Source organism: Cynocephalus volans, chromosome 10, assembly GCF_027409185.1.
Source record: "Cynocephalus volans isolate mCynVol1 chromosome 10, mCynVol1.pri, whole genome shotgun sequence".
Lineage (NCBI taxonomy): Eukaryota > Metazoa > Chordata > Mammalia > Dermoptera > Cynocephalidae > Cynocephalus > Cynocephalus volans.
In genome coordinates this window covers 54965475-55035894 of record NC_084469.1, presented here as the reverse complement: position 1 = coordinate 55035894, position 70420 = coordinate 54965475, and the positions used below count along the sequence as shown (strand labels likewise).

General features: G+C 37.6%; 1 protein-coding gene and 1 pseudogene across 3 annotated transcripts; both read left to right on the top strand.

The window, feature by feature from the left end:
• The first annotated feature begins 16072 nt into the window (after positions 1-16072).
• LOC134387397 (PRELI domain containing protein 3B-like) lies at positions 16073-17608 on the top strand (annotated as a pseudogene).
• Positions 17609-49795: 32187 nt separating this feature from the next.
• ZFP82 (ZFP82 zinc finger protein) lies at positions 49796-69227 on the top strand. Of its 3 annotated transcripts, XM_063111889.1 has the most exons (6): positions 49796-49973; positions 54044-54150; positions 56169-56247; positions 57758-57884; positions 58907-59002; positions 66219-69227. In XM_063111889.1, the coding sequence occupies exons 3-6, from the start codon at positions 56239-56241 to the stop codon at positions 67583-67585; spliced, it is 1599 nt and encodes a 532-aa protein (XP_062967959.1). In that variant the 5' UTR covers positions 49796-49973; positions 54044-54150; positions 56169-56238; the 3' UTR covers positions 67586-69227. The 3 variants fall into 3 exon arrangements, with proteins under 3 accessions (XP_062967959.1, XP_062967960.1, XP_062967958.1); XM_063111890.1 differs by lacking the exon at positions 54044-54150 and having other exon boundaries at positions 49796-49908; XM_063111888.1 differs by lacking the exon at positions 54044-54150.
• Positions 69228-70420: the final 1193 nt, after the last annotated feature.

Genomic DNA, 70420 nt, shown 5'->3' with positions numbered 1-70420 from the left:
GCTTTTTAAATTTCTGCAGACCTTACTTATGAATAGGCAGGGTATTTAATTGAAGAAAGACCCTTTGAGGGTAATGAATGAAGAAAATTTTCATCATCACTTATTTTCTACTGCACATGAAATAATCCTGGGTGTTTGGAGAAAGTATTGTGAAAAATGTGTGGAAAGCTCAGCATGTAGACTGGCATACTTTTTGCTGCATATAATACCTAGTATAAAAAGAAACAAGAATATAGACAAAACACTGGTGACAATGATGAAAATGTGGAAACAGCATTATGTTTGAAAAATGGAGAAACCTTATAAATTTAAAAGATTACACTGAATACAGTCCTTTCTGATACAATTAAAATGATTTTTTAGGAAAATATAGTCTCTATTGACTCGAAGACAATTAGAACACTTAGAAGACTGATAAACACAGGGAAGAGGGAAAAATTAGAATGAGGTCAATTAGCTATTACTAATGAAGGACCAAATCCAATTTCTTTTTAAGCAAAACATTATGAAAATGTTCAAGGAATTATTCCAGTTACATAGATATATGGACACACCCTAGAGAAATTAGCAAACTGTAAGTTACCTATTAAAAGAATAACAGAAATGAAGCTGGTTGGGACAATACCTAAAGAGGATGCCCAGTGCCCAGTTCCAGCTAACTGTGACGCTGCGAGGAACTACAGGCCCATTTTGCATGCTCTTCTGACTTTGTAAGAGAATACAGGAATCTACAGTTTGAAAATGTGGGATAGCTCTAGATTTAAAAAAACAAAAACAAACACCGTGATGGCTAAAGAATATATATCAGCTCTGCAAGTAGCATAGTGTTCCCTTGAGTTACTTTTATTATGGGCACTAGAGTAATGGGCATGCATAAGGCTCACAGGATGAGCTTTTAAGAGGACAAGTTCCTTAGCCCCAAGGAGATTGAAGGGGCAGGGGTGACAACACAAGATAATTTTCTCAGAATATTTTGGATGAAAATAGATTCAGATTAAAAACATTTCCATATATAAAATAGCTAAACTTCAAGTATAATTTTTTAAAAAGACTTGATCCAGCTGCAATAATTACTATATGTAGTTAAAAAAAATTTTTTCTAAGCATGTTGATTTAAAAATAGGATATATTTTATATATTGTATTCCCCATTCCTGAGCTATAAATACAAACACAACTGAAAATAAAAAATTTTAGAGAGTTAACCTATCAAGGACAAGAAAAAAAAAAGGCCATCACAATTTTGCAGTAGCAGTAAATACTCTAGGGTTATATATTGTGTTCTGGACCTCCACAGTTTAAGTCGTTTAGGTTTAGGTTAGTGTTTTGGGATGGTCCTTTCCTGTGCCTAAGTTTTCATGCTCAGGAAGTAGGTCCCTACACTGGACCGATACCATTCTGTGGAAGGAAAATCCATATATCCAGAGTTACCATAAGTCCATCCTTTCATGCCCAAGTCCCTTTTTTCTTAGATCCTATGAAAAGAGGGGTTTTTGGTGGTTTTTTTTTAAACATTGAATTACTTCATTTTTAACAGGCATAAAGAGGTAAAATGTTATAATAAATTTGAGAAAAGTAGAGCAAAATATCTGCAAATCGGAGAATTACTGAAGACTATTCTCATGTTTTACCTTATTATCAAAGTGAGAACTGCCAAATAAACTTTTATTTTAGTGCACATATTTAACTTACTCATCTAAAATTACACAGGTAATGCATTTGCACCCACATGAGTGAAACAATACCATTAAATGAAAAGAGAAAATTGATGTCGCTGCCCTTCTCCATTTCATTCCCCCTCCATCCATTTCCTTCTGAATAATGTTTGAAGCTTCTGTATACCACCCATATATTTCTTTATGCTCAAATATCAACACAAATAACATATTTTTTACAAAACATGGATACTTTATACATTTTCTGAAATTTGCTTTTTTACATTCAACTGCACATTTTGGATTTTGCTTTAAGTCACTAGAAGATGATTTAATTTAGTCTTTTTCAGTTGTTACAGTATGTTCCACAGTATGCTTCTATCAATACTTATTTAACCATTTCCCGAATTGTGATATTTCAGATTGTTTCTTTTTCTCTGCCACTTAAAAGTAATGCTGCAATAAACTTTCCTATAGTCTTGTCCATTTTATTTCTATAGCGTAGGTTGTCTAAGCCATTTCCAGTGTTTCCAATGATTTTTACTAAGGTTTTGCTTATAAACAAATTTCAGAGGGCAGGAGAAAAAAGGAACAGGGTGCAGTTTTTCATTTTAATCCACCTGGAATTGATTATTATACATGGTGTGATACAGATGTCAGCTTTGTTTCCATCAAGAAAAAAATTATGCCAAACACCAATTATTAGATTTTTCATTTTCTTTTATGAGTTAAAATACTATGTCACATATTAAATGCTCACATCCTCACATCTGTTTCTGCTCTCTATATTCCAGCAATCTTTGACTTACACTTTTCAGTAACTGTATTATTTGGAAATAAACATATGCATATTATTCATATATAGTTTACTATTTGGAAACAAAGACATGTTTTTTCATAAGAATTTTAAAATTATTTTATCCTGTTCCAATAAAAAACTCATTGGGGTTATATTTTGAATTTTATTCAATTTAAATACAGAGTATCCCAAATGAGTGCATAATTGACATTGAGTGGATATTTATTAGTACATGTATGTCTTGAAACTTCTTTAACAACTCTTCATCTTCCTTACCCTCTAATATATAACAATACCCTCTAATATAATGCTTCACAATGCTTAAAATATGCTAGTAACATCTGAAAGTTTAGTATACTTTATTAAGGTACTGGTTATAAGGTGATAGATCCTTTTGGGCTTTATAGTTACATAATCTGCACATAAAAGTAATATACCCATCTCACAATATTTCTTGTCATATTGTATGTTGCAGACCTGGCAACTGTGGGTGTTGGATAGGACTTTCTTTTTACTGTGTTTTCCTCATTTTTACAGACAGAAAGGTCAGTTTTTGAGGATTATTTCTGCTTCCTACTTTCATCCCTACTTTTTTGTGTGTGTCATAAGAGAAATGATTTATTGCCTTGGTGAAATGGGTTAAAACATACATATTACCTTCTTTGAGTGGACCCTTAAATTCCCCGTGGTCCCCAGGGAAGGCTGTAATTCTCTATGTGTACTCCGTAGGCCCAGTTCTGCCCTTGTATGCGTCCAGTTATCTAGAATTTGAATGCAGCCATAGGATGTGCATTTTAACTCCAGGTCGAAGTTGCCTCTTTCAATACAGCATTACCAACAAAAATGGTCTATTTCTCTATCAGTCCAGACACCAGAAGAGGAGAGGTGTAACTGATTTATTACCCACAGAAATTTCTAGGGTAGATATCTTTGTCTTAACTATAATTTTAATGGAAACACATATTGTACCCTGCCACCTGTGTACCTGGGGTCACCCATCACCCAGATGGAATCTCCACCTTCCCTGTTCCTTTGTGTCATTAACCTTGCTGTACTGAGATGGGAGTGTTTGAATGGTGGAATCTAAGTTCCGTCTCCGTGCATTAGTTCCTGTGAAGGCTGGAATGCATTTTTGGCCTTTCTAGTGAGAATCAGCCTCTGCTCCTTAAAGATGGGTGTTTCCTATCTTAGCAAGGGTACACAAGTACTGGGCAGCCAGACAAATAACCAGTGTTCATAAGGTGGCATCCCATCAATATGCATAATTCTTCCCATAACCGAAAATTAAAACCTCACCTAAAGTAATATAGCTATTCCTAGCCAGGCACAGAAAGACAAATAGCACATGATCTTGCTCATATGTGGAATCTAATAAAAGAAAAAAAGAGAGAGTAGAATAGTGGTTACCAAGACTGGGGAGGGGAGAGGGGAAGGGAAAACGGAGTGGTTGGGCAATGCGTACAAAATTACAGTTAAATAGGAAGAATAAATTCTGGAATTCTATTGCACGGTAGGGTGACTGCGGTTAACAGTTGAGTTTTGTATATTACATAATAGGTAGAGGAAAGCCTTTTAAATGTTCTTGCCACAAAAAAATGATAAATGCATGAAGTAATGGATACACTAACTACCCTCACTTGATTATTATATGACATGTATATATATATATCAAAACATCAGATTGTACCCCATAAATATTTACAATTACAGTGTGTCAATTAAAATAAAATTTTTTAAAGATAGCCATTCCTCATTCAACCCAAAATGTGCTGGGTAATGTCTATACCTCCTCTATATCTGTCAGAATCCTGTGTAGACATTCTGTAACTTTAATCTAAATTGTAACTCAATCTACATAAACGAAAAAAGGAAGTAATAAAAGAAGAAACAGTAATATGTAACGATAAATAGATACTCCAGTCTTCTTTCTATAAATGGTAGTTGTAATATATTCCCTTTTAATTGCCAGATTGGGGAATTTTTATAGGTAAAGTGACCCAAACGTTTCATAAAGGATCTGAATCCTTGTTAGTTACCATAGTTTTCTATTAACTTTTACTACTGGAGAATATAGGGGTAGGAGTTAATCCAAAGGAGTTTTTGGATTTCATACCTGTTGCATTCAGAAGTTTCAAACCTGTTTCTCTCTTGAGAGCCAGGATCAATCAACCCAGGAAACACTAACCTACCCCTCCTCCTTGCCTCTTCCACCCCAGCATTTGGTATGTTACCCATGGTCACAAGGAACAGCAAAACAGCCAGGTTGTAGTCTCACTTTTCATTTTATTGAAATCACTGGTATGTCCACTGGTGAAAATATTTCTTCATGTATTCTCTACATTATTCTAAGAGAAAGTATCAAAATCTGGCAATATTTTTGATATGCTGGTTTGACTTTACAATTGGTCATTCAGAGTATGTTCAGATTTTTATTATACAGTAGTCCTCCCTTATCCACAGCTTCACTTTCTGCAGTTTCAGTGACCTGCAGTAAAAAAGAAGAAGCATAGTAATACATAACTATATATAAATTTACAGTACAATAAGATGTTTTGCGGGAGAAAGCACATTCACATAACTTTTTATGGTATGTTATAATTGTTCTATTTTATTAATTATTGTTAATCTCTTACTGTGACTAATTTTTAAGTTAATCTTTAACATAGTATGTATATATAGGAAAAGCACAGTACATATAGATTCAGTACTCTGCAGTTTCAGGCATCCACTGGGGGTCTTGGAACGCATAAGCGGGGACTACTGTGGTTTATGGTCTGGATACTATAGGGGGAGCATGAGAAAAAGTAATACCCTTTCAAGATAACTGCCTCAGACAAGGCCATTATAGGATCTTCGAGCAAGACATGTAATGTATCTTGTCTTAAAGTTTATGTTGTTTGCTGTAGTATAGTTGCATTAACTTTCTTGTTTATTGCTTACATGATATAATTTTTCTAGGTTTAATTTCAATTTTTTGTTCTTAAGTTATTGATAAATTTTGTAAAAACAATATAGTTGAATGTTTTAATCCAGTCTGACAAGCTTTGTCTTTTAAGTAGAGTATTAGATCCATTTTTATTCAATGTGATTAATGATATATTTGATTTTGAATCTACCATCTTACTTTGTGTTTTATGTTTCTCTTTTCAGTTCTATATTCCTTTTTTTCTCTTTGTTTTCTTCAGGATTTTTAATAATTATCATGTAATTTACCTCTACTAGTTTGGAAATTCTACATACGATTTCTATGCTTTAAGGATTTCCTTAGAAAATACCATGCATACCAAAACTTATGGTCTAAAGCAGTTCACATCTTTAGTCGCCCCCATGACAATAGAAAGAACTTATAGTACTTTAGCTACATTTATCCACCCACTTTCCAATATAGATTATTGTTCTCTTGTATTTTTGTTATCCCTTTTTAAAACCCCATGGACATTATTGTTTTTATAATAAATATTCATTTAATTTGCCTCCATAATACCTATATTACTTTACATTCCTTCTTGCATCTCAATACTTCTATCTGACATAATTTTCCCTACATCTGGTTATAAACTTCTACATTGGACATTATTTTATTTCAGTACACTGAAGCTATCATTTCATTCGTGGATTTCATTGCTGCTGTGAGAAGTCAGTTGTCAGTCTAATGGCTAACTTGAAGGTAATTTATCATTTTTTTTTTGCTTCTCACTCTATCTTACATATCTTTTAAACTCACATATGTATTTTCCTCATTTTGTCTCTCAGACAGATTCCAGAGCAGGTTTTTTTATTTTATTTTATTTTGTCAATATACAATGTGGTTGATTATTGTGGCCCATTACCGAAACCTCCCTCCCTCCCTCCTCCCTCTCCTCCCTCCCACCAAACAATGTCCTTTCTGTTTGCTTGTCGTATCAACTTCAAGGAATTGTAATTGTTATGTCTTCTTCCCCCGCTCCCTGGTTTTTTTTTTTTTGTGTGTGTGTGTGTGTGTGTGTGTGTGTGTGAATTTATTTATTTATTTTTAGCTCCCAGCAATAAGTGAGAACATGTGGTATTTCTCTTACTGTGCCTGAGTTGTTTCACTTAATATAATTCTCTCTAGGTCCGTCCATGTTGTTGCAAATGGCAGTATTTCATTTGTTTTTATAGCTGAGTAGCATTCCATTGTGTAGATATACCACATTGTCCCTATCCACTCATCCGATAATTGACATTTGGGCTGGTTCCAACTCTTGGCTATTGTAAAGAGTGCTGCGATGAACATTGGGGAACAGGTATACCTTCGACTTGATGATTTCCATTCCTCTGGGTATATTCCCAGCAGAGGGATAGCTGGGTCATATGGTAGATCTGTCTGCATTTGTTTGAGGAACCTCCATACCATTTTCTATAGAGGCTGCACCATTTTGCAGTCCCACCAACAATGTATGAGAGTTCCTTTTTCTCCGCAACCTCACCAGCATTTATCGTTCAGAGTCTTTTTGATTTTAGCCATCCTAACTGGGGTGAGATGGTATCTCAGTGTAGTTTTGATTTGCATTTCCCAGATGCTGAGTGATGTTGAGCATTTTTTCATATGTCTGTTGGCCGTTTGTATATCTTCCTTAGAGGAATGCCTACTTAGCTCTTTTGCCCATTTTTTAATTGGGTTGCTTGTTTTTTTCTTGTCAAGTTGTTTGAGTTCCTTGTATATTAATCCTTTGTCAGATGTATATTTTGCAAATATTTTCTCCCACTCTGTTGGTTGTCTTTTAACTCTGTTAATTGTTTCTTTTGCTGTGCAGAAGCTCTTTAGTTTGATATAATCCCATTTGTTTATTTTTCCTTTGGTTGACCGTGCTTTTGGGGTCATATTCATGAAGTCTGTGTCCAGTCCTACTTCCTGAAGTGTTTCTCCTATGTTTTCTTTAAGAAGTTTTATTGTTTCAGGGTGTTTATTTAATTCTTTAATCCATTTTGAGTTGACTTTAGTATATGGTGAAAGGTATGGGTCTAGTTTCATTCTCCTGCATATGGATATCCAGTTATCCCAGCACCATTTGCTGAAGAGGCAGTCTCTTCCCCAGTGTAAAGGCTTGGTGCCTCTGTCAAAGATCTGATGGCTGTAGGTGTGTCGGTTGATTTCTGGATTCTCTATTCTATTCCATTGATCAGTGTGTCTGTTTTTAATGCCAGTACCATACTGTTTTGGTTACTATAGCTTTGTAGTATAGCTTAAAGTCAGGTAGTGTTATGCCTCCAGCTTTATTTTTTTTTGCTCAGCATTGCTTTGGCTATGCGTGGTCTTTTGTTATTCCATATAAATGTCTGGATAGTTCTTTCGATTTCTGAGAAAAATGTCATTGGAATTTTGATGGGGATTGCATTGAATTTGTATATCACTTTGGGTAGTATGGACATTTTCACTATGTTTATTCATCCGATCCAAGAGCATGGGATATCTTTCCATCTTCTTGTATCCCCTCTAATTTCTCTGCAGCAGTGGTTTGTAGTTCTCATTATAGAGATTTTTCACATCCTTGGTTAACTCAGTTCCTAAGTATTTTATTTTTTTGGTAGCAATTGTGAATGGGCAGGCTTTCTTAATTTCTCTTTCTGCATGTTCACTATTGGAGAATAGAAATGCTACTCATTTTTGTGTGTTGATTTTGTATCCTGCTACTGTGCTGAAATCATTTATCAACTCCAAGAGTTTTTTTTAATAGAGGCTTTAGGCTGTTCTATATATAGGATCATGTCATCTGCAAACAGGGACAGTTTGACTTCATCTTTTCTAATCTGGATGCCCTTTATTTCCTTCTCTTCTCTGATTGCTCTGGCTAGTACTTCCAACACTATGTTGAATAGGAGTGGTGAGAGTGGGCATCCTTGTCTGGTTCCTGTTCTTAAAGGAAAAGCTTTCAGCTTTTCCCCATTCAGGATGATATTGGCAGTGGGTTTATCATATATGGCTTTAATTATGTTGAGATACTTTCCATCTATACCTAACTTATAGAGGGTCTTTTTCATGAATGAATGTTGAATTTTATCAAATGCTTTTTCAGCATCTATAGAGATGATCATATGGTACTTGTGTTTGATTTTATTAATATGGTATATCACATTTATTGATTCGCGTATGTTGAACCAACCTTGCATCCCTGGGATGAATACCACTTGATTGTGGTATATAATTTTACATATGTATTGCTGTATTCTGTTTGCTAGTATTTTAGTGAGAATTTTTGCATCTATATTCATCAAGGATATTGGCCTGTAGTTTTCTTTTTTGGTTATATCTTTACCTGGTTTTGGTATCAGGGTGATGTTTGCTTCATAGAAGGAGTTTGGGAGATTTGTGTCTGTTTCAATCTTTTGGAATAGTTTGTAAAGAATTGGTGTCAATTCCTCTTTGAATGTTTGGAAAAATTCTGCTGTGAATCCATCTGGTCCTGGGCTTTTCTTTGTTGGGAGCCTTCTGATAACAGCTTCAATCTCCTTTATTGTTATTGGTCTGTTCAGATTTTCTACGTCTTCATGGCTCAGTTTTGGGAGCTTGTACACACAGATTTTCAAATTTGCTGGCGTATAGTTGTTTATAGTAGTCCTGAATGATTCCTTGTATTTGAGATGAATCAGTTGTAGTATCACCTTTTTCATTTCTAATTTTTGTTATTTGAATCTTCTCTCTTCTTTTTTTTTGTTAGCCATGCTAATGGTTTGTCAATTTTATTTATCTTTTCAAAAAACCAACTTTTTGATTCATTGATCTTTTGTATTGTTTTTTGGGTTTCAATTTCATTAAGTTATGCTCTGATCTTAATGATTTCTTTCTGTCTGCTAACTTTAGGTTTGGATTGTTCTTGGTTTTCTAGTTCTTTAAGGCGAAGTGTTAGGTTGTTCACTTGTCATCTTTCCATTCTTCTGAGGTGAGCATTTAATGCAATAAATTTCCCCCTTAGTACTGCTTTTGCCATATCCCACAGGTTTTGGTATGATGTATCATTATTTTCTTAGTTTCAATAAACTTTTCGATTTCCTGCTTGATTTCTTCTTGGACCCATTATGTCATTAAGTAGAATGCTGTTTAATTTCCATGTGTTTGTATAGTTTCCAGAATTTCATTTGTTATTGATTTCTAATTTTAATCCATTGTGTTCTGAAAAAATACATGGGATAATTCCAATTATTTTGAATTTGGTGAGACTTGATTTGTGACCTAATATGTGATCTATCCTGGAGAATGATCCATGTGTGCTGATGAGAAGAATGAATATTCTGAGGTTGTTGGATGGAATGTTCTGTAGATATCTGCCAAGTCCAATTGATCTAGAGTAGTGTTTAGATCTTGTGTTTCTCTGCTGATTCTTTGCCTAGATGATCTCTCTAATATTGACAGTGGGTGTTCAGGTCCCCTGCTATTATGGTATTAGTGTCTATTTCCTTCTTTAGGTCTAACAGAGTTTGTTTTATAAATCTGGCTGCTCCAACATTGGGTGCATATATATTTATGATTGTTATGTCTTCTTGATGGACCAATCCTTTTATCATTACATAGTGTCCCTCATTGTCTCTTTTTATGGTTTTTCGTTTAAAGTCTATTTCACCAGATATAAGAATAGCTACTCCAACTCGTTTTTCTCTTCTGTTTGCATGGTAAATCTTTTTCCATCCTTTCACTCTTAGTCTATGTGAGTCTTTATGGGTGAGTTGGGTCTCTTGAAGGCAGCATATAGTTGGGTCTTCCTTTTTAATCCAGTCAGCCAGTCTGTGTCTTTTGATTGGGGAACTTAAGCCTTTTACATTAAGAGTTGTTATTGAAAGGTGTTGATTTATTCCTAGCATTTTATTGATTATTGTTTGGTTGTCTTAGGTGTCTTTTGTTCCTTGCTTTCTGATTTACTGTTTGTTTTCTGTATTTGTTGGTTCCTTGGGTTGCAGATAGCCTTTTTGTTTGTTTGTTTTCTCTTCATGAATGCCATTTTTATTATACTAGTGGGTTTTGATTTTTCTTGGGTTTTTATGGCAATTGTAGTTATTTTTCAGGAACCAAACCCAGTATTCCCTTGAGAATTTCTTGTAGGGGTGGTCGTGTGGTGGTGAACTCCCACAGTTTTTGTTTGTCTGAGAAATATACTATTTGCCCTTCATTTCGGAAGGATATCCTTGCAGGGTAGAGTATTCTTGGCTGGCAATCTCTGTCTTTTAGTATTTTGAATATATCATCCCATTCCTTTCTGGCTTTTAGGGTTTGTGATGAAAAGTCTGATGTTAGTCTGATTGGAGCTCCCTTATAGGTGCTTTGATGCTTGTCTCTTGCAGCTTTTAAGATTCTCTCTTTGTCTCTGAGTTTTGCCAATTTGACTATAACATGTCTTGGAGAAGACCTTTTTGGGTTGAATACGTTTGGAGATCTTTGAGCTTCCTGGATCTGAAGATCTGTGATTTTTCCTATACCTCGGAGGTTTTCTGCCACTATTTTGTTGAATATGTTTTCAATGCGGTCTCCTTTTTCCTCCCCTTCTGGAATACCCATGACCCGGATATTTGAGCACTTAAGGTTGTCTGATATCTCTCTCAGATTTTCTTCAATGCCTTTGATACTTTTTTTTTTTTTTTTGTCTGCTTGTGTTATTTCAAACCTCCCATCTTCAAGTTCAGAGATTCTCTCTTCAACTTCCACAAGCCTGCTGGTTAAACTCTCCCTTGTGTTTTATATTTCACTGAATAAATTCTTCAGTTCAGCAAGTTCTGCTACATTTTTTTCAGAACATTGATTTCCTTGTACATTTCTTCTTTCCTGTATACTTTTCCTCGTTTCATCATGATGTCTAGCTGAGTTTTCTTGTATTTCATTCAGTTTCCTTAGAATTATCACTCGAAATTCCTTGTCAGTTGTTTCAAGGGCTTCTTGTTCTATAGGATCTTGAGCTTGAGAGTTATTACCTTTTGGTGGTGTACTTTCTTGATTTTTCATATTTCTGGTATCTTTTCTTTGATGTTTATTCATTGTGGCAGGGGGTTTCACAGTCCACAGGTTTGACACTATTGTCTGACTAAGATGTTGCTATGGTTTCCAATTTGGTATGGCTACCTCAGTGACTGCTCAGTTGGCCACTAGTGCCTTGTGTATGTGGTTGCCTGGGGTCTTGGGCCTCTCCAGGGAGCCACCTCTCTGTTCAGCTTGGACTCCGCCAGGCTGCTGGATCATGTGGCGGTACCACAGGATGTGTGGTCTCTGCTGAGCTTCCACCTCCCGTGCTGGACATCTCCCTGTTCCGTGCACGTTGGGCTGGGCTTGGGATGGAGCCGGGTGGCGGCGGTGAAGCCTATCTGCTGCTGGATCGCGCAGCGGCAGCACCCCCACAGGGTGTGTGGTCTCTGCAGAGCTTCTGCCTCCCCCGCTGGACGTCTCCCCGCTCTGTGCGCACTGGGCCGGGTTGCTGGATTGCGCAGCGTGGTGTGGTCCCCATGGAGTTCCCGCCTCCCCTGCCGGATGTCACCCTGCTCCATGCGCACTAGGCCGGGCTGGGCCGGCTCTGTGCCGGGGCGGGGCAGTTCACAGTTTCTGAGGCTGGGAAATCCAAAGTCCATCTGGTGGTGGCAACAGTGACCCAGGGGTCTCACATTCCAAGATGGTGGAAGCAGAGAGAGCAGAGAGAGAGAGCCTCTCCCTCTTTTTAAATTTGGTGACCGATCCCCCAACTCCACTCCTAGATCAGTTTTTTACATCTTTCAGTTAAATAATTATCTTTTCTGTTGAGTCCAGACTGTACACTAAGATTTAATTTTGATTATTATACTTTTCACATATAAAGGTTTTATTTGGTTCTTTTTCAAATATATGTAGTTTTTATAGTTTCCTACACATATTTTAAGGAAATAAATTTAAGCTTTAAACATAAGCAAAATTCTTTGGTAACTTGTGTCTGTGTGTCAAATGAAGTCCTATTGCTGCTGTCTTGTGTTTCTCTTGATTCTCTCATAGTACCTTGTTTCATTGTAGGGTTAATTCCTTTGACCATATGCTTCTCATTGTGCTTGTGTAGTGGATTGGATTATGTACCCTCCCTGAAGCTTGAATTGTGTCCCCCAAGTTTTATATATTAGAAACTTAGCCCACACTGTGATTGTTAGGAGGGTGGGAAATACTATTACGGTAATTGGAAGGTGGGACCTTGAAGAGATGATTAGATTGTAGGACTATGCTGTAGTGAATGGATTAAAAATGATGGTCATGGGCATGGTTCTGAGGGCTTTAAAAGTACAGTGTATGAGGAACTGTCTCTCTCCTCTCTGCTTCTACCATCTTGCAATGTGAGACCCCTGGGTCACTGTTACCACCACCAGATGGACTTTGGACTTCCCAGCCTCAGAAATTGTAAGCAATAAATTTCATTTTTCTTTCTTTATAAGTCACCCACTTTCAAGTATTTTGTTATAAGCAACAGAAACAGACTAATACACCTTGCAAACAATTGTTTGTGGAGATTCTGTGAGATATCAAGGAGCAATTAATATTGCTTCTTCTAAGATAATGGGGGTATCAGTTGGAGACTCCCTAAACCATGTTCAGTGCTTGAATTCCTGTCCCATCCATTCTGGCTATTAATCTGTTTGAGAGCCAGTAGGTGTGATATCTTATTCTTTTTGAATTCCAGGTTTTGTTCATTCTCTGAGAAAGTGGAACATAGTTTTCCAGCAAATATGAATGTTTTCAGGCTTGAGTGGCCATCAGCAGTACTGACTTTAGAGTCAACAGCACTGACTTTTATGCCTCTTTCCCTCCCTGTTTATAATTTCTGAGGGAGGGAAAAGTCATAATCCTTGAGACTCTGTTGGTTTTTTTTTAGCTTTTGTTATTATAAAAATAAAACACAGATATAGAGAAACAAAAAATACAAAAACATAGCTAATAAAATATAGCTACAACAATATAGCTAAATGCATCATTATAAGACAAACACCCTTTAATCCTCACTCAGGTCAAGAAATGGTTTACAGATTTACCAGATGGCCCAGAAGTTCCTTCATGTTCCCTGTCCCTAAAAGTAACCATTACCATTCTTCTAACATTTACAGTAATCACTCTTGTGTTTCTTTATAATATTATTATCCATTTATACATCCCTAAACACTGTTTTGCATCCATTGTTTAAAAAACATTATTTGACATGCCTTTTACATCTCTTGATCTACAGTAGTTGCTGAAATTCATATGCTGATAAATTCTTTTTAGTTTAGTTGTGCTGGATATAAAATATTTGGCTTATATTTTCTTTCACTGAGTATTTAAAGTATATTATTCCATTTTCTACTCGCTAAAGTATTTACTGTCAGAAGGTCTATGATAACCTGATTTTCTTTGCTTAAGTCACTATATTTCTCCCTAGGTACACAGATAATTTTTTTTCTTTAATTCTACTTATACGACTTGAAGTTTATTGTTCTGGATTGATATTCTCAGGCACATCATGTACATTTTCAATATGTGAAAAAAAAATATTGCTGTTGTAAGTTTTCAGTATTGTTCTGTCCCTTTGCTTTCATTTTCTTCTTCAGGAACTTCTGTTAATATACTTGATCTTCTTTGCCTATCTTCAACATTAATCTCTTTCTCACAAGTCTTTTTTTTTTTTTTTTTGTCAATTTTTCTTTCCAAGGTTAGAAATAGTCTTCATTTTTACCTTCTATCTCTCTTAGGCATTTTTTGTGTTTGCTTGTTGTTGTGTTCCTTCTAGTTTAGTCCTCATTTCTGAAATGATTTTTTAATTTCTAATTCTTGTCTGAGTTATAACATCATTTCTCACATTATCTGATTCTAATTTATATTGTTCTTTCATGTCTTGTATCATTTTGTTAATGAAATTTTAGCTCATTTTGGAATAGTAGGTTTCAGTTCTGATCTCTTGTATGCGTGGCTTTCTAATACGCTTTTACTGCCTGTGGGGATGTACTGGGTTCCTTATTCTCTCTCTCCTTTTAAGATTGGAACTCTTTTGGAGTTTGTCTCTGATATTTTTCTGTTGCTTATTTTTCTGTAGTGGATTTACTGAACATTTTTAGAAGGAGGCATGATTCGGGGTAGTTTTCGTAATCTCAAAGAGCTCCCTCTTTTGCAGGTTTTGCATAGTGTTAAAATGTGTGTGTGTGTGTGTGTGTGTGTGTGTGTGTGTGTGTGTGTGTGTGTGTGTGTGTACATAGTGGCTGGCTCTCTAAGCCTTCTTTGCTCTCTAATCCCCTCCCACTTTTATCTGGACCTTGAATTCAACTCTGTTTTCCCTGTCCTGCTCAGTTATGATTCCTTTTCCGTATTTTCTCCTCAGGGAGGGACTTTGTCCTGAAAATGAATTTCGGCTGTCTGTTTTGAGAGTTCTAACAGACAAGAATTCACTGGCCCCTTCAGGTCTTCCTTCATGGACCTTCCACTCCTCTTCCCATTGGTGTGGACAAAGCCTCGATACCTTTTAGCTGCTGTTCTCAACTTGGCTGTCTGTGCTTTCCAGTGAATATCTGTTTGGGAGTTCTGTTTTCACGTTATTTCAGACTCCCCATTACTTTCCTTGGCTTCCTCCTTCACAGATGCAGATATTCACCATTCAGGTATTATTTGTGATTTTTCCCACCTGCTTATATTTGGGGGTTCATGGAATATTGTCTGTATTAGTTTGCTGGGGCTGCCAAGGCAAATTGCCATAGACTGGGTAGCTTAATTAGAAATTTATTTTGTACAGTCCTAGAGGCTGTTAGTCCGAGATCAAGCTGTTGACTGGCCTGGTTGTCCTGAGGCCTCTCTCTTTGGCTTGCACATGCCTGCCCTCTTGCTGTGTCCTCACATGGCATTTCCAATGAGAGTGTACATCTCTACTCTGTCTCAACGTATCACAATTTCCTCTTATAAGGACAACAGTCAAATTGGATTAGGGTTCACCCTAATGGCCTCATTTTAACTTAATCACCTTTTTAAAGGACTGTCATATCCAAATACAGTCATATTCTGAGTTACTGGGGGTTAGGGCTTCAACATATGACATTTGGGAGGACACAGTTCAACCTACATCACCTCACCTAATTTTCTTTGAATGTTGTCAATAAGTTTTTGGTTTTGCTATCTGATTACTCTATTTTTATTTGGGGATTTAGAGATCCAAAAGCTATACTGCTGCAGGCACTATTTTTCTAAAATCTTTGTGACTCTTTTTTTTTTGGCTTTTTGAGGTAAAATTTAAAAGCAACAAAATTCACCAATTTTAAGTGTACAATTTGATGTGTTTTGAAAAATATAGCCATAATTATTACCACAATCGTGACATAGAACACTTCCATCATCTCAATAATTTCCTTCATACCCTTTTGCAGTCAATTCCTTCCCTACCTGCTTCCTTTGGCCCCTGAGGGCCACTGATCTACTTTGAGTCTGCAATAGTTGCACCTTTTCTAGAATTTCATATAAATGGCATCATAAAGTATGAATCTTTTATGTAAGCCTTCTTGTACTTAACATAATGCTTTTGAGATTTATTTATGTTGTTGCATATATCAGTAGATTACTCTTTTTTCTGAGTAATATTGCATTGTATGGACATACTCCAATTTGTTTATCTGTTCACCAGTTGATGGACATTGGGTGGTATCCAGCTTTTGGCAGTATGAATAAAGGTACTATGAACATTCAAGTACAAATCTTTGTATAAGCAGGTATTTATTTCTCTTGGGTAAATATCTAGGAGTGTATTATCTAGGTCATAGCCTGAGCATATGTTTAATTTGATAAGAAACTGCAAAACTATTTTTTAAAGTAGCTATACCATTTTGCATACCCACCACCAATGTTCCAGAGTTCCAATTGTTCCATATCTGTGTCAACACTTAATGATTCCAGTTTTTTGAAAACTTAATCGTTCTAATAGGTGTGTAGTATAATTTACATTTCCCTAATGGCTAATGACGTTGAGAATATTTTCATGGGGGGGTTCTGTTTTATCATTTGCAAATCATTTGTGGTGTGGAATCTGTTAAATCTTTGGCCAGTTTGTATTGTGCTGTCTTCTTATTGCATCGTAAGAATTCTGTGTATATTCTAGATACAAGTTCTTTATTAGATACATATTTTGCAAATATTTTCTTCCAATTTGTGGCTTGCCTTTTCATTTTCATAAGTGTTTTTTTGAAGAGCAAAAGTTTTTAATTTTGATGAAATCCAGTTTATCATTTTTTTCTTTAATGGTTCATGCTTTTTGCATCCTATCTAAGAAATATTTTCTATACTAAGATCACAAAGATTTATCTCTTTCATTTTTACTTGGATTGAGAGAATGCAGGGTTGGGCACTGAATTAAATATTTGGCAAAAATGCCTGTGAAAGAGAGATAGTACAAGTGAATCTGGTAAAATTGTAAGTGAAAAGTTTAAGTAATATATTAATTATAACAAAAATGTGGGAGTTGGGGGAGAGAACTTGTCTCAGTAATCACTGACTTAAATTTCATTTGAATTTATATAACTTAAAAATGGGCATGGCTGGCTGGGTTGCTGGGGGTAGGGCAGGGGCAGCAGGGGTGGCCTTTTTGCCCCTACAAACATCACATTGGCCACCAGCACCATGAGGATTTGGACTTGGGAGATGTCTTTGACCACCCACAGGAAACTATTACAACAGCTGCAGTGCAGAAGTACCAAACCCTATGAATTTCGAGTGTGGATGTAGTTGACGTGTGGGACAGACATATAGATCCTTCTGGGAAGTTGCACGGTCATAGACTTAGCTCAGAATGGAGAATGCCTTCTCTTATGAAGTATCTTGTTGGTGCAGCAAGACCCAAAACATATGAGTGTGCAAGAACATTCTGTAGTTGATCCTGTAGAGAAAACAAGGGAACTTAAATCTAATTGTACTTTATTTACAAATATGGCTTCAGTAAATGAGAGGTTTATATACAAACCACACCCTAAGTACCCCAAAAAACCTATTTTGACTCAAGAAGCCATATCATTGTGAAAGGAATCAGCCTCTGCAGTCATTTTGAAGGACCAATGGCAAGTAGAGTTCTTCAAATGCTAATAAAGGCCAAGAAGCAATGGAATGGGTAATACATAAATTAAATGCTGAGACTGAAGAACTGATGGCGTTGGCAAGAGGAAGCATAAGGACACTGATGGCAACAACAGCAGTTGCAGAGAAATGATAATAAAAGTTGGTAGACAACACCCAGTCCCCCAGGTCTCTCCAAGCTGGCAACATATTTATTTATTTACAAAATAAAACTATATTTTAGGTAGAATTTTTAAAATAAGCTGAAGTAAAGCTATGTGATTTTTGATCAAAATAAAGAGATTCAGGACTTCTAAATAAAAGGGATCATCTGAAATTAGTGTTGTTTGAAGTGACTGTCTAATTTTAGGGTTCCACATTTATGTGAAAATTTAACAATTTTTTGAAAAGTACTTGGAAATTGGTATTGACACTGAATCTCTTTAAGGTCAAATTTTAAAGCTTTTCATCCATTAGAATTCTATGTGGCTCTGGGCCAACTCCAGAACAAAGCAGAGCCACTTCTTCATGATTGCCCTGCTGCTGTCAACTTCACCAGCTTGCATGAGGGAACTCAATTTAAAATGAGAAATTGTATAGTTTTAAAAGACATTACTTTGTATAAAATAACTTGTTCTGCTAGAAACCACTACTAAAAACCACAGTGTTTTGGTTTGGTATTTAAATGATATTTTTGGAGTGAAAATTATCACTAAAGTAATATATAACTCCAACGAAGATATTATTTTATTGTATTAAAGAGTGCAGCATTAATTTGCCAAAGTTTCATAACTTAGTAAAGGTATAGCCTTCATTGGATTTGTGCTTTATGAATTAGTATATTGTATCGTGAGATGGTTATGTTAACTGAAAAAATAAAGTCATTACCTGAATTTTCAGCACTTTAAACTTCAACTGAAGAAAAGATGTTCACATCTTTCAGCATTTCACATTTGCCTAACTTATAAATTGCCATGTGTCAAAACTATGGTTTTGCAATTGCTGAGGCATGATATGTCAGGTTATTTGAGTATAATTACTTTTTGAAGTAATTGTGGCCACAAAACATCCTTTTTATATGAAGAGCTGTACATCAGTTGAACTTATTCAAATGATTTTTTAATATGTATCATAAACCCAGGTACTTAATGTTTTTAATAATATGATGCCACTGGAGGGGGTGGGGTGGGGGAAGAAAAAAGAATAATGAACTGGGGAAAGGAATGTCCTAAAGTAACACTAAGTGAACTACATTGCAGCTTTTATTTATGGGAAATCCTTATTTTGTATGCCAGAGGTCAAGTGCAAACTGGAAGACAATCTGGTAAATGTGTTTTGTTTCATATTTTGTAGCAGGCAACGATCAACCACTAAATAATAACATTGTTGATACTTGCAATTGTTGCATACCGAGTGTTTTTGTTAAAAGGTGATTAGCTATTATTGTCTATTTTATGGTGCTTACTGTGATAAACTTCTAGTCGGGTTTCCTATTAATGAGAACAGTTGATATGTGAGGGGTCCTCAAAAAGTTTATGGAAGGATTGGTATTATCACTTAATTCGATTTTTCCATAAACTTTTTGAAGTACTCTTTTATGTACATAAACCAGAGAAATAGTACAACAAAAATCTATTGAAAAGTTAGCTGTATTCTACTTAAAATATTGTTTAGCTTTAAGCCTTTCTCAGGACATTTGTAAAAGCAAGTTAAATCTGATAAGATTTCTGATTATTTTTTGTAACCAAAGTTGGTTTTTCCAACTAAAATAACATTTCAGCTAAACAAAACATTGCTAAATATTGATATTCGATAAAAAGTTGCTTTGTATTTTTTTGTGAATTATACTTGTTCTGAAAAGGTTTAATGCCCTAATGATAAAAGATTTCCAAAGAAATTCTTATTCTTTGTTTGATTTTTTTTTTTACTCTGATCTATTGATAAAATTCTATAATTTTCATTTTCCAATGCAGTTAGTTACCTCTTTTTACATAGCTGGTAATTTTTGGTTTTTACCTGTTAAAATTATACAGTAAGCAAATGCATTTAAAAGGACTGAACTGGAATAAAGTGTTCATAAATGAAAAAAAAATTATTTAAGGTAGAAATCAAGAAAAAATTATAACATGAAAATTAACCAATTTATTCTTAAAGATATAACCATTTCAAAGATATGATTGAATAAATGTTTCTTTGCTTCTACTATGGATTGTTGATATTTGGAGTGAATATACTACTGTTTTAATGAAAATCCCTTATTGGCATTGTCAAATTTATAACATCATTAAGCATCATTATTTCATCGTGGCTTTAAACTAACTGAGATCAAAGTTAAAAGAGAGAAATTAAAGTCAAATAGCAGACTATTTTCACAAACTTTCTAACATTAACATTGTGCTTGGGTAAGTGGACATTGTAAAGAATCCATAAAAAGGAATATAGGAAATTTAATTTTATTGTCCCCCATTGTCATGCAGTTAAAATTTCCTTTGGAAAAAAGATGGACAAGTAGTTCAGGTTATTGTAACATGATCAACTTTATACAGAATCTACAGTGATAAATTATAATCCTTTATAATTCATAAAGCTTAAATTCTTAAAATCCTTATTTTAAAAGAATTTATAGTTTGGGAACTCATGATCTCTTAGATACAATTACTTTAATCTGAAGTCATGAATCAGTTTTAAATATATGTCTGCTCTCTAAAATAAAATATTAAAAACTTCATGTCGAAAGATTATCAATAATGTTTTATGTAACTTTAATTTGTATATACTTATTTATTTACTGACATATATTTTCTTTTTGGAACTCCTAAGAATAATATATTCCCTTGCTTGTTCATGTTTCATTCATGCATGGTCTTTTTAAAAAATTAATTGATTGATTGATTTATCTGTGTCTCCCTAATAATGTAATATGCACTCTAATAATATGACTAACATCTTAACAATAATTAATACCTAACTTTGTGATGGTTCTCCAGACCTGGGCCAAACACCACCTGAACCTTGTCTTCATCATTCTTGTTCTCCTTTTATTAATTGTATCGTATTATATATGTGTGTGTGTATATACTATATATATATATATATATATATAATAGGAATATATATATATATTTCTATTTTTATTATCTTGGTTAAATTTAACTTTTAACAATGGATTTTATGCTACATAAGATCTGAGAGAACTTGTTTTTTCTTCTTTTTAAAATTTTTATTCAAAATATTTCAACATTGTACGTATTTGTAGGGTACAGTATGTTGTTTCAATACATGCATCTACTGCACAATGATTCACTTAGGGTAGACAGCACAGTTTTGTACCCGTTAATTCACCACTTTTCCTCCTTAGTCACTCCTCCAGCATCTGATAACCATTATTCCACTCTCTACTTCTATGAGAACCACTTTTTTTTTTTAGTTTCTGCATATGAGTGATATCATGCTGTGTCTGTCTTTTTGTGCCTGACTGACTTCACTAAACATGATGGTTTCCAGTTCCATCCATGTTGCTGCAAATGATGAGATATCTTTCTTTTTAATAGCTGAGTAGGTATTCCATTGTGTATCTATACTACAGTTATTTTTATCTATTCATCCGTCGATGGACATTTAGGTTGATTCCATCTCTTGGCTATTGTGAATAGTGCTGCAATGAATATGGGAGTGCAGGTCGTCTTTTTTTTTTTTTTTTTTTTGTCTTTTTTTTGTTTTTTTCGTGACCGGCACTCAGCCAGTGAGTGCACCGGCCATTCCTATATAGGATCCGAACCCGCGGCGGGAGCGTCGCTGCGCTCCCAGCGCCGCACTCTCCCGAGTGCGCCAGGGGCTTGGCCCCAGGTTGTCTTTTTGATATATTGATTTCATTTCCTTTGGTTATATACCTAGTAGTGGGATAGCTGGGTTATGGGGTAGATCTAGATCTAGTTTTAGTTGTCTGAGCAATCTCCATACTGTTTTCCACAATGGTTGTACTAATTTACACTCCCACCAGCAATGTAAGAGAGTTCCTTTTTCTCCACATCCTCACCAGCATTATTTCTTGTCTTGTTGATAATAGCCATTCTAACTGGAGTAAAATATCTCATTGTGGTTTTAACTTGCATTTCCTTGATGGTTAGATGCTGAGCATTTTTTCATGTGCCTGTTGGCCATTTGTATGTCTTTTTTTTAAAAAATTTTTTAAAATTTTGTGACTGATAAGGGAATCGTAACCCTTGGCTTGGTGTTGCCCGCACCGTGCTCAGCCAGTGAGTGCACCGGCCATCCCTATATAGGATCCGAACCCGCAGCCTTGGCGCTTCTGCGCTCCCAGCACCGCACTCTCCCGAGTGAGCCACTGGGTCGGCCCATGTATGTCTTCTTTTGAAAAATGTCTTTGCAGGCCCTTTGCCCATTTTTTAATTGGGTCATTTGTTTTTTGCTGTCAAGTTGTTTAAGTTCCTTATGTATTCTGGATATTAGCCTCTTGTCTGATGTGTAATTTGTTTCTTCCATTCTGTAGGTTGTCTCTTCATTTTGCCGACAGTATGCCTTGCTGTGCAGAAGCACTTTAGTTTGATGTAGTCCCATTTATGTATTTTTGCTTTAGTTGCCTGTGCCTATGTAGTCTTGCTCAAAAAAGAAAGTGTAGTTGATAAGAATTTGATTTTTAAGTAAATTTAAAAAAAAAAAAATTCTCAACAATTTTTTAAAAATTTTGTTGAGACTTGTTTTGTATCCTAACATTTGGTCTGTTCTAGAGAATGTTCCGTGTGCTGCTGAGAAGAATGTGTATTCTGTAGCTGTTGGATAAAATGTTCTATTAATGTCTGTTAGGTCAAGTCGGCCTACAGTAGAGATTAATTCTAGTGTTTCCTGGTTAATTTTCTGTCTGGATGATCTGTCCTTTGCTGAAAGTGGGGTATTAAAGTCCTCAACTATTATTGTGTTGAAATCTATCTCTCTCACTAGGTCCAATAGTAATTGCTTTATATAACTGGGTGCTCTGGAGTTGGGTGTGTATGTATTTAGAATCGTTATATCCTCTTGTTGAATTGACCCTTTTGTTACTATACAATGACCTTCCTATCTTTTTTTACTTTCCTTGACTTGAAGTCTATTTTATCTGATCTAAGTATAGCTACTCCTGCTCTTTTGTGGTTTCCATTTGTATGAAATATCTTTTATCATCCCTTCACTTTCAGCCTATGTGTGTCTTTAGCAGTTAAATGAGTTTCCTGTAGACAGCATATTGTTGATTCTTGTTTTGTAATACATTCAGCCACTCTGTGTCTTTTAATTGGGGCCTTTAATCTATTTACATTTAGGGTTATTGACCTATAGGGACTCATTACTGCCATTTTTCTCCTCTTTTCTTTTTTTTCTAGTTGTTTCGTAGATCTTTTTTTTCCGTACTGTCTTCCTTTGTGGGTGAGTGGTTTTCTTTTAGCTTTACATTTTGATTTCTCATTATTTGTTCTTAGTATATCTCTTTTAAGTTTTTGTGTTATGATTACCATAAGGGTTACAAAAAAGCTGTTATAGTTATAATAAATTATTTTAAACTTAAAACAACTTAACTTTGATATCTAAGGACAAAGAAAAAACCAAAGGTAACTCTACACTTTGGTGTCATTCCCTCCCACTTTTTGACATTTTGTTGTTCCAAGTTACATCTTTTAATATTGCCTGTCTCTTATATGGTTGCTGTATAAGTGATTGTCTTGTTAGCCTTATCCTTTAGGCTTCATACTAAATATATAGGTGGAAAAGATATATGCATTTACATACTTTTATAATTATATAATTACCTTTACTGGTGCTCTTTGTTTTTCCATATTCATTTGAATTACGTATGGGGTCACTTGTTTTCAGCCTGAAAATTTTCCTTTAGTATGTCTTGTAAGGCAGGTATGCTGGCAAATAAACTCTCAGTTTTTGTTTATCTGGACATATCTTTATTTGACTTATTTTTCAAAAACAGTTTTGATGGGTATACGATTTTCAGTAGTTTTTTTCCAGCACTTTGAATATGTCATTTTAAAATAAATTTGGGGAATATTCAGCCATTATTTCTTTGAATATTTTTTTCTGCTCTTTTCTTTCTTTTTCCTCATTGCATTCTCTGTATGCGTATGTTGGTGCACTTAATGGTCTCCCGCATTTCTCTGAGGCCTGTTTATTTTTCGTTTCTCTCTCTGTTCTTAAGATTGTAACAGCCCTATCAATATGTCTTCAAATTTGCTAATTCTGTCTTCTGCCTGTTCAAATCTACTATTGAGCTCCCCTAGTGAATTTTTCATTTTATTTCTTTCTCTGCATTTGTATTCTCTTTTTGGTGAGATTTAGGGGGGGGGAGGCTTGCTGTTACAGGGATCAAACCCTGGACCTTGGTGTTATCAGCACCATGCTCCATCCAACTGAGCTAACTGACCAGCCCCTGATGAGACATTTTTATCATAACTTCCTTGATTTCCTTAAGTATGGTTTTCTTTAGTTCTTTGAACTTATGTGTAATGACTACATTGAAGTTCTTGTCTGTTAAATTTGGTATATAGATCCTCTTAGTGACATTTTCTGTTGGCTGCCTTTTTTCCTGTGTATGGGTCACACTATCTAGTGTCTTTGGATATCTTATTTTTTTGTTGAAAACTGACATTTCAGAAAAAATATTTTATCAAGTCTGGATTCTGGCCCGCCTCCTTCTGTGGCTTGTAACAATTATTGTTTGCTTGGTTTTTTGTTTGGGGTGCGTGTGTGTGTGTGTGTGTGTGTGTGTGTGTGTGTGAGAGAGAGAGAGAGAGAGAGAGATGTAACTGGACCTTTTTTTTTTTTTAAGATGACCAGTAAGGGGATCTTAACCCTTAACTTGGTGTTGTCAACACCACGCTCACCCAGTGAGCTAACTGGCCATCCCTATATGGGATCCGAACCCATGGCCTTAGTATTATCAGCACCACACTCTCCCAAGTGCGCCATGGGCTGGCCCTGTAACTGGACCTTTTTAGTGAAGTCTGTCACACCTGCAGTGTACAGCCTCACACTGCACAGGCTCATGCATGCACACAGTCACTTTGGATGACAATGGTTTTAGTTAGTCTTTCTTTGTCTATCTCTTCTGATCACACCCAATTATTATTATTATTATTATTATTTTCTTTTTAAATTTATTTATTTATTTATTTATTTTTAAATTTTATTTTGTCGATATACATTGTAGCTGATATTGCTCCCCATCACCAAAACCTCCCTCCCTTCTCCCTCCCCCCCTCCCCCCCAACAATGTCCTTTCTGTTTGCTTGTCGTATCAACTTCAAATAATTGTGGTTGTTATATCTTCTTCCCCCCCCCGGTTTGTGTGTGTGTGTGTGTGTGTGAATTTATATATTAATTTTTAGCTCCCTCCAATAAGTGAGAACATGTGGTATTTCTCTTTCTGTGCCTGACTTGTTTCACTTAATATAATTCTCTCAAGGTCCATCCATGTTGTTGCAAATGGCAGTATTTCATTCGTTTTTATAGCTGAGTAGTATTCCATTGTGTAGATGTACCACATTTTCCGTATCCACTCATCTGATGATGGGCATTTGGGCTGGTTCCAACTCTTGGCTATTGTAAAGAGTGCTGCGATGAACATTGGTGAACAGGTATCCCTTCGACTTGATGATTTCCATTCCTCTGGGTATATTCCCAACAGTGGGATGGCTGGGTCGTATGGTAGATCTATTTGTAATTGTTTAAGGAACCTCCATACCATTTTCCATAGAGGCTGCACCATTTTGCAGTCCCACCAACAATGTATGAGAGTTCCTTTTTCTCCGCAGCCTCGCCAGCATTTATTGTTCATAGTCTTTTGGATTTTAGCCATCCTAACTGGGGTTAGATGGTATCTCAATGTGGTTTTGATTTGCATTTCCCGGATGCTGAGTGATGTTGAGCATTTTTTCATATGTCTGTTGGCCATTTGTATATCTTCCTTAGAGAAATGCCTACTTAGCTCTTTTGCCCATTTTTTAATTGGGTTGCTTGTTTTCTTCTTGTAAAGTTGTTTGAGTTCCTTATATATTCTGGATATTAATCCTTTGTCAGATGTATATTTTGCAAATATTTTCTCCCACTCTGTTGGTTGTCTTTTAACTCTTTTAATTGTTTCTTTTGCTGTGCAGAAGCTTTTTAGTTTGATATAATCCCATTTGTTTATTTTTCCTTTGGTTGCCCGTACTTTTGGGGTCGTATTCATGAAGTCTGTGCCCAGTCCTATTTCCTGAAGTGTTTCTCCTATGTTTTCTTTAAGAAGTTTTATTGTCTCAGGGTGTATATTTAAATCCTTAATCCATTTTGAGTTGATTTTAGTATACAGTGAGAGGTATGGATCTAGTTTCATTCTCCTGCATATCGATATCCAGTTATCCCAGCACCACTTGCTGAAGAGGCAGTCCCTTCCCCAGTGAATAGGCTTGGTGCCTTTGTCAAAGATCAGATGGCAGTAAGTGTGTGGGTTGATTTCTGGATTCTCTATTCTATTCCATTGGTCAGTGTGTCTGTTTTTATGCCAGTACCATACTGTTTTGGTTATTATAGCTTTGTAGTATAGCTTAAAGTCAGGTAGTGTTATGCCTCCAGCTTTATTGTTTTTGCTGAGCATTGCTTTGGCTATGCGTGGTCTTTTATTGTTCCATATAAATGTCTGAATAGTTTTTTCCATTTCTGAGAAAAATGTCTTTGGAATTTTGATGGGGATTGTGTTGAATTTGTATATCACTTTGGGTAGTATGGACATTTTCACTATGTTGATTCTTCCAATCCAAGAGCATGGAATATATTTCCTTCTTCTTGTATCCTCTCTAATTTCTCTCAGCAGTGGTTTGTAGTTCTCATTATAGAGATTTTTCACATCCTTGGTTAACTCAATTCCTAAGTATTTTATTTTTTTGGTGGCTATTGTAAATGGGCAGGCTTTCTTGATTTCTCCTTCTGCATGTTCACTATTGGAGAAAAGAAATGCTACTGATTTTTGTGTGTTGATTTTGTATCCTGCTACTGTGCTGAAATCATTTATCAATTCCAACATTTTTTTTGTAGAGGTTTTAGGCTGTTCGATATATAGGATCATGTCATCTGCAAACAGGGACAGTTTGACTTCATCTTTTCCGATCTGGATGCCCTTTATTTCCTTCTCTTCTCTGATTGCTCTGGCTAGTACTTCCAAAACTATGTTGAATAGGAGTGGTGAGAGTGGGCATCCTTGTCTAGTTCCTGTTCTTAAAGGAAAAGCTTTCAGCTTTTCCCCATTCAGGATGATATTGGCAGTGGGTTTGGCATATATGGCTTTAATTATGTTGAGATACTTTCCCTCTATACCTAACTTATAGAGAGTCTTTGTCATGAATGAGTGCTGAACTTTATCAAATGCTTTTTCAGCATCTATAGAGATGATCATATGGTCCTTGTGTTTGACTTTATTGATATGGTGTATCACATTTATTGATTTGCGTATGTTGAACCAACCTTGCATCCCTGGGATGAATCCCACTTGATGGTGATGAATAATTTTTCGTATATGTTGCTGTATTCTGTTTGCTAGTATTTTATTGAGGATTTTTGCATCTATATTTATCAAGGATATCGGCCTGTAGTTTTCTTTTTTTGGTTATATCTTTACCTGGTTTTGGTATCAGGATGATGTTTGCTTCATAGAATGAGTTTGGGAGATTTGTGTCTGTTTCAATCTTTTGGAATAGTTTGTAAAGAATCGGTGTCAATTCCTGTTTGAATGTTTGGTAAAATTCTGCTGTGAATCCATCTGGTCCTGGGCTTTTCTTTGTTGGGAGCCTTCTGATAACAGCTTCAATCTCCTTTATTGTTATTGGTCTGTTCAAATTTTCTGCGTCTTCACGGTTCAGTTTTGGGAGCTTGTGTGTGTCCAGAAATTTATCCATTTCCTCCAGATTTTCAAATTTGTTGGCGTATAGTTGTTTATAGTAGTCTCGAATGATTCCTTGTATTTCAGATGAATCAGTTGTAATATTGCCTTTTTCATTTCTAATTTTTGTTATTTGAGTCTTCTCTCTTCTTTTTTTTTGTTAGCCATGCTAATGGTTTGTCTATTTTATTTATCTTTTCAAAAAACCAACTTTTTGATTCGTTGATCTTTTGAATTGTTTTTTGGTTTTCAATTTCATTCAGTTCTGCTCTGATCGTAATGATTTCTTTCCGTCTGCTAACTTTAGGTTTGGATTGTTCTTGTTTTTCTAGTTCTTTAAGGTGAAGTGTTAGGTTATTCACTTGCCATCTTTCTATTCTTCTGAAGTGAGCATTTAATGCAATAAATTTTCCCCTCAATACTGCTTTTGCAGTATCCCACAGGTTTTGGTATGATGTATCATTGTTTTCATTAGTTTCAATAAACTTTTTGATTTCCTGCTTGATTTCTTCTTGGACCCATATGTCATTAAGTAGAATGCTGTTTAATTTCCATGTGTTTGTATAGTTTCCAGAGTTTTGTTTGTTATTAATTTCTAGTTTTAATCCATTGTGGTCTGAGAAGATACATGGGATAATTCCAATTTTTTTGAATTTATTGAGACTTGATTTGTGACCTAATATGTGATCTATCCTGGAGAATGATCCATGTGCTGATGAGAAGAATGAATATTCTGAGGTTGTTGGGTGGAATGTTCTGTAGATACCTGCCAATTCCAATTGGTCTAGAGTCTTGTTTAGATCTTGTGTTTCTCTACTGATTCTTTGCCTAGATGATCTGTCTAATATTGACAGTGGAGTGTTCAGGTCCCCTGCTATTATGGTATTAGTGTCTATTTCCTTCTTTAGGTCTAATAGAGTTTGTTTTATAAATCTGGCTGCTCCAACATTGGGTGCGTACATATTTATGATTGTTATGTCTTCTTGATGGATCAGTCCTTTTATCATTAAGTAGTGTCCCTCATTGTCTCTTTTTATGGTTTTTAGTTTAAAGTCTATTTTGTCAGATATAAGAATAGCTACTCCAGCTCGTTTTTCTTTTCTGTTTGCATGGTAAATCTTTTTCCATCCTTTCACTCTTAGTCTATGTGAATCTTTATGGGTGTGGTGGGTCTCTTGTAGGCAGCATATAGTTGGGTCCTGCTTTTTGATCCAGTCAGCCAGTCTGTGTCTTTTAATTGGGGAATTTAAGCCTTTAACATTAAGAGTTGTTATTGAAAGGTGTTGATTTATTCCTAGCATTTTATTGGTTGTTTGGTTGTCTTAGGTGTCTTTTGTTCCTTGCTTTCTGATTTACGTTTGGTTTCTTTGTTTGTTGGTTCCTTAGGTTGTAGATAGTGTTTTTGTTAGCTTGTTTTCTCTTCATGAATGCCATTTTTATTGTACTAGCGGGTTTAGATTTTTCTTGGGTTTTTATGGCAGTGGTAGTTATTTTTCAGGAACCAAACCCAGTACTCCCTTGAGGATTTCTTGTAAGGGTGGTCGTGTGGTAGTGAACTCCCGCAGTTTTTGTTTGTCTGAGAAATATACTATTTGCCCCTCATTTCGGAAGGATAGCCTTGCAGGGTAGAGTATTCTTGGCTGGCAATCTTTGTCTTTTAGTATTTTGAAAATATCATCCCATTCCTTTCTAGCTTTTAGGGTTTGTGATGAAAAGTCTGATGTTAACCTGATTGGGGCTCCCTTATAGGTGATTTGACGCTTTTCTCTTGCAGCTTTTAAGATTCTCTCTTTGTCTCTGAGTTTTGCCAATTTGACTATGACATGTCTTGGAGAAGGCCTTTTTGGGTTGAATACGTTTGGAGATCGTTGAGCTTCCTGGATCTGAAGATCTGTGATTTTTCCTATACCTGGGAAGTTTTCTGCCACTATTTTGTTGAATATGTTTTCAATGGAATCTCCATTTTCCTCCCCTTCTGGAATACCCATGACTCGGATATTTGAGCGCTTGAGGTTGTCTGATATCTCTCTCAGATTTTCTTCCATGTCCTTGATTCTTTTTTCTTTCTTTTTGTCTGCTTGTGTTATTTCAAACAGCCCATCTTCAAGTTCAGAGGTTCTCTCTTCAACTTCGACAAGCCTGCTGGTTAAACTCTCCGTTGTGTTTTTTATTTCGCTGAATAACTTCTTCAGTTCAGCAAGTTCTGCTACATTTTTTTTCAGGACATTGATTTCCTTGTATATTTCCTCTTTCAGATCCTGTATACTTTTCCTCATTTCATCATGATGTCTAGCTGAGTTTTCTTGTATCTCATTCAGTTTCCTTAGAATTATCACTCGAAATTCCTTGTCAGTTATTTCAAGGGCTTCTTGTTCTATAGGATCTAGAGTAAGAGATTTATTAACTTTTGGTGGTGTACTTTCTTGATTTTTTGTATTTCTGGTGTCTTTTTTTTGGTGTTTATTCATTGTGGCAGGGGGTTTCACAGTCCACCGGTTTGAGACTAATGACTAACTAGGATGTTGCTGTGGTTGCCAATTTGGTATGGCTCCCGCCGTGACTGCTCAGTTGGCCTCTACTGTCTTGTGTGTGTGGTTGCCTCGGGTCTTGGGCTTCTCCGGGGATCCACCTTTCTGGTCAGCTTGGACTCTACTGGGCTGGTGGATCACGTACCACAGGGTGTGTGATCTCTGTTGAGCTTTCACTTCCTGTACAGGACTTCTCCCCGTTCCGTGTGCTCTGGCCCAGGCTGTTAGATCGTGCAGTGGCGACCCCACCAGGTGTGTGGTTTCTGTCGAGTCTCCGCCTCCCTGGCCGCACGTCTCCCCCCTCTGTGCACACTGTGCTGGGCTGGGGTGTGTCTTCTGCACCCCTCGTCTATCAGCTGGGCCTTCAAGATCCTGCTCAGCACCGCCTCGCCTAGGAAGTCTACCAGGTTTCTGCTAGGCACAGACGACCGGTCTCTCTGGGTGCTTTTGTAGCACTGTGTAGATCTTTCTCGGGTCTTGTTCACCTTTGTATCCCCCCAGTATAAACCGAGTCTAGTGCCCGCCTGCAGCCTGCTCTCCGGCAGGTTCAAGCGGACCTGGGAACTCTCCTACCACACTATTCCCAACCAGAAATTCGTTAGGCTTTTTTCCAAACTGGTGGTCGCAGAGATGGTATCTGCCTCCCAGTAACAGGAAGTTTACTGGGCCGGAGTCCAGGGTGTGGTGGGGTGACAGTCGGCCCGCCCGTACTTCCTTGCCCTCCCAACACTGGTCGGGGACGCCGCCCCACGCCCCCAGCCCCGCCAGAGAACCGCGGAGGGAGTGGGAGAGGAGGCCAGCCCGCAGGCTCCGGAAAGCCCCGCGCCAGGCCAAGCAAATGGGCTCAGTGATGGCCGAGCAGGGCGGAGCTGCCCGCACCTGGGAAAATGGAGGCAGCACCGGGGCGGTGAGTGGCCTGGTGGTGCAGGGGAGCCGCGTGGGCATCCACCCCCCGAACAGAGCTGTGCCAGGGATCACTCACAGTGCTGTGCCAGGTCGGGCGCTCGCTGTCTCTGGTTTGTCGCCTTCCGTGTTCTCGGCGCTGCCGCCTCGGGCTGTACAGTCGCGGCGTGGCTCGGGCGCTCCCAGGAATCTTCTTTAATGCCGGTCTGAAACCTCGAATCCTGAATAGAGCAGCTGGCCGCCTTCAGCGCGGCCCCGGCCTCCGGGATCCTGGCTGCATCCACAGCAGCCCTGGCGCCGTGTTCCGTTTCGAGACTCGCTTTTGCAGCTAAGAAACAGTTCTTTTCCTGCTCCACACTTCAAAGCTGTTGCCTGTAAATGAGGCAGCCTCTCCTGCCGGGGGCAAAGTGGCGTTGAGCCCCCACGACCGGCCAGCAGCTGTAGTCCTCCCTTAAGAGATGGTGAGAGGAGCCACACCCAATTATTAAGCTACACTAATCACCACCTGATTCCTCTATTGTTTTTGACAATGCTCTGGACCATAAATTTCTCCATCGATTGATTCAATTAAATTTGGAGCACTTTGCTGGAGTTGGTTTTGAGTTCAGTGTTTGAGATTTTTTTCTGATTCCAGAAGGGTTCTTCTTGGCTGTCTCTTCCCTGGTTCTCTCTATAAACCATCTGGCCTCTGGTTTAGCTTATATCTCTCATGAAACTACCAATTCCCTCCTAATTGTCTATGAAGAAAACTTCCATTGTTTTTGAGAGTGCCCTTAGCCTTGAACTTTTATTTGAAACTATGTTTCAAATAAAGTCAGTTTCTTAAGGGACAGCACAGGAGCTTCCCTCTTTTACAATCTGCTTCTCCCCCATAGCAAAAATCTCTGAGCCACAGCTTCCAATCTGGGGGTAGAGACAATGTCACACTTCTCCATAAGAGAAATGCTTGCTTTAGGAACAGGCCTCTGGGTAGGGATGGTACCCTCTTGTCATGGCTTGTCTCTTCTGGTTTACAACCTCTACCCTACAAACAAAGCTGGGATGAGGGCAAACATAGCCCCAATATACACAGTGTGCCAAGCCTGTGGCAGAACCTCTACCCTATGATGTTGTCCGGAGTAAGGGAGCCCTTGACCTTTTGGTAACATTCACCTGGAATTTTCCTCTGCAACAGGTAACTGGGGGAGGAGAGTGAGAAATGCTCATGGCATAACTCAACTAGAAAATGGCAGGAGAAAGATCCCTGTGTTCTTGGCTGCACCCACCTGGAGTGGAGTTTTTAATCACCCTTAGCTGTGAGTGGGGAAGAAGGGAGCAGGTCACGATCTTCTGCCAGGGTCTTGCTATTCTTACAAAGTTTTAGTAGATTTTCTTTTTTAAAAAATTTATTTTATTTATTGAATCAAAATCGATTATACATATTTTGGGGGTTGAACATTGAGATATGTTGTTTAAATCAATATTGCTAGCGTATATATTGTTACAAATCGCAATTATTCTTTATGCCCCTTGTCCAATCTTTTCCCTTACCCCATTCCCTCCCTCTCCCCACTCTAATCACCCTAGATTTCTTCTCTCCTTCTGAAAGAATAATGGTTACTCTGTTAATTTGTTGCCTAGATGATCTGTCCAATGCTGAGAGATGTGACCAGGTCCCCCAATATTATCATAGAGCAGGTGCTTCTTCTGTCACTCTGAAATGGGTTTTGTGGAGAGAGACATCCTCTTCTTTGTCTCTGCTGGTGACTCTCCTTGTGTCAATGCACTCCAGTGGTTGGCGGACCATCTGCATGGTGGTTGTGGCGTCTAGCCACTTTGGCAGCAGCCAAGTTTATTGTGGTGGCTGTGGTGGGCCACCCATATGGAGGTGCTGTTTTTGGTATGCTCCTTGGCACTGGCAGTATGCCTGGTTCTGAGGTTTGTTTGGTCCTCTTCTCCATGCCTGTGGTACCTGGGCAGGCCCCAAGGCACTGGCGCCATGTGCCTAGTTGTGGGAGAGGGGTCCATTCCCCTTCTCCATGTCCTGAGTCTCTGGGCGGGCCCCAAGGTGCTGGCACCATGTGCCTGGTTGTGGGAAGAGGATCTGGTCCCCTTCTCCATGCTTCAGGTACCCAGGTGGGCCCCGAGGTGCTGGCGTTTTGTGCTTGCTGTGGGAGAAGGGTCCAGTCCCTGGCTCCATACCTCAGGTCACTGGTCAGGACCTGAGGCACTGGCTTGGTATACCTGGTTGTTGGAAAGAGGGCCAGTCCCCTTCTGCATGCCTCTGGGCTGGGCAGGCCCCGAGGTGCTGGCATGGTGTCCATGGTTGTGGGAAGGAGGTCAGGTCCCCTTCTCCATGCTCTGGGTCCCTGGGTGGGCTCTGAGGTGCTGGCATGGTGTGCCTGGTTGTGGGAGGGTGGTCCGGTCCCCTTCTCCATGCCCCGGGACCATGGGCAGGACCCGAGGCACTGGTTTGGTGTGCGTGGTTGTGGGAGAGAGGCCCGGTCCCCTTCTCAATGCCCCGGGTCCCCGGGTGGGTTCTGAGGTGCTGGCATGTTGTGCCTGGTTATGGGAGAGAGGTCTGGTCCCCTTCTCCATGCCCTGGGTCACTGGGTGGGGCCCAAGGTGCTGGTGTGGTGTGCCTGGTTGTGGGAGGGGTATCCAGTCCCCTTCTCCATGCCTCGGTTCCCCAGGCAGGCCCTGAAGTGCTGGCTCAGTGTGCCTGGTTGTGGGAGAGAGGACTGTTCCCCTTCTCCTTGTCCCAGGTCCCTGGTTGGGCTCCAAGTTGCTGGTATGTTGTGCCTGGTTGTGGGAGGGTGGTCTGGTCCCCTTCTCCATGCCCTGGGTCCCTGGGTGGGGCCCAAGGTGCTGGCGTGATGTGCCTGGTTGTGGGAGAGCGGTCCAGTCCCCTTCTCCCTGCCCTGGGTCCCTGGGCAGGCTCCAAGGTGATGGTACAGTGTGCCTGGTTGTGGGAGGGGGGTCCAGTCCCCTTCTCCATGCTTCAGGTCCCAGGCTGGCCCCAAGGCACTGGTGCAGTTTGCCTGGAAATAAGAGAGGGATCCGGTCCCCATATCCGAGCCTCTGGTTCCCAGGCAGGCCCCAAGGTGCTGGTGGTGTGCCTGGCCCGGAACTAATTTTTTGTCCTTTGCTTCTAACACAGGGGAACTTCCGGTGGGAACCAGTACTTGAGCTATGTGGTTGTTTAAATTGCTACTTTGCTGCTGTTTCCCTACAGAAGGCTTTTTGTGCAGCTTGGGGTTTAATGGTTGATCTTATAGGTACTTCCCGCTCTCCAGAGACCTGGTGGATCTGTGTTCTGTAGAATCTCTGATCTGGACCTGAGTTTTTTCATCAAACTGTACCCCATGCAATTCTGCATTCCTGACCATTCTCTGAATGTTCCTGTGCTGATTGGGGGGCAGGTCGGCTGTCCTTGCTGTGTCCCAGTGTTCTCCTGGTGTTACCATCTCACCCACCGCCCGTGCTCCAAACACCTCCCATGGGATGGGCCCTGTGCTGGTCCCTTGCAATGACTCACCGGCCCCTGAATGGCTCCGTTTTTTCAGTTGTTCTGGCTCCTTGCTCCTGCGTGGGTCCACGGGAACCCTATTAGTGGTCTTGCTGTCCTGGGGGCCACCAAGGCCCTCTTCTCTCCTGCCACCTCCAAGTAACTCCATCTGAAGGGCACAGCTGCGGCTTCTGCCGGCTCCTGCTCTGTGCGCTTGGCAGCTCAAGCCATAAAGCAGCCATGGCCTGAAATGCTCAGAGCAGCTTTTTCTTTCTCTCATCATAGTTTCTCCGGCCTTCATGAACTCCGTAGGTCTCTCCTCATCTTCCCCTGAGCTCCAGCGGCCCCAGCTTGGCTGATGTTACATTTTTATAGTTGTAAATTGGTTGATTTGTGGGAGAGAGTGACGCTGCGGTCCGTCTATTCCGCCATCTTGATTGGATCTCTGATTTAGTAGATTTTCTTGAATGAATGTTTCTTAATTTGCTTTTTTCTTCAGGACAATTTCCAAAGACTTTTTTTTTGTGTGTGTGTGAATATTTTATTTTATTTTATTGATTATGCATATTCATGGTGTACAAAGCTAACCATCACCAACTGTGCCCAGGACGTGATGGTCGGAACAGTAGTATCAGGATACCCACCGCCACAAAAACTGCAATTATTTCCCATCTGATTAATCCCCAATCTCCCTCCCCGCACACCCTTCTCCCCCGCCCCGCCACCCTGGGTCTGCTCTCTCCCTCTGCAAGTCCAACGCACCACTGTGGTCTTTCTTTCCTTCTTTCTTTCTCTTTTAACTCCCACTTATGAGTGAGGACATGTGGTATTTTTCCCTCTGTGCCTGGCTTATTTCACTTAACATAATCTTCTCCAGGCTTATCCATGCTGCTACACACGGCAGAATTTCATTCCGTTGTGTATATACACCACATTTTCCTTATCTAGTCATATGTCAATGAATACTTACATTGCTTCCATATCTTGGCTATTGCAAATAGAGCTGTGATGAACATGGGAGTGCAAGTATCCCTTTGACGTGATGATTCTGTTCCTTTGGCTATATCCCTAGAAGTGGGATTGCTGTATTGTATGGTAGATCTACCTGTAGTTGTTTGAGAAACCTCTATACTGTTTTCCATAGTGGCTGTACTTATTTACAGCACCACCAGCAGTGTAGGAAGATTCTCCTTTCTCTGTATCCTTGTTAGCATTTGTTATTCTCTGTCTTTTTGATTATAGCCAGTCTAACTAGGGTGAGGTAATATCTCAGTGTGGTTTTATTAATTTTTTTAAGTTTATTTATTTATTAACATTACTTTTTTTTTTTTTTTTTTTTTACATTCTATGATGTTGCGGAGCAGTTGGGGGGGAGGAGGAGATGAGAATGAGGAAGGAGGAGGGGCAGGGTTGAGGCCAGTGGCACCTCCCTCATTCCTGCATGGGAGACCAGGGGGCTTCCAGTGGTGGCTTGGTCATTGCCGGGCTGGTTGCAGGTGTCAGGGGGGCATGGCTGAGGCACTCGGCCCCCCTCCCTGGGGACTGGTTGCGGGTGTTGAGGGAGCATGACTGAAGCCCCCAGCCCTCCCCCCACCCTGGCTTGGTAGCCCAGGGGATTTCTAGTCCTTCTAGGTTTTATAGGTGTTCTTTTGTGATGAGAGACCTTTACTAGTTAATATCAAATTTTGTGTCTGGTCTGTGGGTATTTTGTTTTTTCTTTCAGTTCTGTGTTGGATTATTTGCTGTTCCTACTACTTAAACTCTGTGCTGGAACTAATTTGTTGTCCTTTGCTTACTTCTAAAATGGGGAACTTCCTCTGGGGACAAGTATTGAGCTCTGTGGTTGAGCTAAATTGCTGCTTTGCTGCTGATTCTCTGGGGAAGGCTTTTTGTGCAGCTCAGGTTTTAATGGTTGACTTTATAGGTGCTTCTGGGACTTGTGAGATCTGGTACACCTGGGTTGTGTAGAAACTGGAGTAGGCCTGAGTCTTTCTAGAAAACTGTACCCCCTGCAGTTCTATGTTCCTGAGCAGTCTCCCCTGAGTGGTCCTACACTAATTGGGGGGCAGATCAGCTGTCCTTGCCGTGCCCCAGTGTTCTCCTGGTGGGCCCATCTCCCCTACTGCCCATGCTCTAAACATTTCCCATGGGACAGGCTGTATGCCAGTCCCTTGTGGTGACTCACTGGCCTCTCAGTGGCTCCTTTTTTTCAGTTGTTGTGGCTCTTCGCTTCTATGTGGGTCCACAGGAACCCTATTAGTATTCTTGCTGGCCTGGGGCCCACCAAGGCCCTCTTCTCTCCTGCCGCCTCCAAGCAACTTCATCCAGAGGGCATAGTTGCAGCTTTTGCCAGCTCCTGCTCCATGTGCTAACTAGCTCCAGCCTTAAAGCAGCCAGGGCTCGAAACACAAGGAGTGGTCCTCTCTTTCTCTCATCACAGCTTCTTCCACCTTCATAGGTCTCTCCTCCTCTTCCCCTGAAATCTAATGTCCCCAGCTTGGCTGTCATTGCTTTTTAATAGTTGTAAATTGGTTGATTTGTGGGAGAGAGTGATGCTGGGGACCATATATTCTGCCATCTTGACCAGAAGCCCCTCAATGTGGTTTTAAATTGCATTTCCCTGATGATTAGTGATGTTGAACATTTTTAAAAGTGCCTGTTGGCCATTTGTATGTCTTCCTTCAAAAAAAGTCTACTTAGCTCCTTTGCCCATTTTTAAATTGGGTTATTTGTTTTTTTACTGTATAGTTGCTTGAGTTCTTTTGTATATTCTGGATATTAATTCCTTGTCAGATATATAGTTTGCAAATACTTTCTCCCATTCTGTGGTTGTTGTTTCATTCTGTTGACTGTTTCCTTTGCTGTGCAGAAGCTTTTTAGTTTGATATAATCCCATTTATTTGTTTTTTTGTTGTTGTTGCTTGTGCTATTGGGTTCTTGTTCATAAAGTCTTTGCCCAGTCCTACTTCCTGAAGTGTTTCCCCTATATTTTCCCTTAGTAGTTTACAGTTTCAGGTCTTACACTCAAACCTTTAATCCACTTTGAGTTGATTTTGGTATATGGCAAGAGGTGCAGGTCTAGTTTCATTCTTCCACATGTGGATGTTCAGTTTTCCCAGCACCATTTATTGAAGAGTCAGTCTTTTCCCCAATGTATGTTCTTGTTGCCTCTATGAAAGACTGGTTGGCTGTAAGTCTGTGGATTGATTTCTGGGTTCTCTATTCTGTTCCACTAGTCCGAGTGTCTATTTTTATGCTAGTACCATGCTGTTTTGTACTATAGCTTTGTAGTATAATTTGAAATCAGGTAGTGTTATGCCTGCAGCTTTATTTTATTTTATTTTTTTGCTCAGCATTGCTTTGGCTATTTGGGGTCTTTTGTTGTTTCGTATGAATGTCAGGATTGTTTTTTCTATTTCTGTGAAGAGTGTCATTTGCATTTTGATGGGGATTGCATTGAACCTATGAGGCCAGCATCTCATTGATACCCAAACCAGACAAAGATACAACAAAAAAAGAAAACTACAGAGCAATATCTCTGATGAACACAGATGCAAAAATCCTCAATAAAATACCAGCAATCAGAATACAACACATCAAAAAAATTCTATACCATGATCAAGTGGGATTCATCCCACAGATGCAAGGATGGTTCAACATATGCAAGTCAATAAATGTAATTCACCACATCAACCAAATCAAGGACAAAAACCATGATTATCTCAATAGATGCAGAAAAAGCACTTGACAAAATTCAACATTCCTTTATGATAAAGACTCTCAGCAAACTACATAAGGTTTAGAAGGAAAGAATCTCAACACGATAAAAGCCATCTACAACAAGCCCACTGCAATATCATCCTGAATGGGGAAAAACTGAAGGCTTTTCCCTTAAGAACAGGAACAAGACAAGGATACTCACTCTTACCTTTCCTATTTAACATAGTTCTGGAGGTACCAGGCAAGAGAAAGAAATAAAGAAAATACTGACTGGAAAAGACGAAGTCAAACTGTCCCTTTTTGCAGATGACATGATCTTATATAAAGAAAAACCTAAAGACTCTATTGAAAAACTCTTAGCACTGATAAATAATTTCAGTCAGGTTGCAGGATACAAAATCAATGTCCCCAAATCAGTTGCATTTATACTCTCCAATAATGAACTAACAGAAAGAGAAATCAAGAAAGTAAGCCCATTTACAATAGCCACCAAAAAAATAAAATAACTAGGAATCAGTTTAACCAAGGAGGTGAAAAATCTCTACATTGAGAACTACAAATCATTACTGGAAGAAATTAAAGAAGACATAAAATTTGGAAAGATATTCCATGCTTATGGATTGGAAGAATTAACATTGTGAAAATGTCCATACTACCCAAAGACTTTGAATGTTTGTTTTTGTTTGTTTGTTTTATAATTTTTCTCAGTTATTATAATTTTCACCAGTTATGCTTATTTTTCTGCAGAGCACATCTATGAAGTTCCTCATGCTGCCATTCCAGAAATTACATTGTATATCTACTTTTGTGTTGAAAGGCATTTGGGGATGCTTCCAAATTTTAGCTTTGGTCTTCGCTAAAGTCTCCTAATAAAGTTCTGTAATTTTCCCTCGAGTGGAATTGAGTGTCTTTTGTTAGATTTATCCCTAAGTAAATGATATTGTTTGATACTACTGCCAGTGATGTCTACTGTTTATTTAAAATTTCTAGCTGTCATTCTTTTCTTGGCTGATAAATAGAAATGCTGTTGAAATTTTTATTAATCTTATAGATATCTTCTTGCTAAACTCTCTAATTATTTCTAACATTTGTAGATTTGGGTTTTTGCAGTGAAAGTCATATCACTGGCAAATAAGGACAGTTTTATTTCCTCTTTACCAATCAATCTATCTCTAATCCCTTTATCTTATTTCACTGGCTTGGACCTCCAACACTATGTTGAAGAGAGGTGGCAATAGTGAACATCCTTGTCTTATTTTTATTTTAGGTTCTACATGTTCCCATTTATGTTGGCTTTTGCAATTGGGCTTTAAAAACATTTTTTAAAAAATTTCAAACTTAAACAAAAATAGAATATTGTAATGAACCTTTTATGTATTCATTACTAGTTTCAGTTGTCAGTAGTTTGCTGATCTTGCTTTATCTATTCTCTCACTTTGTATTTAAGACCAAATGTAAGAAATTATTTTATTTTATTTTATTTTATTTTTTAAAAGATGACCGGTAAGGGGATCTTAACCCTTGACTTGGTGTTGTCAGCACCATGCTCTCTGAAGTAAGCTAACCAGCCATCCCTATATAGGAATCCGAACCCATGGCCTTGGTGTTATCAGCACCACACTCTCCCAAGAGAGCCACGGGCTGATCCGAGATTATTTTATTTTACCTACACATATTTCAATATGCATTTCTGAGATTTTTAAACACAATTACTCCACCATTGTTTTCACAAGTAACAAAATTAATACTTTCTTTATTCATGTAATAATCCAAATTCAAACTTCCCCAATTGTCTCAAAAATGTCTTTTTTATATTTTTCCATATTTCCCTCCTCTACAATTTCAATAAGGTATTTTTATTTTTTTCTGTGTGTATGCTGAGATGCTTTATTTTTTTCCTTTTTTTTCTTCTTTGAAAAGTTTATTATCACAAATGGCCAAGAAGCACATGAAAAGATGCTCAATATCATTAGTCATCAGGGAAGTGCAAATCAAAACCACAATAGGATATCACTTTACACCCATTAGGATGGCTGTAATAACTGAAAGTAATGAAAAATAACAAGTGCTAGTGAGAATGCAGAGTAATTGGAACCATTATACGTCGTTCATGGGAATGTAAAATGGTGCAGCTGCTGTGGAAAAAAGTTTGGTGGTTACTCAATAAGTTAAACATAGAATTACCATATCACCCAGAAATTTCACTTGTATATATTGAATGTATACCCAAAATAATTGAAAATGAGTGTTCAAACAAAAACTTGGACAGATAGTTCATAATAGCAATACTCACAATAGCCAAAAGGTGGAAACAACTTACATTTTGATCAACTGATGGATCAACAAAATGTGGTACATTCATACAATTGAATAGTATTTAACTATAAAAATAAATAAAATACTAATACATGCTATGAATGGATGAACATTCAAAACATTATGCTAAATGCAAGAAGCTAGATGCAAAAGGGCACATATTGTATGATGCTATTTATATAAAGTATCCGGAATAAGCAAATCCATAAAGGTGGAAAGCAGATTAGTGGTGAGTGGCTGGGGGAAGGAGGGAATGGAAAATGACTACTTAATGGGTATTTGGGTCTTTTTGTTTGTTTTTCGGAGGTGGGGGTGGTGATGAAATGTTCTGGAACTAGATAGTGGTGATGGAAGAACAATGTTGTGAATATCCTAAATGCCACGGAAAATTACACTTTGAAATGGTTAGAATGGTAAATTTTATGTATATTTTGCCACAAATAAAATGCCAGGACATGGGAATTTTAACTCCAGCTTACCCAGCCTTTACTCAAGTTCTATCTGGTCACCAGAACACTCTCATGTCATAGGTACCTGCTGACACATACAGTTCTATGGTCTAGGTGTACAATTCTATGCCTCAGTCCTGTTCTTCATCATCTCACCTCCCTTATCTTCTTCCAATTAATACTTCCCACGTTTTCAGGCTGTCCACAACTGTGATCTACTTATAATCAAATCCACAAAGGACATACAAAAGCAAATTTGGCATACAAGAATTATATGTAAGGCAAACTAGAGTTGGGGAAGAGACTGCTGTTCCCTGAACTCATTGGGAAAGGTAAAAAGGTGGCCTTCTCCTCTGCTTCAGGGATATATTGTGAGTTACACTGAGTGGACCATGAACCAAGATACCCACTGTGGCTTTTTTGGAATAGAATTATATTCAGAATGACTATCAACAAACATCATCCCACAAAGAGAACTTCAGTTCCATATGCTTTCACTAAAAAGTAGACATTCAGCTTAAAAATAATTCCAACCTTACATAAACTTTTCTAGAGAATAGAAAAGTGAAAACACTCAATTACATCTTTAATGAAAATATGATCACCTTGGTTTCAAAATCAAGGACAGTATGAGAAAAGAAAATTATAAGGCAGTTTTGTTCATGAAGATAGATGCAAAATTCTTACCAAATTATTAGCAAACTTCTTCAGCAATTTTTAGATAGCTATGTTATGACCAGCTTGGGATATTTATTCCAGAAATGCAAATTTGATGTAATATTAGAAAATCAGTTAATATGATTCTCCACATTAACATATTAATACAGAAAAACCCTAGGATCATCACAAAAGATACAGAAAAGAGCATTTGATAAAATTTAATATCCGTTTATCATCAAGCCTCTTAGAAAAATACGAATAGAAGGGAACTACCTCTATCTGATAAAGGATATCTAAGAAGAATTTTAAGCAAATTTTACACTTAATAGTGAAATGTTGAAATTTTTCCCTTTAAAGTCAGGACCAAAGCAAGAATGCCTGCTACCATCACTGCTAGTCACCAATATACTGGATGCATCACTTGGTGAACAAATAAGACTACCATCTGCCATGCTTCTAATTCTTTGCTAATAATAAAACGTTACTGCAGATTTACACTAATGTTATTCCAGTGTGAAGACACTGGATGAATGTGAAATATTAACATGGCATATCTGTCTCTGGAGGGTCATGCATTGTGAACTCTTCAATGATTAATGGAGACAGGAGCTTAGCTTGAAATCCTTACCACACTAATAACAGTTATGAGATTTTTCTACCTCTGTGAAAAATGGAATTGCAATCAAAACATTTACCATATTTCTAACATACAGCTTTTCTCTTACGGAGACACTTTGGTGAGTATAAACATGTGATTTCAATGGAAATAATTTCCTCATGATAATATTTGTATGGCTTCATTCTTCCATACTGTGCATTTATTTGGTTTCTTCATTGTGAACCATTGATTGAAAATCAAACATCTCAATACATTCATCACATTAATATGACTTTTCTCTCATCTTGAATGGATGACAGCTAAGGTGTTTCTAAATTTTTTATTATATATAAAACACATATTGTTTCAGATTGATGTGGACACTCATGTCTATAAAGGCTTGACATTGACAAATATATTTCTAATATGGAATACACATGTCCTTTAATTCCCAATTGTAAATGCCCCCAAGTGTTATATCCCTTGGGTGTATCTCCTCTACAGTTTCTCCACGTGGCTACTTTGTGTTTTGAGGGAATTTTTCCACTAGATAGAAACTGTGACTAAACAGCTTCTCTTCACTTTTATTTACAGAAAGATTAATTTACATGTATGATGGTTTGTTCAGAGATTTCTGATTTGCTGAGATTTTTAAAACTTGTATAAATATGTACTTCACAGAGTATGTCTTAGAATCCTGTGCCCCGTTATTCCTACAGAATTCCACTTTCTAAGTAAAGTGAAACAAAAAGAAGTGGTGAGGACAGAAGAGTATTAATTAACCACATAGCTGTACAAAATTTTATTCACCATTGTAAAGGATGTACTTGTCCTTTAATTTTGTGTCTGTTGGTAGAAAAGAATAAACATTAGATTAACATACACCAGCTCAGTGATTCCAAAGTAATAACAAATGCCTTTGTATGTATCATAAACATTAAATGTTTGGGAATTGAATGTGAATCAACAGGAGATAAATGAGAAAGGGCCCTTCTTCCCTCATGTAGATTTAAGCGTTTCTTAAAAAAATCTTTCTCCCTTATCTTCTTTTAATGCCCAATTAAGAGTTTCTGAATTTGTATATACTTTGCCAAGGAGAAACATAAATCATTATCCTGTAACAATAACAGGAGAAAAGTGGAACTTATTTAGCAATAGCATATTTATGAAATTCTCCTATATAACATTCCTGCAGAGTTTCTTTTGAGCAGCTTTACGGGTTTTCTATTCCACCAAGGTACAATACATAGGCACATCTTCAAAGCTGACTACTGTTTTAGACAAGGAAGCACCTCACATAGAATAAAAGAGGATAGAAGTATGCAAAAATGTTTTAGGAAAACAAAAACAATGAATTTTTAAGATTTGCTATAGGGTTTCGTAAGGCAAGTTTCTTAATCACATTTTTTAAACAAAATATATTGATAATTATAACAGAAGACAGAGGCTGCAACCCATCAGATCCCATTATGTTCCTGAATTTGTCTCTGCCAGTCTTGTTTGGCTACCTGCACCTCTTGGGTGTCTGGTAAAATGATAGAATTATAGAGTTGTTTTAATGGAATACATCCTTCCTGCTGCCAGATATCTGTTCTGCCAGTGAAAATTTCTGGAGCTCTGGATTGAGAGCAATAACCCAATCAATGATACTCAAATAATGGTCTTTTGGTGAAGAGAGACCCTGATACTCATAGTAACCTACAAATTAAGTCTAAGAGCAGTGATTCTCTCAACCCTAGCCCCCTCCCTGTCCCCACCCTGACTCCAACAAAGAATTATTTGATTTGGAATGTCAGTAGTGCCAAGGTTATGAAACTCTGGCCTAGAGAGTTATTCAATAGCATTATAAGGTGCATAGGAGGGACAAAAGAATTTTGATCATAGGACTTGTCTACAAGATGAGAGATGTGGTTTGTTTTTCTGAGTATGAAAATCTAAAGGAAGCAGAGTGGTAACATATGTGATTGAATGTGAAGGATGGCCATGTGTCACCTCTCTCCAGCAAATCTGCAAAGCGGGGAGGATGCCTTAAATAGCTGTGAATGCTATCTTAGCTCAGAAATCAATGGCTGAAATCTCCCACCACCATCAACCTGAAGCCCCAGTCCCAAACTGAAGAGCTCTCTGTCCGTTTGCCTCTGGTTTCTCACCACCCAGGCCTAATTATGCATATATAGAACTTTACTCTGCAATTACATTCCTGAGTAATTTGAGATTATGTGTTTATTTATAAGTCACTTGTCCTGGAATGGTATTTGGGCTGAGAAAGCGGTTGTTATCAGAGGAAAAATAGCTGAGTCTTTAGTGGAACAGAGGCATCAGGTCAAATCATCTTTCTTTTTCTTCATATCAGTGTACCTCCCTTAGAAGGGAAATAAAGGCAAGAAAGCAACTGATTTCCTGAACAGAGAAATGGAGAAAATTCCCAGTAAAGTTAGTTGTATTCTCCTTCTAGGCTCATAAGTGAACACAAATCTATTTACAAGAATCAATCTACTTACAAGAATCATGAACCAAAAATTCTGTCTGCAGCCCAGATTTTTCTAAAATGCCAGTAAGATCGCCCTCCTTGTGCCTTAATTATGCTTTGGCAGCCACCCTTTTGGCCCCTTTTCCAGCTCATAGGCTGAAGAAAGAATGCACTGCAGGCATTATTTTCCTGAAAAATGAGCCTTTGCAATTGAGGGTGGTTTCCGTATTTGAGAAATTCATTACAGGCATGGATAGAATTCAGAATCCCCCCAGAAAACTCAAGCAGGAGATAGTCACATTTTCTTTTCAGGGACTATGAACAGTGTCAAACATCTAACTTAAAACTTTTCCTTATATTAGAGAGAGAGACCACTTCCCTTTCAAGGGAGAATTAATGGGGTACAAAATAAACAGCCACATCTAGTACAAAGGAATATTATGCATACATTAAAATATTTATTAAGGTAATGCAACATATTAAATGCTCATTATGTAATTTTAAGTCTGATTTCATAATGAATAAGAAAATGCAAAGTGACATTAAACTGATTACTTGAATAGACTTCGTAATATATAAAATAGATTCGTTATTTTTTTTCCTTCATTGTGGATATCTAGGATGTACATTTTTCCTTGAAAACATACTAAAGGTTATACTGGGTTAGGTGATTTGCACAATCTAATTTAATCTGGATATAATATGTACTTAAATGTCACTTATCTCCTGACCTGACTATACATGATATGTTTTGTCTAGATTAACAGTCTACATATGGAATCTTCAAATTTAACTACTTTCCTGATCATGTACTACTTCTCATATTATAAAAAATGCTGTGATGAACAAGCATTCACACATATTTATGTGCATTTGTCCATTTCCTTAAGATAATTTCTTAAAAGTTGAATCACTGGCCTTTGATATGTATTACTAAACAGAACCTCATGAGCATGATTGTTTTCTACTTCCATACCTACCCTGGTGTTCTTAAATTTTGTCTGCTTATTTAAAATAATTCATTTCGATTTTTTTTTTTAGGTTTCTTCTTATTAACTTGATTAAATTTGTATGTTTATAGCAATATATTTTTTCTTTTATTAACTGCATATTCAAATCCTCTTACCATTGGTGTTTTTATTGCTTTCTTTCATTGCATTAAATAGTATATGAATACACTGTTGTAAAGATACAAATACACTCGCAATTTCTCATAGGCTTTGAAGTCACCAAGAAAATGCAAGAATGCTTCAGCCTGCCAGTCCTGTAGAGCACTTCACACTTGGAAGCCTACCTGCTCATGGTAGCAATGGTGATGGAGAATAAGCAAATATGAGGTGTGGTCTAGGAGTGATCAATGCAGCAGCACCTGCCTTTCTTGGAAGGGACCCAGCAACCACACAGTCCTAAGCCAGCACCCCAGTGCTAATGAAGTTGAGGATGCACACAAGCTACCAGCACTGTTTCCATAACTAGAATTCATTTGCCCACCTGTTGCCCAGCTTGTTTCCACCTTATTTCCACCACTGTCTTTCCACTGAGTGAGGAGCAAGACTTTGTAAAGAAGCAGAAGAGTTAGTAACTAGCAGGCAAGGCATTATAAGAAATCAGATAGAGAATGACTTCAAAGAAAACTCAGTATTGCCTGATAAATTGTGTTATAATATTACCCCGCCAATGGCTAGATTTCACGCCATGTAGATATATCCATTCTAGTGATGTCACTGTCTTACCTAACTGCTGGTGATAGCTGGTATGAGATAGAAATGACTTTTAACTTAAGGGAAAACACTGTACAAAATACTCATCAAAAGCAAATATCATAAATGTATTTGAAGCAGAGTTCACAAGCCATGTAAAATCAAACACTTATTGGCTGGCATTCTTCTACAAAGAGAGCTTTCCTTTCTCCCTTTTCTCTTTTAGTTATTTATTTAATGGGTTACAATCAAATAGACATTACTGATGGCACAGAAATAAGAATTATTTCAAGTAGTTTTTAAACAATCTAACTGTATTTAGAGGGATATACTATAACAACAGGGCTTGGCAAACTTTTTCTATAAAGTACCAGATAGTAAGTAGAGAACGTCTTCATTCCAAGATTCTGTAATTGTGAATTTGCCTACTTGCTAAAATTTATTCATAAAATCAAAGTCAATACTTGATGCACTTTTGTGGTCATTTGCAGATATTGGAAGAGCAGTGAAAACTCTGTGTCCCTTCACAGGTATGTTCCCAGCTGAAGGTGAACAAGGGAACCCTCTGCCTTCTTGTTTCAGCTTTGAAACTGTAAACAAGTGTCCTTTTGCTGTCTATTTAGTTCCACATGGTTCACATTTTTGTGCCTTTTGTCAGTGATTTTGCTGTTTAAAATAGCCCCCAGGTGTAGTGCTGAAATGTCTAGTGTTCCAAAGCACAAGAAGGCTGTGATGTGTTTACAGAAAAAATACATGTGTTAGTTAAGCTTCATTCAGGCATGGGTAATGATGCTGTTGGCCATGAGTTCGATGTTAATGATTCAACAATGTGTATTAAGTAAAATGCCTTTAAATAGAAGCACACGTAAAACAAGCTTATATATTCATTGGCTGACAAAAAATTTGCAACCAGATGATTGCAGGAAACTAATCCTGTATTTTCTCTAGGAGCAATGTTTTGATATTCACTAATTCAGTGTTTACAGCACATTTATTGAACATAACTACTGTGAATAACAAGGATTGACTGTATTTTAGGGTCCTTGGGCCATTTGATCCCTGTAACTGAGATAGGAGGTGCTCAGTTTCGGGTTTCAGGACACTCCTCTGAGTTTCAAGCCACTCCCCAAGGTCTCAGGCCACCTCTATGGGAGAGTTACTGTTGCTGATTGCACCTATTTTCAGCACTAACATAGAGAAATGGAGACCCCCAAGTTGAAGATTTGTATCACTCCAATGGCTTGGCATGCAGTAAAATGAAGTTATCTAACTCCGACTGAGCATGCTCACTACAGGGGGGGTTATTCTTTGAATTACCTTCCACTAGAGGTGCTGGAGAGTACTGAATATTCTATGTGTTTTTCAGTGTTGGAATTGGACCAATGAGCAGGCTCTAAAAAGAGACAAACTGAGCATGAGCAAGACTATGACAACCCCCCCCCCCCCCCCCCCCCCCCGCGCCTTAGTTAAACATTCATTAGATAGAATGAATATGTATTTGATGGCAGAAATAAAAGTTGAATCCTGGTAGAAGGTGGGGCTGCTACTGCTCACGCTCTCTACAGCAAGCCTGCATTTTCGCCTGAAGTGTATCTTTCTTTTTGTATCAAACTTGCCTTTAGCAGGCTTCTATTCACAAAGCCTGCACTTTGTCTGTAAATGTGTATTTCTTTCTTTTGTATTAAACTTGCTGCAGTTGGTTGCTCACTTTCCTGGGGCTGACTTGCACTTCACTGGGAGAGGTGTATTTTACTTTTGTGTTAAACTTATATTTAAGGGGCAGCTTCTCACTCTTTTGAGCCAGGCTACACTATGTACTAAGCTATAAGTGTGCATTTCTTACTTCTGTATTAAGCTTGGTGCAGATCCTGGTCAGTCTCTGTAGCTAAGCCGCACTTTCTCTGTGAAACCTATACTTCTTAACTGTTAGGTTAAACCTGTTTTCACTTTGTACTGTGACTCTGTCCTTGAATTCTTTCCTGTGGCAGAGTCAAGAACCTGCTAGTGGATGAGGTGAGTTGAGACCAGCTACTGGGCCTTCCCAGACCCTCTCCTCTGATATCATAACTAGTCAGTTCTGCCCTTGTAATTCAAATACAATAAGAGTCAATACAAAATTGAGCATGGCTATGTTCCAATAAAACTATTTATGGACACTGAAATTTGAAATGTGTGATTTTCACATCTCATGAAATATGATTCTCCTTCAATTTTTTTTTAACCATTTGAGAATATAGAAACCATTCTTAGCTCATTAGCTGTGCAAGAACAAGTGGCTGGCCACATGTGGCCTGCAGGCTGTAGTTTGCCAACCCCTGCTCTAAAAGAACTACAATCTAAACTTTTATTTACTAGCTTTATTGTTAGTAATAATATTGGCATTGCAATTTTAAACTATTTTATAGTGACTGTAGGCTATATAGCAGATAAATACATATGTTAGTATTACAAGGAACCAAGATTTCTGTTACAGAAAAGCATGGATATAAAAGACAAGAATAAAACCCTGTGATGTTAAATTGAATTAGTAATGTCAGTATGAGATCATGCTTTGGATGTTAAGTTTCTTGCCCTGCTTTAACAAAGGGAAAAGTGTGCCTGATCTAGAACCCAAGATATCTGACTCCCTAATCCTGGGCTGTCTGCTGTAGCTATACCGCTTATTTTTTCTTAGTCTAGGGCTTCTCAAATCTTCCCAAGAAAATCCCTACAAGAGGTAAAACCCACTCATGAGAATCTGGGGCAGAAGCAAATCAACTACTCTATGACAAGATTTCCTTTAAAATCTTATTCTAAAAGTCACGCTCATTTGTATTCTCCATAATGGACCTGTGATTGAATATGAAATAAATTATTTTCTTTAAAAAATCAGTTTTTCATCAAGTCTTTCATTAAAGCTGATGCTCCCTGAAGATGCAACATTCCGCTCTGTTTCAGAGTTGAGGAGAGTGAGGCTCTTAGTCACATACAATCATCGACAGTCACCTCGTCACAGTCCCGCAAGAACTACCAGAAGCCCACACACTGTCACACAATCAGGTGCGTCGTTTCTTAGACACACTGAGTAACAAAAGGCCCGTCAGGGAAAACAGACCTATCAAAACCGCGCCACATAAACCTTCATAGGTACAGACACGTCCACAGAAACACAACCTCATGTACTCACGGTCAACCCCATTAACTCACAGGCCCCCACATCACTCTGAGTCCTACCAGAGTCCCACACACAATTCCAGTCATAAAATCTCCTTCACAAACCTCATTCCGGCCCCCTCTGTCGCACCGTCTCTTAACACAAACCAACCACACCCAATGAAAGAATCACACCCAGAACCACCCTAAGTAGAGACACACAGCGCCGTCCTTGGTTACACAGCTCCCCAGGTGGCTCCACGTAGGGTAACATTCACGAGCACCCGTCTTCTGCGCGACAGCCGTCCGTCCCGCCCTTCTCCACGCCCTGCCCAGACTTCCTCAGGGACAAAGGGCCCGGAAGCCCACCCCCGCTGGGGCCAGACCGGTTCTGCCCGCACAGACGGAGCCAACGCCCCGCCCCCTGGGGCTGGCCGCGCGTGCGCACTCGGCGCGCGCGGCCGGCCCTCCCAGCAGCCCCAGCGTGTGGCCCGTCAGGCCCCGCGGGACTGTGGACTGGCACCGACCGTAATTCCCTCGCTTCCGCTGGGCAACACCGCTAGACCTGTTCGACGTTCCAAGTGAGCAGTCCTGTCTCGCAGCATCGGTACTAGCCATCCGTAGGAAAGGCGCTGCGGACCAGGGGGTAAAAAGAGGGAAGGGGAGGCACTGCAGCACCGCAGAGCTCTGGGAGCCCTTTGCCTGAGGCCCGAGTGTGTGTGAAATGGGCGGTGGTGGAACTGTGTGTGTGTGGGCGGGACGGGATCGGGGTGTAGTGTGTAGCATTGGAACTGTGCGTGGTTGTGAGGCCGGGGCTGGTACATCATGGCGTTCCTGTGACTGAATTGTGTGCAAAGCCTCTCGTGTGAGCGAAGGTTGCGGTGGCGGTGGACTGTGTGACTCTGACCCGTGTCTTCTGCACTCTAGCCACACCCGCGCTGTCGCAGAGATACAGCCCCCAGCAGATATCTGAGCGCCAAAGACTCCCAGCAAAAAGGCTCAGCCAGATCTTGGGGTGATAATAGAACTGAACGAGTCCCCCAGGCTGCCTCCTGGAAGGACTCCCACCGCATCACATCCCCCGGCGCGTGCGCCCACACACTCACCCACAAACGGACAGCTCCGAGGTGTCCAACTGCAGGTTTCAGAACCACAGAATTCTCTCCAGGAAGCTGTTGTAAACTCCGATCCCAGCCCCGGGCGTCTTTGACCCTCGCTTTTCTTTAATACCGGGAAGGGTCAGCAGGACTCTCCTTCTTACTTTACTGCGGATATGTGTGGGTGATGGTGTGGGCGCGTAGATGTGACCTATTTTAACCAGGCTGGGCTGGACTCCAAGAAAGTCCTGGTGTGTTAAGATTCCCTTCTTTCCCAGTCCTCCTGAACTCCAAGAAAAGGGTCCTGAGAAGGAGGACGGGGAGCAGGAGGAATGAATTGCTGTTGCCCATTTAAAAGTCAAGGTCGAGGCGAGAGTATATTTCCTCATTGTTCTTTGAAATGCGTTTTTATTTTTTAGGACATGGGAACATTTGCTTACTTCTCCTCAATTTTCTTGTCCATTGAACTGATACCTAGACCTCCTCCCTAATGCCTGTATGTACATATCCATTTGGCAGTTGCTCTCCATTACTTCTATGAGCTGTTTATATAACTATGTGTAAAACTCAGAACAGTTCCTGATATGTCATAAGTACTTACTGAGTATTAGCTATTTGTTGTTATATAGTGTTTTAGGGCAATTCCCCATCAGCCTATAATAGATAGGGAGAAATGAAAATAACAGGCTAATCGTGATGGGCATTTCCTAGTTACATATGTATAAAAAAAGAATCAGCTGCACAAATAGTCTAGAACAGGAATTCTTTTTTTTAGCTCCTCATTTACTAATAAGGAACTGAAGTCTGGAGAAGTTATGTTACATAGTATTTACTAAAGAGCAAATTCAGTGAAGTTTTTCTGTTCTGTGTTCTGTAAAAATACAGCCAATAACAGAATACAGAACATAAACAGAACACAGCTACCAGGCTCTGTCATAGAGAAACGGGAGTAAAAAGTAGAAGAGAAGGTTAGGAAGGAAGATGATTCCATTTAGTTTGTGATGAATTTGAGTTGCTGCTAAATTAGTTTTGGATTTCTAGGCCACTCTTCTCAAAGGATTCTCCAGATTATGGGGTAACCACTTGGAGTTTTGGCAGATTTTGTAAACTGTTTGTATATGTTTGTTTGTTCTAGTTCAAGAGTCCTTAGAACAGAAATTCTTAACTATTGGTAGTTTGAATCCATTTGGGGCTTTCAGGGGACTAGGCACCCCTTGAAACTGTACATAAAAGGTACATAGATGGCATCTGTTAATATGTGATTTTTCTGGGGAGAAAGTCTACAGTTTAATGAGATTATCAATGTGACTCAAAAAGAGTTACATATACTGGCCTAAAATCAAAGATTGTAATATCTGAGAATATTCTTTGAGATAACCTTATACAAAATTAGTGCCTAACAATAGGAAATAAATAAACTACACTTCATCCGTGTGATGCAGTGTTAGGCCGTTAGTAAATATTTTGTTAATCATGAGAAGGAAAAAAAGCATGCGATCAACTTTAAGTGGTAGTCAGTTTTGAACAGAGTAACTCAACTCAAGAAACCTTAGTACAAATTCCTTTTAATAAACTAGGGATTTGTAAGACATTTTGCAAAGATTATATCTAATATGAAATTTAAATTAGTTATTAAGGGGTGAAAGGCAGGGATAAAGCATCTGTTGTGTACCAAATACTGTTCTGTGTACTTTGGTGTGCTCTTACTAAGTTTGGGAATGCTCCTTATACTTGATTGTGTTCTTTCATAGAAAAATCTTGATAGTAAAGGTAGCCCATCATTTTGATGAACAGTTAAAGAACTGATGAGTGTTATTTATTTCTGCCATGACGATTTTCTTTAACCCCCTCATGTCAAAGGCTTACAGACTCACAATCTTCTTAACAATTAGAAGGTAGTCTATCTCCACAACTCTGTTTTAAATTTTACTTGTATGAAAATAGTTTAAATTTTGTTTCCGATAATAGAATTAATGCAGGATTGCTGTAAAAAGAAAAAAATAGAGACCTAAGGAACTTATAAAGAAGAAAATTTTAATTGCCCATAGTCCCACATTCAGAATTAATGAATATTACTATTTTTATATTTGTTTTTCCATTTTTTTTCTGTGTTTTGGTGTATGTGTTTGTTTTTCAAAATAGAATCATAAAAATCGATCGTTTAAGTAGACAAAGACTCTTCAACACTTTGTTTGTAAAAGGAATCCAGTGTAATCATAGCTTTTATTATATTACTGTGCCTGTGGGGAGTCAAGAGCGGTGCAGTTTCAAAAACTCTTTTCAAGAGTTTATATCTTTTAAGGTCATGGAGACATTGATTAAAATAATTATCAGGGAAAATTCTCAAGTAAGATATTCATTCAGAATTAGAGAGTTTTTTAGTGATACATGGTTACTCCTAAGGACATATTTGTAATAACAGGGGGGAAAAGAAGTAGTAGCGAAATATTCAGAACTGTTAGACAGAAGAACTTGATTGAGCTATTTTAATGCATTTAATATAATGCTTTATCAAATAAAATTTCTCGAACTGGTTTTATGATGCAGATTAGTGTCTCCCTGGAGCTGCTAGGGGGTGGAGAGCAAGAGGGGCCTTGCTCTACCTGCTTTTGTGAATCTTTTTTCCTCATATTATTAGTTAAGAAGAACTACATTCTCAAGCCTAGTTTTAAAATTATCATTTAGTGTTGTAAGAGCAGTCCTGAATATCTCAAGAAGTTTACTCTAAGAAAAAAGCGAAAGGACATCCTCTTATTAAAATTATTAAAGATAATTAATCAACACATTTAAAATTTAAAAATTAAAAATTCTTAAAGATAACAATAATGAAATCAGAAGCATGTAATGTGTTTCATTGTATGTAGTGCTTAAACAGACCATGTCAAGTGCTGTTTATGTATTATGTTCTTAACCTTCACAACAACCCTGTAAGGTAGATACTATTATTTTCATAGTTAATAACTCTCAGAACTTAGATTCATATCCTGAATCCTGACAACAAAGCCTGTGTTTTTAATATATGAGAGTCTACCACCTTCGAACATTGTGCATATTCTTTTTAGTCTGCATACCTAGTAATTTATCATGAATATCTTTCTTCATTAGTATAGACCAGTATCATTATCGTTAATCATTAATAATTGTGTAATATGCTATCATACAGTGGGACATAATTCAACTTGTTTTCTACTTTTAGCTATTTGATTTTTGGTTGTCATAAATTACTGTTTGATGAACTTCCTTGCATATACCTCTTTGTGTACTTTTACAAATATTTCCTAAGGGTAAATTTCTAGGTCAAATTGTCAGACATTTGTGAAATACTCACAATATGCCAGATCCTGTACTTGTACTTAGAGGAAATACAATGACCAAAATGACATGGTTGTTATCCTCAAGTTTGTTATTATCTATAAAGGTAGATAAACTTATACAGCAATAGGACTAAGATAGTGTAATAAAGGTCATTTAAGAGGTCAGATGGCATGGCTTGTGAGTTCATGGGAAGGAGAGATCATCTGATTATAGCAAGCACTGTTAGGTTATGACCAAGTAATACCAAGTCTATGTGATTTCCGTGGGGTAATGGAGTTAATGTAATAAGCATTATGCCTTACAGGTTTTATTCTCATGATGTTGATGCAAAGCAAGACTAACAGGACAAGAAGATTCAGCAGCTATTTGGAGGGCATCATGGCTAAACTGACTGGTTCAGAAGCAAGATAAGTACGTTGGTCAACAAGTCATGAGAAGCAATAGCAGTGAAACAAGGCATTAGTTGGAGATGTTTAGCCATTCTTTTACAGGCAGAAATCCAACATACATGAACAAACTTAGAAATCATAGTATTGGCTGGCTGGTCAGCTCGGTTGGTTAGAGTGTGGTGTTATAACACCAGTGTCAAGGGTCTGCATCCCTGTATAGGCCAGCCACCAAAAAAAAAGAATCATAGCATTAGTTCAGATATTGGGAGCTGAAATAACAAATATCAATAAAAACAACAGCTGTTTTTAGGGTATTGAGTTTTTTCTGCAAGTTCAAGGGATGACTGCTTTAAAATGTGTCTCTTTCAAATATTTAAAGAAAGATTCCCTTTTACAAAACTAAAAATATATGTATTTCAGGTGTGTATATGGCCATATAATATTATGAAGTAAACATAAGCAAAAAAAATAAAGATCAGATTGTAGAAATAACCAGTCTTTCCAGATTTTTTTTTCTATCTGTTGGTGCCTGTTAGTGCCTCTTCATGCTGATTTATATGTATACTTTACAAATGTCATCATAATGTTCATTTTATTTTATTTTTCTAAAAAGACTATGTATTTTGAATATTTTGTATGACCTTATATATTTTCTAAAACTTAGCACTTAGTGATTACTGTGCACATACACAGATATATGAGGGGTCTTCAAAAAGTTCATGAAAAGATTTGTATTATCTTTTAATTCTATTTTTCCATGAGCTTTTTGAAGTAACCTCATTAGTAACCCCCCTGCACACACGTTTTTGCCCTGCTTTAACAAGATTACTCTACTCATAACTGTTGTGTTACCTGCGTTCTTTACTCAGAAACATGCAGTAAGCATATCCCCATCTTTCCAAACACAGGTATACATCATCAGTTTTAAATGACAACAGTTTTTATACTCTATAGATTCTTTATGATTTATTTAATCTGTTTCCTGTTGAAGGACATATACGTTTTTTCCAGCTTTTTTTCATTATGAACAGTGTCTGTTAATACACTCTTATCTTTGACCACATGTATAACTATTTTCTTAAATCCCCAAAGTAGAATTTCAGGGTCAAATGGTTTACATGGTTTCAATGCTGCTTGTACGTACTTTTAAATTCACACAGTCTGCAGTATACTGGTTAGAATGTTGATTTCCTCCCATACTTGCTAATATGGGCATCAATACTCTTAAAGTGAGATTTAATATCTTTTAGTGATTTGATGTGTTATTTGTTTTTTACTAAATCATGTATGCCGGGTTTCTCTGATTGGACCAAGAAATTCTGAATTTGAGAGGCCAGAGCTAGAGTAGAATGAGAGTTGGCTTGTGGTTAGAAAAATGAGGATTCCGGATGTAGCTTGCTACTTATAAACAAGTGATTTCACTTCTTTTAGGGTGAATTTTCTGATGCATTGCATGGGTAAAATAATTGTTATGGTAAATAACAATCCTGAGAGTACAGTTATTGTATATAAAACATCCATCACACGGAAGTTCTCGATAAATTGATATGTGTTATCGTCTAGCTGCCAAGAATGTTGGATCCATGTCTCTTCAGCCTAGGTTGTAAGAAAGAGAGTGGCAAATGAAGTCATGCAGGAAAGCAATGTGGATGATTCTGATTGGAAATAGAGAATGATGAGCCCAGAGACTTTTGGAATTTGTTGTCCTGGCTGCAGGTAAACAGAGCTGTCAATACAGTAGTTTTGCAGTGATAATGTCTGCCAGGCTTGGTCCCCATGGATTTTTCTCTTTATGTTTGGCGAATCCAAACAGGCCTATGAGACTTTGAAGGAAATTCTGGTTTAGATAATGTGACCCCTTATCAGCCCTGGAATTTATGAGGGACTAGATTTGTCCAGATTCCCTCAAATTGTGTGTGTGTGTGTGTGTGTGTGTGTGTGTGTACTATGGAAGATCAGAAAAGGGAAGAAGGTCATATTAAGTCATTTGGGGAGTTCTGAGGCATATCTGATCTCACAGTCTTATTTTCCTCTCCCTAGCTCTAGCCTCTGTGCTTCTCCTGTCAAATCAGCGCCAAGGAAGACTGACCAGTTCTTGAATTTCTAAACCATGGACTATGTAAGTTACTGTTTCTTTCTCCTTCTGGAAATACTATCATGTTAAGCTCCTGTGAACATTTCTTTTTTTTTTTTTTTTTTTGTCTTTTTCTTGACCGGTACTCAGCCAGTGAGTGCACCGGCCATTCCTATATAGGATCCAAACCCGTGGCGGGAGCGTCACTGCGCTCCCAGCGCCGCACTCTCCTGAGTGCGCCACGGGCTCGGCCCCTGTGAGCATTTCTTTTTCCTGAAACTTTCTACCTATCAGAGCCCCATCTATGAACCTTTTCCCAGTTCTTCCAAATCCAGTGAAGGATGAAGATAATTATCACAATGCCTATCCTAGGAACCCTCCTTTTTCCAGTTACAGTTCATCAACAGATTTATTCAGGATCTCCTATATGTGTTCAGTATTCTGCTAAAAGAATGGAGCAGAATATTGAAAAACCAGGATGGAGCAGAAGTGAAATACCTTGAAGAAGATATATGACCATCCTTTATGAATTGATAGGCCTGTTTAACCACTCATAGGAAAACTCTGAACTTTTCCAGACTTCAGTTTTACAAGTATATAAGATAAGGTTTGTTGTCGGTTGTCTTCAGCCTCAGTATATGGTGAGATCTCATGCTTTGTGAGGCTTTTAGGACTGGGTAGGGATACGGCTGGGTCTTGCATACACAGAAATCAGGGGTCTTCCTTGGGAATCCCTAAGAGTGGCACACCAGGAACAAGGTTCTATTTACAGTTGAACAGGATGTACTGGTTTAGAATGACATCTTTGTGATTCTGGATCGTGGTACATCAGTATCCTCTAACTCAGGAACAAGGAATGTGTACACTGAGGGATGGAGAATGAGAACTGGTAAGAAGATAATCCAGATATATAAGTAGTCATGTAAACTCTCAGAATTGAGGACTTTAATATTTTGTCCAACCAAAATATCTAATATAGAAGAATGATTAAATCTCTTGTATCTAATATAGACTATTACACAACCAATTTTTAAAATTTCATTAAAGAACCTGTCATAAGGAAAAATGCTTGTGATTTGATCTGCTTCTACCATAAACTTGGAAGAAACTCTTTAATTGTATTCAGGTCCTTTTCTAAGATAGAGATGTTGTAGGGAGCATTTGTTTTGTTTTTAATCTGCTCTTTAAGGGGAAAGGAGTGGAAGAACTCACATTTCTTGAGAATTTATGAGGGAGACATGTAGCAGGCAGAAAGAAAGCTTATATGCAGTATTTCATTTAATTGGAAAATTGATTATTTTTTTCTTTCCCAGATGTTTGGATTATTAAGGTATGCCATAGTATGTAAGAGGCTTTTTCTGTAGCAACAAGATCAGGAACACATAGGCACTCTGCTTCAGGCACACTCATTTCCTAATTCACTATGTTACAGGCTTCTAGACCAAGCCTGTTTGCTTGTTATATGGTCCATTGCCTGCAATATCTTTTGCATCTCTTCTCCTTCCATCGTAAAACACATTTTCTTTCAATTGTAATATACGGTTTGTCATTTCAGGGATCAATGATGTTCAATGATGTATCCATAGTCTTCTCTCAGGAAGAATGGGAATACCTGGACCTGGAACAGAGGCACTTGTACAGAGATGTGATGTTGGAGAACTACAGCAACTTGGTCTCCCTGGGTAAGGTTATCTTCCTCTAGTAATTTAGATTCTGTTCTCTGTAACATTAGCTTTCTCCTCTGGAGCTTTCAAGAATATCTTTTAAGAAATTATGTAAATTTCTGCTCCCTATTCTGACAGGAGTGGAAGTGAGCACCTCCATTAAGCATATTCATCTTTCCCATCCTTAAGAGGCCCTCAGGCCTTCCTTTATGATGAAGGGGCTGGATTGGAAATCTGGGTAACTTGCAGCCTTAACAGTGTGGAAAAAAAGAGGTTTCACTTTTTGTTTGAATTCAGAATTGCTTTAGATGTTTTATTATTTGTTGGTATACCTATGAGTAAATTAACTGGACCCTGTTTCCTGAGCATAAAAAGAATACATATACTTTATGTAGTGGTCAGATGGATGGCAGAGTTTATTTACAATTCAAGAGAACTCATTCACGCTGTTAGTAAACAACTTTTATGATTGAAAGTTAAAAATCCAAGTACTTTGCATTTAATGTTGTTTGAATATCCTAAGAAATAACAGTAAATGTCTCAAGAAGCTTCTTGTTTTCCTGTCTGCAAAATAACAGTAACTAATAAAATACACTGTATGTAGTGCTTGGCATATATACTCCAGGCAATGTTTAGATATAGATGTATTTTAATATAATCTTCACATTAATCATATAAGATAGGTACTATTATTATCCCTACTTTACAGATGAGGAAAATAAAGCATAGAAGTAACTTGCCCAAGGTGACGCACCTGGGATGTGGCAGAGGCAGGATTTGAACCAGGAAGTCTGTGATCTTATCTACTATTGCCACTGAAGAAGGAACACTTGTATGAATATAAATTTTAAAAAGACATTTTTCTTCCTTTTCTAATGTCTATTTATTGTGAGTGTTTTGAAACCATCTTTCTTTGTTTCAAAGGCTTTATCAATTACTATTGTGACTTCAGTTTATTGCAAATTTAATCAAGACTGAATCAAAGTAATTTTGAATTTATTTTTTATTTTCATATCACCTTATATTTCTTTTTTTCTAAGCGGGATGCTTCATTTCTAAACCAGATGTGATTTCCTTATTGGAGCAAGGAAAAGAGCCCTGGAAAGTTGTGAGGAAAGGACGAAGACAATATTCAGGTAAGTGAGGGCCAGTCAGGCAGGGGAAAGCCATCACTGTGGGAAACCACCCACCTAATTGGGAAAGAGGTACACCCTTCTGATGTTGTTTAGAAAACCTTCTTTAAAGGTCCGCGGACCAAGGAAGAAAGGTCTGAGACCTGGGGAGAAATTAAATTTACTCAGCTGGGCATAGTAAAAGGACTACTTCTTTTTCCCATTACTTTTTTTTTGTTGTTCTCTCCAATTTCCTTCCCGTTTGAAGGGGTCAGGGATGGGAAAGTCCTCTTTTTGTTCACTATTGACAGCCATTGTATATTTTGATTTAGTTGCTTTCCACTTTTGCATTTATATGTAGATAACTCCTGAGCTGGGTACTATTATAGACACTATCAGTACAGTGGTAAGTAAAACCAAAAAAGTCCCTATCCCCATGGAATTTACCTTATAATAAGAGAAACATAGTAACTGTAAATAGGAAATGTTATATTAGGTATGCTATGAAGAAAAGTAAGCAGAGTAGGGGGATAGAGAATGGTGTGGGATTGGAAGGCTATTTCAGTTATAGTCAGGGAAGCCTTTTTCTTTCAACTTTTTTCATGCATTTTGAAATGGGAAATAAAAGACTACAAAAAAAAGACTAGGCTTGATAATAGAATACTATATGTTTTATCAGCAACTAAAGTTTCATATGAATTAGTTTGGAATATAGATCCCGGATCACAGAATGTCATTCTTATTTGCCTTGTCCATCTACGTGTCTATCTACTTGCACATTAAGAAGAAACATGAATGTAGTGGATAAAGGGGAGAATGTTCCCTTGGTTAACTTTCCACCACTGCGCTATTTTCATCTCTTTTTACACCTCTTGTTAAAAAAGATTCCTTAAAATTTTTTATACAGAAACATATGTTGTAATTTTGTATTTTGTTCTCTGTATATTCAGGCCTGGCTGAGGAGACTTATTTTAGACTAATAGTTCTTATTTTGTAGTTATAAGGACATTTCAGTGCCCACACTGTTTATAATGTTATATCTCTGACTCACTTTCTACCAAAGGAAAGAAAAACATGCTTATTTCCCCCTCAATCCTAACCTATTTTCTGATTTACATTTAGGTAATTAAATTACACTTACAATTGTTAATACTCAAAGAAAATGAAATGCAGAGGTTCCGAGTGAATAAGATAATATCAGTTTAATCAGGAAGCATTTAGCCAAAATAGCAATTGTTGGTTCAAAGTTAGACATCTTAAACAAGATCATTCACTATTTTTTTTCTTTTTCTGTTCATCCATTAAGTAAGTTTTATTGGAATATAACATGCATAAAGAAAAATGGACAAATGAGGGGAGGCTTCTTTTAGGAGGTGATATTTGAGGAGAGACATGAAATAAAGACTCAAGCCATGTGATTTTCTGGGAGAAGGGCATTCTGAGCAGATAGAAAAGGTCTGAATGAAGAGCTAGCCTTGGTGTTTGAGGAATAACAAGAAGACCATTGTGGCCAGAACAAGGGAAGGGGAAGAGGGAAGAGAATGGAAAGTAACAAAGTGTGATCAGAGTTAGGCAAGGACAAGATAATGTAGTCAATAGAGAAATTGGAAGCCATGGATTGCTTGTATTTTAAAACGATCCCTCTGGTTGAGTGCAAAAGCAGGAAAGACCAGTATGGCGTCGATTTCAGTTGTTCAGACTAGACATAATGGTAGTTTGGATAAGAATGACAATGGCGGGAAGTAGAAGAAGCTGTTACACTCATGATATGTGTGAAGGTACTGTCAAAAACATGCTGATGGAATTATAAATGGAGTAAATGGGAAAGAGTGGTATAAAAGGAGGAGATAAGGGGGTTATCTTGCCGAGGCTAGGAAGACTGGAAGAGCATGTTGGAAGGTCAACATTAAGAGTTTCTGTTTTGGATATTTTAAGTTTGAATTATTCTATTTATCCAATCTGAGATGTTGAGTAGGCAGTTGAATATGTACTCCTGGAGCTCAGGGAGAGATTACAGCCTGATAAACATGTGGGTGTCTTTACAGTTGGGATTTAAATCCATGGGTCTGGATGTGATCACCTAGGGAAGACATGCAGATAGAGGAAAGCAGATCAGGAGAGGCCTGAGGATTGATTCATGGGCACTCCACCATTTAGACTTTTGAAAGAAGGGACAGCAAAGGAGATAGAGAAGGAACTGCCAGTGAGATAAAATAAAAACAAAAGAAAATGTTTAGAGATAGAGGGAGTAGAGAGTGAGAACTGAGAAGTGACCTCAGGTTCTAGCAAATTGGAGAATGCTCGTGACCTTGTCAAGAATGATTTCAGTGGAGTCAGGATGAAAACTTGATTGGAGTAACTTAATGAGAGAAGGGTAGGTGAGGCAGTGCTGAGAAGGAGTATAAGACAACTCTTTGAAGGAATTATGTATGAAGGGAAGCTGGAAATAGGGTTGATAGTTACAGTGGAGATATGGCTCATAAGCAGTGTCTTTTATGATTTGAGATACTAGAGCATGGTTGTGTGCTCATGGGAATGATTCTGGAGGTGGAAGAACTTGATGCAGTAGAAAGAAGGCATAATTGGGGGAGGGGTTAGGATCCAGTGAACAAGAGGGAATAAAAAGGAAAACTGTAGTTATGCTTGCAGGTAGGTAGGTGAGGCTAGTGGAGAGAAGACAGTATATTCTATTGCTGTTTTCTCACTGGAATAAGACAGAAAATCATCAACAGAATATGAGGATTATTCAATATTAGTATTCAGTATGGGCTTATTCAGGATGTGATTAAAATTGATTCTCAGAAGTACAGTTTGCTGGATGTCGTTTTATTTTCATATTTTTGTATATTGTCCCCTGTGTTAAAATGCAAATAAGACTTCCTTGGAACCAAGGCTTTTATATCCCAGATCTTCTTGTATCAGTACAGCAAAGTGGTTATCAACAGTGCCCATATAGAGTAAGGCCAGGTGATTTATATGACATTTTACATTTAATTAAAGCTGGTTCTTTGCAAAGGGGAAATCATGTTTATGATTTTTTTATGTTTGTTTATTTTTACCTGATCAAAGAAAGGGCTTTTCTGTGCTCTTGCAGCAGTGCTTAATAGAATAGAAATCCTTTGATTCAACAGAACTGGGACTGGTAATTGGTCTATTAATTCATAAAAAGGATTGAATATTACATGTACATACCATGAAAGTATGATTTTTAACTCAGAACATTAAGATGTATGTCTATTTGCCAATATTTTTGATATGTGTTCAAGCCTTCCTGTCTGTTGTGCCTCACTGTATTTAATTTTTCATCTAAACCACACACATAATACATAGTCTACTATTCCTGGTTTTAAGTTTTTTTAAAGTAGAACAAGAACCAAATTTGCAATGTGAGTGGTCTTTAAAATGTTCATGGAAAGATTTGTATTATCTTTTAATACTATTTTTCCATGAACTTTTCAAATACCCTTATATGTGTAGCATACTTCTTGATTGCTGTGTTTTACCTCATCTATTACTATTGTCTCTCTCACACTTAATTTTGACAGCTGTGATTTTTAACAATGTGTATTTATGACCAGTTTTTTCAAAGAATCTGTTGTTTTCTCGTAGTTATTCATGAGTTTGTGTATTATTTAATTAGATTAGATACTTGCAGAAAAAGGGTGAAACTGGCCTAAACTTGTTTAGAACAAACACAGTTGCCTCTTGTGAGGTGGAAGTGCTTTGTTAGCTGGGCTGTGGTGTGGCTCCATCCCCTAGACATGACCAGCCACTGGCCTGTCTCTCATATTGTAGCCCCTTGTCTGTTGCCTCCTTTGGAGCCAAAGGATAGTAGTGGTTATCTGGTCTAAGAGAGACAGTCTGCAGAATTCAGTATACTTGGCCACTTTGAATACAGCACTTATCCTGTTTCTTTGCCACTGTCTCCACACGTGCACCTTGATGAACAACTTCTTAGCATGAACACCCTTGGTAGGCCACTCTCACCTTGTGCAGAATAATCTCCCCATGGTGATTTGGTGTGTGATTTCTTTAGAAAATCTAATGCCAAATGCTTGTGAGTGTTTCAAAGTTTTCCTCATAAAGGTTATGTATATGCAAGCGTACTTCAAAAAGTTCATAGAAAGATTTGTATTATCTTTTCATTCTATTTTTCCACAAACTTTTTGAAGTACCATCATATTTTAAATTTACCCTTTTAGTTACTATTGCGAATGGGGTCTTTTTTCCCCCCATTAGATTTTACTGTTAAATGTTTATATAGCAGCTATTGGTTTTTGTATTTTTATATTAAATCCTGCTACCTTACTAAATGTTGTTACTGTTTATATTATTAAACCTCTTGAGTTTTCGAATTATGCAAGCGTATTGTCTGGAAATACAGTTTTTACCTCATTCTTTCTAATTCTTTTACCTCTGATTTTTTTCTGATATTCAGTTATATTGACTAATAACTCCAATACATGGTTAAATAGTAATGGTAATGGTAGACAAGCTGTCTTTTGATAAGATAATATATATTTTATCATTTTAGGGAATTATCAGTCTTGTTTTATTGGGTTTTTTTAAAAATTAGGAATGGTTTTTGTCTTTGTTGTAGTTGCCTTTTTAGCGTCTATGGAGTGGTTTTTCCTATTCCTTCTTAGCTCTGTTAATATATTGAATTATCTTCATAGATTCCCCCATTTTGAAACATTTTAACACTCTTGTAATAAACGACACTGGGTCTTTAAATGTACTGTTTTATTAGATGTTTAGCATTTTTACATAAGTATTCAGAAAATTGGTGTGTACTTTTTTGTGTGTGTGAGATATCTTTAGTGCAATATCACTTTATAGAACAGTTTGGAAGATTTTCTTTTTCTTAATTCTCTGTCAAAATAGAATTTGGATGGCCTATCTTTAAAGCTTTAGTAAACTTTTTTAAAGTTTTAAAGCTTTTTTATTGGGGGAAGGAGATGGTAAGTCTGACTGCATTCTCTGTTTGCTCTATGGAAATTGATCTGTTTAAACATTATATCTATTCTGTGATCAGTTTTGGTAAATTGTATTTTCCTAGAAAATTATTCATTTTAGCTGTGTTTTAAAATGTATTGGCAAAGTCATCTTTTTTCCAACTATCCTCAGTATTCCTGATTATTTTCACTTTGCCATAGCTTATTTCTATGCCTGTGCTGTCTTACTGTTTTCATTATATTGACCATGGTGTGTTTATTTTGCTGATTTAAAACAAACAACCAAACAAAAAAACTTTTGCTGCCTATGCTTTATGTATTAGTTCTTTTTTTCTGTATTCTAACTCTGCTTTCATATCAATTAATTTTTTCTTCTGCTTTATTTCAATTTACTTTATTCTTTTTCTATTTTTTAATGGGATTTTTAACAAATTTATTTCTTGCATTTTTTTGTGTTTTCGTTTTCGAATTTTCTTCTAAGCACTATGGTTATATTTTATAGATACTTATGTGTAGGGTTTTTGTTGTTTTGTTTTTTTTCCTACTTACTATTGTTTTCTAAAAAATAAAAATATTGCTTTGGATGGTATTTTCCTATTAATCTAAGAGTTATTTAAGAGACTAAAACTTTTGGGTTGATTTACTTTTGCTTCTTTTTATTTTGTTATTAATTTGTAGTTTTAGTAGAAAATGTCTATATGATTTCAACTTTTTTATATATACTATATTGTAATAATTGAAGACCTTAACCTTTTTCTCTCTCCTACACAACTCATTCACCACTTAGATTTTCCTCTGGCTGTTTTGCCTACTGGCTTGCTGTCCTCTGATCTAAATCCAAAATGACCTTTATTAGCAAGTCCTTCACATTCAAATGACTGCAAGAACTTTTGTCACCGTTACTGATTATTAATGTATTATATCTTTTTTTTTTTCTGAGAATTTCATAAGAACTTCAGTAAGGTATAAACATGTTTTCCTTGTCTGAAAAATCATTGGTATGTGTTTCTAGAAAATACAGGATTGCCTTGCCTTCATAGGAAATGGAAAGGAAAAGACCAGAGCAAAGGAAGAAAGAACAAAACCAGTTGAACATTCATAAAATGGATGAGTAATAGAATAAGCTTAAGGGGAGATTAAGTAGAAATCCGTAGTACATTTGCTGTGATGTAGAGACGAAGAAAAAGTAATCCATAGCTATGTGAAGGAGGAAATGGGCAGTGTAGAGAGTACTACATAGATAAGGGCATAAGCAATGGAAGAATGTGTTTAAATATACAACCGCATTTTCCATTCATTTATTTAGGTGGGCTAGCTTGGATGAATAAAGAGAATAATCATTGTAGTAAGGTGTGAGAGATTAAAAGTAGAAAGATATATTCAGATCAAATATATAACTATGGGAATTAAATGAGTAAGACCTATTGTGTGCTATGAACTTATTACTGAATGGAGAGTAAAGTAGGAATGATTCTGCCCTTGAAGAGGTTTACTGGTAAGAATAACAATTGGAAAAATTAATAAATATAAAATTAAAACTGAGAGGTGTTATAAAAGCAAGAAATAGAGAACAACAACATAGATTTAAATACTGTCAGTAGAGTCAGCCTTAAAGGAGTGACTTTTAATCTGACTTCAGGATAAGGAGGAGCCAGCCATGCAAAGAACCCAATCAGGAGATTTGTGGGAGATAGGGCAGACTGTGAAAAGTTCTAAGAGATGGAAGTAAGTTGGGACATGTTTTAAGATCTGAAAGAAGTCCTCTCCAGGCAGTAGTGAAGGAGACAGTGGTTTGAGGTGATGTGTTATAGGTAAGTAGAGGCCTTGTTAGCCACAGTGAGTTTGATTTTATTCTAAGAATAAAGAGATATTGTTAAAAATTTTTGAGTATGGACTCTCAACCTTTCATCCCTATCAGAATCATTGTGTGGAGAATAGTAAATATTCTCCCAGGACTGCCCAGGACTGTGTAGAGTCTGATCTATGTGGTTTGGTAGTATCTAAACCTCAATATTTGTAACAAGTTGCCTGGTGATTCTGATCCACATCTCATTCTGAGAACCACTGACTTAAAATGTTTACTTAATCAATAATCTCATTTTCTTATATGAAGTGTCATTTTTCGTGGTGTTCCCTTTTGCTATTTTTATTTATTTATTACAAATTGTGTAAATATTTTAGAGTTTGGTTGAGTATTTCTTTTGTTTTCTTTTATTTTACTGTAGAAATTTTGCTTCTTTTAGCAAAAGAAAAGCACATGTGTTTGCTTTCTTGTTTTCTTTTAGATTTGGATACTAGGTATGAGACCAAGAAGTTATCTTCAGGAAATGACATTTATGAAATAAATTTATCCCAGTGGAAAATAATGGAAAGAATTAAAAAGCATGGCCTTAAGGGCCTCATTTTAAAAAATGATTGGGAACCCAAAAGACAGTTTGAAGAAGAGGGACCTCAAGAGGGATATTTCAGTCAAGTAAAAATTGCATCTGAAAAAGTGTCCTCTTACCAGAAATGCACGTCTGTTACTCCACATCAGAGAAATCATTTTGTTGAGAAACCCTATGAATGTAAGGAATGTGGGAAGGCTTTTAGAGTGCGCCAACAACTTACTTTTCATCACAGAATTCATACTGGTGAAAAACCCTACAAATGTAAGGATTGTGGGATGGCCTTTAGACAGACTGCACATCTTACTCGACATCAGAGACTTCATTCTGGTGAAAAACTCTATGAATGTAAGGAATGTGGAGAAGCTTTCATATGTGGCCCAGACCTTAGAGTACATCAGAAAATTCATATTGGTGAGAAGCCCTATGAGTGTAAAGAATGCGGGAAGGCCTTTAGAGTGCGAGGACAACTTACTCTCCACCAGAGGATTCATACTGGTGAGAAACCCTATGTATGTAAAGAATGTGGGAAGGCCTTTAGACAGTATGCACACCTTACTCGACATCAGAAGCTTAATATGGCTGACAAACTATATGAATGTAAAGAATGCGGGAAGGCATTTTTGTGTGGCTCTGGGCTTAGGGTACATCACAAACTTCATACTGGTGAGAAACCCTACGAATGTAAGGAATGTGGGAAGGCCTTTAGGGTGCGACAACAACTGACACTCCATCAGAGAACCCATACTGGTGAGAAACCCTATGAATGTAAAGAATGTGGAAAGACCTTTAGTCGTGGTTATCATCTTATTCTCCATTACAGAATTCATACTGGTGAAAAACCTTATGAATGTAAGGAATGCTGGAAGGCCTTTAGTCGTTACTCACAACTTATTTCACATCAGAGTATTCACATTGGTGTTAAACCCTATGATTGTAAGGAATGTGGGAAGGCCTTTAGATTACTCTCACAACTTACACAGCATCAGAGTATTCATGTTGGTGAGAAACCCTATAAATGTAAGGAATGTGGGAAGGCCTTTAGGTTGCGCCAAAAACTTACTCTACATCAGAGTATTCATACTGGTGAAAAACCCTTTGAGTGTAAGGAATGTAGGAAGGCCTTTAGACTTAATTCATCCCTTATTCAACATCTAAGAATTCATTCTGGTGAGAAACCCTATGAATGTAAGGAATGTAAGAAGGCCTTTAGACAACATTCACACCTTACCCATCATCTAAAAATTCATAATGTAAAAATATAGGAAAGTCTTTTCAGTCCTGTGTTATAGAACATTCTATGAATATAGTAATTAATCTCTTCTGCTTCATGCATACAACTGACTTAGCATGAGGTTTTTATGCCTTTAAAAGAATGTGTTAATTTAATATATTCCACTGTCACTCAAACCAGAGACTTCAGCTCATTTGTTTTAAAAACTAATCCTGGGCTGGCCCGTGGCTCACTCGGGAGAGTGTGGTGCTGATAACACCAAGGCCCCAGGTTCGGATCCCATATAGGGATGGCCGGTTCGCTCACTGGCTGAGCGTGGTGCTGACAACACCAATCAAGGGTTAAGATCCCCTTACCGGTCATCTTTTAAAAACAAACAAACAAACAAACAAACAAAAAAACTAATCCTAATAATATAACAAACATGGGAAAGGCATTTATCACTCTATTCCATCGTTTTCCTACTTGTGTTGTGTTGAACAAGACACAACTGCTCTGTGCTACAATTTCTTCATTTGTTAAATGGTGATATAAAACTGTGGCAAAGATATCTGCAAATTCTTCGTCATGCTTTTCATCAAGATGTGAAATCCATGTCCTCTCTCTTGAATATGGGCAGATAGTGACTGCTTTGTCCAGCAGAACATAGTAGAAGTACTGCTGTGCCAGTTTCTGGACCCAGGTTTTATGGTAGGGTTACTTCATCCTTTGAAATACTCTCTTAAGCCCTGAACTGTCATGCTAAACAGTATGGCTAATTTGCTAAAGAGACCACATGGAGAGGCCCTGAGACTACATAGTGACAGAGAGGCACCCTGCTGAACTTAAGTCTTCCAGACATGCCCACCAAGACGCTAGAAATTTGAAATGAAATAGTTTTGGATCCTGCAGACCAGCCACCAGCGGAATGCCACTTAGTGACCTTGGTTGACACCATATAGAACAGAAAAGTCGACCAGCTGAGCCCTTGCTCAAATTCCTGACCCACAAAACAATGTTATAATAAAATGGTTGTTTTAAGCTACCAAATTTTCTATTATCATCTGTAATATTACTCTTTTGAGAATTTGTATGAAAGGCTATGGGAATAATGAATGTAGAAATGCCTTCCACCAACATTTATCCCTTATTGAACCTCAGATATCTTATTCTCTTTAAATATTGGAAGTGAGAAAAATTTTTAAAAATTTGTTCATGAAATATATTCTAGATTCTACATTCTCTGGCTGCAGCCAATATTTAAGTAAAAATTAACAAAGGAAACATAAAAGAAACTGTTTGTAAATTTAAAGTCACCCATGTTATAATTCCTGCATTAAATTTTTAAAAATTACTTCATTGTAGCTTTTTTTCATGCTAAATTGTCCTATCTTTGGCCAGTGGTAATCCCCTCAAATTGGTTCCTGTGTGCTTTTGTTATGACCTTTATCACCTTTGATAGCTTTTTTTTTCTGGCAAAATGCGTTGATCAGCTATGGACCATACTAGAGCATTATTGATAAATAAAGGGAGAGAATGGAGCATTTTTCTTGCCTTTCCTTTATGAACTATATTTCAAGACAACCAAAAGTTTGTGAAGGAAAGTTCTTTATTGTTAGAGAATTCCAACCAGTAAAGGTCAAAGGAATGATAGAATTCAAAATTTACATTTTTCTATTTATGAAATAATGGATCTTGGTGGTAATATCAATGGATGCCAAGACCATTAGGTGAAAGATTGATAAGAAGCTTTTAATGAATGGAGCAGAATAACAGAACCTGCTAATTTGTATTAACATCTCTAGATTAGATTGGTCAGTCTATTTCTGGATGGGATGCAATGGATGTACAGAGCACCATCTGTGAAGTCTTCTTGTCCCCCCAAATGATACAGAATTATAACTTAGTTTCTAAATCTAATTACCAGTTTACAGGAAACATGGAGAATAAAGGAACAGGTTAATGATACAAAGAATCAAATAACCAAAACCACAATTTGGGAAATTATACAGAATTAATGGCCTAGTTTCTTAACCAATAGATGTCAAAAAAGATACAAATAGAACTCCACACATTAAAGGAAACTTAAGGGATATCAATCAGATACAGTGTATGGAGCATATTGGGATCTTTGTGTTAAAATGTAGTTGGGATTTGTATTCATCAAGCATGGTAAGACATGGAAATGATTATCACGAAGGAAGAAGTTTATACTAGAAACAGGAGGGACGTAATGCCATGCAGGGCACATGGAGAAGCACCCAGGTCTAACAGGAGGCAGAAGGGGATAGGGCAGAACATGACCCAGAGCTTTTATTGGGGTTTTTGTGGAAGGAATGGGCAAGGCAGGGTAAGCATGCTCAATAAGCTTAGGATTGGATAGTTTGAATAGTTTTGGTAGGCTCTGGGCTGTTGAGATGATTTCTAGTTGGCCAGGACCTAACCCTGGGGTGATTTATGGCAGGGGGAATTTTGACTTGGTGTGTGAGTTTAGTGAAGACAGTTGGGAGTATGGGCTCTGGATTGGTTGGTTTGTATATCAAAGGCATGTTTGCAGAGGAGTTGTTTGCTATGTGCATTAGTGAGCCCTGGAAGGAGCAGTCTCTCCAGGATCGAGACCCCAAATAACAGAGCATGAAGAATACAGAAAAAAGGAAAATACAGTCAGTACAATCCTGATTTGGACAAATAATTGAAAAAATGTTTAGATATTGTGTAAATGTGAACATGGATTGGTATTAAGTGATACTAATCAATTTTTCATTTTATTGGGCATGATGATGGTATTATAGGTGTATGTGTGTAAGTCTTTATGTATCAGAGATTCGTACTGAAGTACTGAAGGATATAATTATGTCAAGCCTGTGATTTGCTTTAAAATACTTAA

Bases quoted from the DNA above. Each gene is read 5' to 3' on its own strand.
- ZFP82 (XM_063111890.1), top strand. The intron at 57,885-58,906 runs GTAAGGTTATCT...TTTTTTTCTAAG, and splicing joins CAGCAACTTGGTCTCCCTGG to CGGGATGCTTCATTTCTAAA. The intron at 59,003-66,218 runs GTAAGTGAGGGC...GTTTTCTTTTAG, and splicing joins AGGACGAAGACAATATTCAG to ATTTGGATACTAGGTATGAG.